The sequence below is a fragment of the Silene latifolia genome, chromosome 10 (genome assembly GCF_048544455.1).
Source record: "Silene latifolia isolate original U9 population chromosome 10, ASM4854445v1, whole genome shotgun sequence".
Classification (NCBI taxonomy): Eukaryota; Viridiplantae; Streptophyta; class Magnoliopsida; order Caryophyllales; family Caryophyllaceae; genus Silene; species Silene latifolia.
This window is the reverse complement of record NC_133535.1, coordinates 40428593-40491822: the sequence shown is the minus strand read 5'-3', so window position 1 is coordinate 40491822 and position 63230 is coordinate 40428593. Positions and strand designations below refer to the sequence as shown.

Here is a 63230-nt window from a genome sequence, read left to right as displayed (position 1 = left end):
TCCAAAATCGTTTGCCCAATTTTCAAAAGAGTTGTCATTTTTTTCCGATATGCCCTTATTTCGAAATAAAAGGTTTTTACACGGTTCAAACTATTTTTAAACATTTCGAAACTATCAAAATAAATACTTTACTTCAAAATATAATAAAATTATATTTCTTTGAAATATTATTACTTCAAATACATTAATATCAAATTTTACTTGATTAATAAATTACTTCCGCAATATAATAACGGTCCGAAATTACGGGGTGTTACAATCACCCCTCCTTTTAAAAAGTTTCGTCCTCGAAACTTAGAAGGAGAAATTATGGTATACAACATCTTAATAATATAATCATAAGAAAAATATAGGTATCTTTTCAATGAAACGGTGATACTCTTGTTGATCAGACAAGAACATCCACATTCATATCAAGGTATATAAAAAAAAATATTTCTACACCAATAAATGAGAAAACCCATTATTGGGACGTCTCCAATAACGAGATTTAACACTCATTAATGTTAAAATCATTAAAAATCATAAAAGCATTTTCAAAATTTTAGTTTAAAATTCTATAATAAGAATAATATCATTACTAATTATGATTAAATACGGCTTAGTAACGCGGAAAAAGAGTAAGAAAAAGGAATCATTACACAAAACGAGAAATAGCTTAGGTATCAAATCGAACACTAGGGTTGAAAGAGAGTGAGAAATCATTTTCAAATGTTATAGAAAGAGGTCAATTTGTAGATTTAACTCCAAATTAAAAAAAAAATGAACCAAAAGTTTACTCAAACTATATAGAATCTATGCAAGATGGAAAACAACTCGAGAACGAGAAGTGCAAGTCGCGATAGGGAACTCACACCCAACAGACAAGAAGGACTTGAACTCTTAAAGGTGGAATTTTTTTGATGAAGTCAATAAAGATGTCAACGAACAAGACGCTTTACTCAAGAGGTCAAATGAGTTCCATAAAGGCGAACACAACGGAACAAGCCAGAATAGCAAGAATGACACTTGTCGGAGATCGAAATTAGGAAGATCGGTACATCGAGAAAGGTTCACTCAATTTTCCAACCACAGAGTCATCCTACTAGGTCCTCCGAACATCAACAGGGCAACAACCAGAGGCCACACTAATCCAAAGAGCCATCTGAACCACTCATCGACAAGTCTACGCATAAGCTAATCCTTGAGACAATCCTATCCTCTACAATTAACTTAACCATTTCCCAATCAAAATGTTTCCACCAATATCCTCCACCGAACAAAATCAAAATCCAAAGTCGAAACTAGTAACAATATTATACCCTTACCAAGATTCAATATTCCCAAAACGCATTCATGCTTGAAACCAACCCACAAGCAACAAGTTGCAATATCCAATCCATAATTAGCACTAACTATAAGATAAATGGGTTCATCACACAAATCATCTGATCGGTTTACTCAAGATTCACTATCCTACTTCCCAACAATATTCCAATTCCAATAGAAAGATTCCTCAAAGGATTAAATATAAGGTCCAAATTTACAATAACATTTCACAGACTTAGCTATCAATCCCCAATACCGTAAAGTAAGGATCAAATGACAAACGAACAATCCCCGAACGAACAATGCCCAAAACAAATCCAAAATAACCATAGAAATACTCCACCAAGGTAAATTAATCCCATTAGTCTCATCATCAAATCGAAACCAAAGTGAGTCTTATACCACCAAAACACGCGAACCTTAACTCGCAAGGAGACTACAACATTGCCATCATAAGAATTTCATCAAAAATCTAGCTCTCATATCACATGGTCAAATACAGACACAAACTCCTACACTAATTCCCGACAAAAATCAAAATACAAAAATCCTCAAATCACATCCCACTAACTCTGTAAACATGGTCAACAAGGTACCAACTATACTAAGTTGATAAGGAGTTATAACGGGATAGAGAAACGGTAAAATATTTTCGAAGGGTGCATGAGCATGACAAGTTAGGAAACTAAGGAGTCGGACCGTAAAGATAACGGTTGACAGAAATAAGAGGTACTCGAGTTAAGAAGATATCTCGGGCAAGAAGAAGATACGTAAACTTCGGCATAAAAACAGGGTTCAACGAACGCTAAAGAGAAGGAGAGGAGAACAGCAGCGGCATAATGAAAGGGTTACCGCTTAACCAAACACTCCTCAAAACTTATGATTGCTATGATAAAGTTACATCACTAAGGTGCTCAACAAAGACTCAAAAGTCTACCATATCATAGGACTAACAAGGACTCACAATGGTAGGTTTTCCTCAACTCAATTGGTTCCAAGAGCCAAAATCAATTCACCACACAAATTCATCTGTTACCATCCAAGTCCCAAAGTATCTCCTTTACAAATCTCGTCATCGAACTTCACTTGCTATGTCATCCCCAAGTACCATGGCTTGTTTACACTATCATCTCACCACTTCGTACTTCTAGTCTCCGATACCATAAATTAGAATCGCATCTCTGAACTCACGAACTACATCGAACAACTTTCCACCAAAATTCCGAAAAGCGGAACTACACTCAGCTACATCATCATCCCATCATCTCAAGTACTTAATGCGACCTCAAGGTCTATAAAACCATAGGGTTAACAAACTCTTCTCAATACTAAGTCTCTCTCAACTCAAGAACTCTCAAGAGCCAACTAATACCAAATCACATCACCAATACATTAGGATCATCAACATCCCAAGGAGTATTCTTTCAAATTTGACACCCTAAAACTTACTTACCATCAAATTCCCAAGAAACAAGGTCTTAATTGTAACAACACTTTATCACCTCAAAGTTCCTAAAACCATAAATTGAAACTATGTTCTTTAACCTAACAATTGGTGTCAACCATACCGTTACCCTTTCTAGTTATTAAAACAAGTGCTAAAACTTCCCAATAATGTAGCTTAGGTTCATTTCAACTTATGTGCTAAGGTAGTACCCACGCTCAATCACCTATAACAAACAAGCTCTCAAAAGACATAAATCCCAAGGTGTTTCTCAACTCGTCCACGCCCTCCAATGATACATTCACTCACCCCAACGTACGAGGCTCAGTTAAAAACATTCTCTCAAAACCGGGTTCTCTTGAATAAGGGCACTATCCCGCGGAATAAAAGGAAGGTGTCCTCAAGGACTCTTATTATAAGAAGAAAACGAACCAAGGATGAATCGGGAGAAAGAATAGAAGAATAGTTACCTAGGCGAGAGAAGAGGAATTAGAAAGACGAATAGACAACGAGATTGAAATATTAAGGTAAGGTACACTGAATACGAAAAGAAATATCGAGAAAGTGGAAGCATCCTTCATTTGGCATAACCAATCTTCAACATTCGGCAACGGCCACTCAATCTTGGTCACCAACGAGTAAGATCACGTCATAACTTCAACGGCACGAAAATTAATAACTAACAATTAACAAACCTAGCTTGTAGGATTGCATTATCTACGTTTCTTGGAGGGCCATCTTGCAAAAGAGAACATTGGTTAGCACCTAACAAATAGCAATCACAAAGAGACTACAACATAAGGTCCTAAGTCTACCCATCCTACCCATATCTCAAGTTTATTATTTTAAGGTCAAGTTATTTATGTTGGGGTGCACAAACGTGCGTCGGGAGCAAATATGCTCTGATACCAACTGTGACACCCCCACACTTAGCGTTAAATAAACACGTAAATTCTACAGAAAAACTGACAGGATATGTTTGTAATTGGTTCAACTAATTAAAACCTGTAATTTTTAAAACTTTTCTAAACCATTCACAAACATTTCCAAAAGGAGGGTGCCAAAACCTGCAAATGCTAACAAACTAATTTACATAACAAAGCTAAAGGCAAGAAAATATAGTGATACAAACCCAAAGTAAAAGAGGGAGACATATGTCCCTCCAAAATATAAATACAACCATAAGATTAAAGGTTTACTACAAAATATAACCAAACTAAGTCCAAGGTTCTTTTGCTCACTAGCTCGTCTGTGTACCCCATCTAAGCATCACCAACCTGTCAATCGCATTTTATACAAACACGAAAGCCACAATTCAGTGGGGAGTAACTTCGAGTCCTCCCAGCCACGAAATGTCATATTTAATGTAACATGTAACGTAACATGTAAACCACATCACAAATAATCTAGATATCAAATATTCTAACAAGTGAACTCTAAACTGACCAAATTAAACTATCATGTGAAACATATAACAAGCAGTAATCCAAACTTTATCAATTGTAACCGGCTTGCATCTCACCTATTACAATTCATAAAATCACCATACAAGAAAGGACAATATATCAAAGACAGGCATAAGTTCTTAGTCCCGTCAATAGTCACTCTGTAACTCGAGTCTATACCACGAGGTAGGGAAGGTAATCGAACCGGTATCTTGGCTCAGCGGTTCTATCAAAACATGGCCAAGGCACAACACAACCCTAGCCTAAAATCTGCGCAGACCTAGACATGCGGATACACACCACCGCACCCAAGACCCACAATTTTTCTAAAACAAAGTGAGTACCCTAAGGAGTCCACCAAAGGGTTGGCTAGTACTTAAGCTGACCACTTACTATCAAAATAAGTAACGAGGTCATGCCCCAACTTGGATATAATCCCACCAAGTCAGGAACACAAAGGCTATTAAGCAGTGAACATATACTCGTCAAAGACTATAAAGGCCTATCTATGACAAACACAACAACCTGCAAGAAGTATTCAATACCAATTCCATTTCTAGCAATATTAACAATATTAAAGGTTTCAGGGAATCTAGGGCCGTTTCTACAATATAAGAAACTACTCAAATCAACCAACAACATATGTGAAATAAAAACATAATAAATGGCCTAAAACAAGAAATAGGCCGATTATCCAATTCATATAAAATTTCATCCAACCGAATTTTTACCCGCAACCCCTGACTCTGCGGCAGTGCGGGTTAAATTGGTCGACCAATCACACAATTGACTGACATCGATTCAGTCAAAGGGATTAAGGCTCAGTTTTCGGCATAATCATCCAAACATTACAATTATCGCTATAAAATTCATTTTAAGCCTATTCATTACAATTTCATATTATAATCTATCCTAACATGTGCAAACTACCAATATAGGCATAATTTTACCATTAACATTATATTTACTACTAACATGATTCATTTCAAAAGATTACCCATGTGTTACTTATACTAAATATAACATTAATAAACCCGAAACGACAAATAATGCATGAAAAACCGCGAAACAAGCAACGGGCCAACCCGGGCCAACCTGGAACTGCACTGGGCTCTCGCCGAATCTGGCCGCCACCCCCAACCCTCCATTTCTCCATTTTTGTTCAGTTTAACATCGTCTGAAGCATTAATTAATCGTTCCCAATTCATTTCCATACTAATATGAGAACTTAAACTAACAAAAGACATGAATTAGACATGAATTTAACCCATATTATCATTTGAAATAAACTACTCACACAACAATCACAAAATCATTCAAGAAAACAAGATTGTGACATTAAACCGTCGAGTAACTCGAAATATGTTACCTTAAGTTAGAAAAAGGCAAAATAACCCTTGAGAAAACCCTAAAAACAGTAGCTACCCATCATCCTCTACTATATAGGAGTCCCCCATATCATCCTCATAATCTTCACCTATTAAAAACAACAAAAACACAACAATAATCATCAAAACCGAAATTATGCCCAAAATCAGCCAAAAACGACATAAATAAAACTGAAATTAAAACATACTAGGATGTAGATCTTGAAGAGAGGATTCCGAAAACATAAATTTTGCGAAAATCGGACTAGAAACGAAGAAATTATGATGAAATTACGATAAAAAGATTATTTGATCTCTTTTTTGTGTGGATTTCGGTCAAGGGCTCAAAATAAGGACAAAAGAAGTCTTAGGAAGAAATGGGAAGGAGGAAGAGGAGGGTGCCGTGGAAAGGAGAGGAAAGGAGCGGGTTTTGGCGGAATTTTACGAGTCGGGTTTGGCTCGTTACGACGATAATTAGAACCGCTTGTCAAATGTAAATTCCGACAAGGCCAAAGTTCTTAAACACGAGATTACAAGAAGATTGAATACTCATATGACCCATTTCCAAAATCGTTTGCCCAATTTTCAAAAGAGTTGTCATTTTTTTCCGATATGCCCTTATTTCGAAATAAAAGGTTTTTACACGGTTCAAACTATTTTTAAACATTTCGAAACTATCAAAATAAATACTTTACTTCAAAATATAATAAAATTATATTTCTTTGAATTATTATTACTTCAAATACATTAATATCAAATTTTACTTGATTAATAAATTACTTCCGCAATATAATAACGGTCCGAAATTACGGGGTGTTACACATAGGGTCGGAGTTCCACACAACTACTTTCACGCTTCATGCATACACACTAGAATTAAATGATTACAATCTATAACATGAATGATCAAATAACTCAATATATGATTGAATCCTCAAGCATTACATGCCACACTCTTACTCTCATGACCGCGAAAACCAAACTTGGTAATACTAAATCCACCACCATATATCTCAATTATCTATCAACCCAAGTTCCTAAGTTATGGTCAATTAAAATATCCCTCAACATGCAACTCAAACCTCGTTTACTATCCATAAATTCAAACACTTAACAAATATTCAACCTAGATCACACATCACTCATTATCCACAATTTAGCTCGTACGCTTATCTTACTCCATTCAAGACACCTTACGCAAGCTAAAGTCACTTCTTCTACTCCTAATCTCCAAACATGAATCATACACCTACCTACTTACACTGTTCCAATCCACATCAAACGGACAACTTACGTTAACCCCAATAAAACACATGTTTCACATTCATAACTCCCAGGTACAACATCACTCATCACACATTATTAGTACTTGCCCATTTATCCTCATAAGCTCATCGACTCACTTTTGTTTCTCATCCTCTCAATCATAACCACGTGTACCTACACGTCTTTACTCATCAAAACCAAATAACTCACATGGTAATCAAGCATTAAGATCCATATATAAGCGAAATAACACATTATTAATAAAAATTGTGACATTACGGACAATGAAACTATGTTTAAGTATCAAATTTAAAATATAACCACATACACTATGATATATAAAAAAAAATTGGGCAAAATTTTAAGGTAAGATTCTCAATTAATACAGCACACATAGTATTATTAACAAAATTGTAAGCTTGCGGCACAATAAAACCAAGTATTAAGCACAAAGACCAAAATTTGGGCATCAACACTAAAATTTTCCACACATATCACCATTAATAAAGTTGGGGCACTATGAGACAATTAAGTCATGTTTCAAATATAAAATCAAACTTAGTGATGTATACATGAATCTCAAAAAGAATTTAGTCTACTTTTAAAACGGAAAATTTTGATTTAAATCGTGTTATTACAGTGATACTCATAAGGATTATTGCCTTAAAACACCGTTAAGCCATGTTTAAGATAAAAAGGACTCAAGATTTGCTCAAGATTTTAAGACGGAATTCTCAACTTAAGACAATACATAGCATTACTAATAGAAATTGAAGTATTATTACTCAATTAATTCAAGAAAACTTTAAAACAAAATTTTCAGATTTGAGACCCTGCCTAACATCATTAAACAACATTTAAATCTTTATGACATAATTATACAAAAAAAAAAACGGGGAGAAAAATCAGATTTGTCGGTATAACTAACATAAATGTCAAACTTGAAACACTTTGGTAAGGCAAAACTGCTAGCTTAATTCAACACAATGCAACATCAACAAGCACTAAATACTAAGAAACAACTGGATCAAGTATTGAGTGCAATGATTAAAAATCATTACCAACAAAGAAAAATCAAACTTAAGCGCGAGAAAATTTCAAAAGATTTGGTCGACACTTTAAGGTGAATTTTGATTCAAAGTGATACATGCCGTTACCAACAAAGAAAAATCAAAACTTAAGCGCGAGAAAATTCTTGAGCCTCATTATTCAACTAAGCTAGGTTTTTAATCACGAAAAATTAAAACTTACGCTTGAACATTAAGGTTTCAAAATTTTCAGAACAAAATTTTGAAGACAAGATTTCAAACATATGACAAGAGTAAGTAATAACAACCAAACTTTAGTCCTTGTTAAACAATCAACCATGCAATAAAAACCAAATCAATTATTGACTCGAGAATACATATATTTTCGAGTTCATAAAAAGAAAAAAATTGGGCAAAATTTCGATATAAAATTTACACTTGCCATCATAAATGGTATAAAAAATGATTAATACCATGAATTAAACAAAGCATGCAATTAATTGACAAAATTTTGAGGAATAGTATGAATTTAAACGAAATCAAATTGGAACAAATTAAGAGCAATGAGAAAACCACTCACATTGTTTAATTAGCAAGAATTAAGAGAATAAAAATGAAGTAGAAAGTTTAAATCCAAGCAATAACATCAACAATGGATTTTTGAAAAATTTTAAAGATATTTTGGTATTTTTATTATGAGAAATGATAAAGAAATGCAAGAAATAAGGTAATAATGCAAATCTCGCGAAATTCACAGCCCAAAAAATGGCACTCGATCGAGTGCCTGTCCACTCGGTCGAGTGTCGTCTCCACTCTGTCGAGTGACCCACTTCCAGAAATTTTCAAGTATCTGGAAAATGGTCCGCTCAGTCGAGTAGTAGGATTCACTCGGTCGAATAGTAGGATTCACTCGGTCGAGTGACTGGTACTCGGCCTAGTACTAGCTCGCACTCGGTTGGGTGCATCTCTATGGTTTGCAATTTCCCACTAATAAATTCTACTCTTATTCAAACGACTACTCTACTGACAACCATGACTAACCACGCTCTAACCATAGCAATAGTGAAATCCCAAACATATATACAATATGAAAATGCCTAAAGATGGGCTAATGCCCCTCTCACACCAACACGTAATAACCATCCTCAAAACACGTTATATGTATGGATCCTTACATCAAATTTTCACATGATAAGATACACCACATCATAAATAACATATCATGCAAGAAACCTATCGACTTGTTATAGTAAACACGTAATCACGCCACATTTCACATATTATCATACATCAAATGGGGCAAGATATCATGCAAGGGACTTAACTATGATCACAACTACATGTAATCACACAACATTACACTTCACGTTTCCGGACTCATAACCACCCACGTAGTGACCAACCGAAACAATAGGATCTAGTTTTGAAGTGAGGGATCCTACTCACTCATGTCGGGTTCATTTTATTAGACACTCCTAGATCCATTTTGGTTCATTGGTTTAGGTTCCAAAATCGTCGCTCTGATACCACTTTGTGACACCCCCTTCTTACCCAGCCAAGGTAATTGGGAGATGTTACCGTATCGGTTTCCCAAAGCAGTGAAATCGGAATTACAATTAAGAAAATTCTTTAAATAAATAACAAGTTTAGTTATTACAAACATAAACTAAAGAATAAAGTGAATTATGAAAATTATATGTCGACTACCATCTATGTCATCTATGCAATGCTACTCGGCTCCGAGTCCAAGGCGTGGCCCAAATCCCGATCACGTCAACAAGCAAACCTGTACTTAACCTACTCCCCATATGATCGGAAATATCATATGGATCGACACAGGTCATCCCAGAAATAGGTGACAATTACACAGACAGACAAACGTTAGTTTCAATAAATAAAGTGTGACACAACTCAAAGTTTGTGAATATGCAACATGACTATAACAATAATGAAACCCTATCAAACAACCACCACTCCACAACCGTGACACGCCCAGACGTACCCACAACCTTCACGGTACCGGGACACGCCCAGACATAACGACAACCACAAATAGGTACCGGGACACGCCCAGACGTACCGGGTCCGAAAGACAATCGGATCCCATACGAGACATCATGTCCCAACTACAAGATTCCCTCCAAACTCAAGTCATCAATGTGCACATCTCTTTTGGAGTGGGAAGCTACAAGAGGCGACCAGAGCGTGAGACAGTTTCCCAACCGCCTCACGTCTCCTCTACAACAGATAACCCACCATGTCCTCCGACATACAAAAACAACACAAATATGCAAGATACCATATAGTATGCCAATTATCGACTCATCCAATGCAAATAATGACAAATGATTCATTTAGAAAATAAACATAATATCGAAACTGAGTAGGATACACCTACCTTTTAGCAATCCCGTCAAATAAGCAAGCAAACGCATACAAATACGCTCCTCCATGAAATCGGTACCTAATTACGATAATTAAATATAATTTCTAACTAATCTAATTAAATTAAATACGCAATTACTAATTAATCAAATTACAAATTTAATTATATAACTTAATATAATTAAATTCAAATCCCGACTTATACTCACAATTTAATAAATAAACCCGACTCACTCACACCCATTATTTAATAATTAAATCCCGTCTTAAATTTACTCAAATCCCGCTAATACCCACTCAAACACACTTGTTGAACCGTGTGCTTGATCCGCCCAAAACCACCCTGAAACAACGTGGTCAGCAAGAACAGCCATCACGGCCTCAACCCAAAGACGATCAACAACACCAACTCCAACACTGAACAACAACAACAACAACAACAACAACAACAACAACAAATGACCCAACCACGACCACCACTGGCCACGGCCGACCAACGTCAACCACCCACGGGGTCCCCTAGCCCTACTCGACACCAGCAATCCACACGGCCACCACGAGGATAGCCACCACGATACGAACCAACAACAACAACCACACGACGCAACAACACCCCCAACCTGTGTACCCTCTTTTAACACTCATTTCTGACACCAAATGTAACACCACTATCTACCAAGGAGCCTTAACAAGACCTTCCCTAGCAGATATGGGCATTACCATCTCGGTTGCCCGAGGAATAGTATATCACAACGTCAATAAAAGAACTATCAAAGTTAATTACAAGCTTTTAACTCAACAAAAGGAAAGATACATCTGATGAAACAAAACAACTACGGTGAGACTACTCCATGCCAAGACTCGGTGATAGACACGTCCCTCCAACGCACCCAGATAAGCTCCATATATCAACACCTGCTAAGATTGACTGCTCACCATATTGAATCACCGCAGACACATAACAAGAAGGAAACACAGACAAAACCACACAAGATCGATAACTGAAGAACATCAAACGAGACATGGTATAACACAAGCACAAACCTCCAACTCCATTAATTCTCCATTCACCTGACTACCACTAAGGTGTAGTCCTGCCAGATTACCAATCTTAACCAGTAATCCACACCGCCAGTGGGGACCGTAGCCTTACCACCTAAGCACCGCTCAAAACCATAGAGCGAATAAACCAATGACCATTAATGTGCACATCCCATTGTGACGGGAACCATAAGGGGCGGAACACAGGCGTGAAGCCATTCCCGAAAATGACTCCACTCAGCCGAAGGCGCACCTCGCGAACCACATACAATCATACAACCACAAAATCAGAATTACCACGCAACAAACATAACCATTAATCAACAGTACTGAGTAGGAAAACCTACCTTTAGCGATCCGCAGCTAGTATCACATCCCTACGATTGCAAGACAAACACCTACCACACCTAACAACAAAGACGTGCCCTTATTACTAACAACCATAACCACAAGCGATACCTAAGGATGATGATGATGATGACTTAACTATGCTTGGCATACCGACGACGAGGTCGTAACCCAACTCGAGCCTCCGTCCCCATGCTAGACTCCAAGAGTGAGGGACTCAAAAGGGTGATGAGGGAGAAAGAGTGTCGTCGATCTAGGTTTAGGAGAAATGAAAATGCAAAACTGATTTGGTTATACAACTTCACGATTTATATCCTAACGCTGAACCCGCCATACACGATCGAGTATGGAACCTACTCGATTGAGTAGCCTCTACTCGATCGAGTCACAAGACTGCTCGATTGAGTGGCCTACGCTAGATCGAGTTCTTAATCCCCCTAGGTTATTAACACGCAACGCCGATAGTGTAAAGATTCCAAGAGGTCAAACATATGTCTAAGGTTAGTCAGCGAGTCCCTAACAGGGCGGGTATTACACCAAACGCCACCCATTCCACCACCCAATACCACCATTACAACCCCCCACTCAACCCTCGACACAACCCACCCAAGGTCGGCCCAAGACAACCACGAAAGGTGGGGTAAAAATCTGTCTTAAGGTGGTCACACAATAACAACAAATAACCCAATTTAACTCGGTCAAACTCGTTATTAGTGGTCAACGGTGGTCAAAGGGGTTGTCACTGACGGTCCTTGTACGGGTCAAAGTCGAGGTGGGTCAACGGTATTAATTAAATAATATATAAACAAGTTTAAGATGGTTTTACCTTACGATCTCGAGACGAAGGGACGAAATCTCCAAATCTCCTGTTTCTCTCTTCTCCCTTTTCCTCTCTTAATTTGTGTGGATTTTGTGAGATATTGAATCGATAAGATGGGTGATTAGTGGATAAGGAGAGGATGGGTGGAGTATATGTATAAGTGGACATATCGTATCATGTATCTATATACGCATATTGTATATTATTAATATTCCGTCTCGTACATAACTCATAAATACAATATAATATTATTTATATAATTATAAAATACGGGGTATTACACCATCTCCCGATAATGGCTTCACAATAAACACCGATAATGACAACAACATCATCCTTGTCATCTCAATACTGTAACGGAATCCACTCATTAAGGTACTCACAACAAAGATAATACATAATACAATCAGACAAACAACCATGAACTGAAACTGAGTAGAGAAACCCTACCTTTTCGCTATTCCATAGAAATGCATCAATCATATCATGTCAAGCAGGAATCCACATCATATCATACCCTACAATCAACAATCATTCCCTATCACTAGGTTATTTATGATTGACAAAATGGTAAACCAATATCCACAAACTCACCTCGAAGAACAACTAGATGTTGACGGCGGCGACGACCCGACTCGTTGACTCCCTGCATAAGCTATCTCCTTTCCCGGATTGGGGTTCAAAGTTAACTCACGATCGGGTGGTGAGAGATGAGAGAATTCGGAGAGGGAGGAAATTAGGTTTAGAAATGATGAAAAGTATCGTGGAAATGAATTACATCATAACCTCCTTGTTATACAATAACACGCTGTCGGAACACTTACTCGTTCGAGTATGGAACATACACGGCCGAGTACCCTGCACTCGGTCGAGTACCAATGTTACTCAGCCGAGTGACCCTTACTAGGTCGAGTATTCGATAAAGAATGTGATATAACTTCCTCTTCCATATATACTAAGGGTCTCTCATGGTCAATGGGTCAGTCAATAGGTCCGTAACAAGGCGGGTATTACAATAAGCAAGTGAGGTTCCATCCTAAAATTAATTGGTGATAAAAGGAGTAGCCCACTAACTTATAAGCTAGCCTTTTCACTATATTCTACCGATGTGGGACAGTGCCTCTCACACACATATGGGAAGAGACCTCAACAATCTTCCTATTTTACATGTGTGTGCACCGAAACTCCCTCTCACTTGGCGCTACTCCACACCCAACACAACCCCGTGTCCATCCGACCAGGCTACTCCGCACGATGCTACTCCGCATCTCTGGTCAACCAAGGGAGAGAGTCCAACGGTGGTGCTGCTCCGCAACCAAGACGCTACCCCGTGCCATCTCGAGCACCATCACCACATCGCACCTTGCGGTCCCATGCCGAACCATGGGCTCTGATACCACTTGTTGAGTCCTCGCAGTGGGCTTATAGAAGTAGGTGCATGAGACCGACCCATAAGCAAGTGGGGTTCCATCCTAAAACCAATTGGTGATAAGAGGAGTAGTCCACTAACTTATAAGCTAGGCTCTTCACTATTATTCTACCGATGTGAGACAATGTCTCTCACACACTTATGGGAAGAGACCTCAACAATGGGGCTGGTTGTGACCGAGTAAGGAAGGCATTCTAGGATCTCCTTTTTGGAGACCGAAAGTCGTCTCTTGCACAAGCCGAGGCTATGCAGATTGTGTCAAAAGGGGTTAAAGGTGGATATTTTGATGTGGCGGAGGCGATGTTCGCTGAGATTAAGATCTGTCTCTCTCTCTCTCCAAGGCGGCCGGAGCTTGGTCGTCAGAGCGACCCTAATATAGGTGAATGTTTATTGTAGTTCTGTCCTCATTTAGGTGAGTGTGTGGCTTCTCTCGCAATCTTTTAAATCTAGCTTGTTTATGAGATAAGAATAACGAAGATTTTCTTTCATTTCCCCTTTCGCCATGTGTTATATACTTTTGCTGGCTCGGACGATATTTGTTTATAGAATGGCTTTGTTAGTGCTTCATTTGGGAGTGTTACTCTGGCAATTTATTGAAGTGTGTTACCATTTCATGAACTTGCTAATGACGCCTGGTGGCGGCAATGAAAATGGAGCTACTCAATCGGTTGGCAGCTCCAGCCCTTGTCCGTCGGTTAATAGTATTCTACCATGATATGATTGCTAGAGTATTAGAGTAGGTAATAGTATTATAACATAATTGCTAGAGTATCTACCTAGTATAAAAGCTAGGTTTTTTAAAGCTTTTTGATTGGCCAATAATTTTTAGTATTTGAAAAACTTTTATTTAAGTAGGCCCTCCATGTTCATCACAATCTTTAATTACTCTCTCTCCTTTTCTTTCATTAATTACACTTTATGAAAAAAAAAAAAAAAAAAAAAAAAAAAAAAAAAAAGTGAAATCCTCACATATTTATAAAAACACTTCACATTAACAATAAAAAAAATAACTTATAAACATGCAAGTACCAGATCTCAATCTTTTCACTCATTAAAATCTAAAAATAAAAAAGTATTCTAAAAACAAATATTACTAACCATTGAAACAGAAGGTTTGGGCACAATTATATTTTTTTTTTCATGTGCTTCAATTTGCTTTATAAAGAAATTTTTGTAAAACAAGAAAAAAATGAAAAAGAAAACATCCACCAAAAATATACTCCGTAACATAATTAGTAAGCAATATTAAATCTGGACAAAGTATTAAGTCCTTTTTAGGATCGGTATTATGGGAATTTTTTTTTTATAATGAAGCAAGTTAAATTGGGTGAAAAGAATTAAGAAATGGACTAAAGATGATAATAGCAGTGAAATGAAGGGCAATAAGATGATCAGGAGTGGTATTATTATCAAGGATTTTTTTCTATTATCAAAACAATTGAAATGAGTGTGTTTTATTGGTTATCTATAAGGTGGATCAACTAGGTTTTATAGTGGGTAAGTGCTGGCAAATTCGACCCATTGTTTAAGTGATGTTTCATTGTTTCGATTCTAGCCCATGACTTATCTGACTTAATTAACCCATTGTTTATTTTTAGAATGGACAAGTACATATGTTAGGGTTTTACCTAAACATATAATTATTGCCTTAAATAAATGACGTTATATAGGTCGGGTGAAAGTATAAGTAAGATTATAGGAGTTACGAGTCGAGTTAGGATCAATGTACGGGTCGAAATGAGTTTTTGATACTATTTTTTGGATCGAATTTTAAAAAAAAAAATTGCACTAAATCTAATATTAATAATTAAATCAGATTTATCGCTTACGTTTCTTTTAGTGAAACAAATATAAAAATTAAGTTTTTCTTATTTTCATTTATAAGATATATACTTATTTTGATTATCTCATAATAACCGCATTGGGTACATGGGGTTGGGGAATTTTATTTTCGGGAATTGTTTGATTAGTCGGTACTCTTATTAATTAAGAGAAATATACCGCCGAGTAATATGTGAAAAAATTATTATTTTCTAGCATTGTTTGATTAATCAATACTCTTATTAATTTGATTTTTTAAAATTATCATAAAACTGAATTTTTAATTGTATAATTTAAAGTATTATTATTAATATTTAATTATTATATCAATTAGATTATATAAATATTAGTTTTTTAAAAATTATATTAGTGACTTATATGTTTTACATTCACATTTAAGATACATTTATCTTTGATTCAGGGAGTCGGTGGCGTTTCAACCTGAATTAACGTATTATTTCGGCCTAATTGGGTCCTAAGTCAAGATTTGTCGAACGTGACCTTCAAAATGACATATTGGGCTAGGTCAAACTTTAACAGGTATACACGATTCAGCGTTTACCAAATTTCAAATTTATTTTTTTAACTTACTCGGTACTTATCTTTCGTACATATAACCCGTATTAAATGCATTAAATTTTATATTAATAGTGATAGATTTAGGGACTTGCGTAGTTAGGTGTATAGTTTTAACTGGAGCCATGACGGTGATAGACTGCATATTGCCCGCATTAGACTTATCCTTCATATTCCAGTGAATTTTAAGTCCACTTCAATAGAAGACAGTCCCCATAGCTATTTTTTTTGCTATGACAATAAGCAAAAGTCATGGCCAGTTCTTACCTAAAGTGAGCATTTATATTCCAAAACCGCTCTTCAGTCATGGAGACTTTTATGTGCCTATCTCCAGGGTTACAAACAAACAAGGCCTGAAGCTATTGATTTGCGACAATAATAAGCGTACATCGAGTACGACAACCATCGTATTTTACAATGAAATTTGTGAGTATTTAATAAAGTTTTAAATTATTTATACATTTGTAGCACATAAGTACATCATATGGTAGTGATTAATAAATAGTAATTGAAATTATATGTACGTCGAATTTCCAATAGTGAACTATTATATTGTCACGACATTGCACATTTGATCACGCTCATTTTTATGCGCATATATTTAATAATAGCAATTGCTATACGACCCGTGCATTTTTTGCACGGGTTTAAAACTAGTTAGAGTAGGTAATAGTATTCTAACATGATATGTTCTTTCTAATTACAAGGAGGTATAAGTTTAAGGTTAACTAAGAGCTTAAATAAAGTGTTCGCTCATTAAAAGAATCCATCGTCTTGCTAGACTCCAGGGCAGCTCATGGGGATTGGATTTGGAATGGTTGTCACTGCCCATGAACTCGTGAGAGTTGCTGAACAACTCGCTCGGGCTAGGCATGAGCTCGCTCGAGCTGGGCATGAGCTCGCTCGAGCTGGGCATGAGCTCGCTCGATCTCGCCTTGCTTTTCTCTCCATTAGTCTTTGCTGCCTCATAATCCATTGGGACTGGTCTTTAGGTCGTGGGGAATGTCCTTCATTGCTCGAAAACTTGATTTATTGGCCTACGGGTCCTTAGTTTTGATCTCCTCTTGATATTTGGTCGTTGGATGCCTCCATTTAGCTTCAAAATGTTCCGTTTATGCAAGATTAGCGGTATCTCACTGCGAATGGCACAAAACCTTATAGAACAACAAATAGGAAGCTAAAAATATATGAAACGACACTAATAGTCACAAAAAGCATGAGAAACGAGGCTAGTTAAGGGACTTAATGTGCGTAAATATGAGTCACATCAGTTACTCCAATTCACATGAATTGTAGGTTCCCATGAATTTCAATTCCTCCATAGTGGAGGAAGTTGCTTACCTAGGCCCCCCTAGATAAGTAGGAATGCTTACATGAATTGCACTTCCTTCATGGCAACCAAACAATATTTTATAATTCACATAAATTCTAAAATCATGTATTTTATGACATTTAAGGCAATATAAATTCCTATGTGCAACCAAACAACTCCGAAATAGATTGACAAATTAAACCAACCCACTTGAGTATGGATAATAATCATAAATTAAATGCTCTGGATTATGTTTCTTTGTGTGAATTTAAGGTAGAATATGAATATTAATAAATATGAGGTGAAATATGATAATAAATCGTCATCCATTTATCACCCCGCGGATATCCACCCACCTAAATTAATATACACTATTCTTTTTTACAATTTTATAAAAATGAAATGCTTAGGAAAATTACCAAAAAAATTTTAACAACCTCAATATTCGAAATTTTAGTTTAACTAATTGTTTTTTATATATCTTTAATCCTCTCATACATTTTTTTTTCACACTTTGAATCTTAATGATGTGTTAATCTTGAAAATTGATTGATGAATAATAGTTAAATCATTAAGGTTGAAACTACTCAGTGTATATCCATTTCACCCGCTTCCTATGTGGCTACGGATATAGACGAATGGAAAAAATATTAAATGGTTATGGATATGAATGATCGAAAAAAAAATATTAAATGGATATGGATATGAATATGGATGAGCGAAAAAAATACTAACTAGATATAGATGTGAATATGGATTCACTCCATCCATATCTTAACTATTGTCATCCCTACGTATGAGTCTCACATTTACGATATCATATGGCTCCATCGAGTAAAAATTGATGGTTTTAAAATGTGGTGAGTAGAAATTTCCTTGAAATCCTTGGCAATTGAAATTTGTCACAATGAATAAAAAAGAAAAGTAAACAAATAATTGGGACGGAAAGAGTATATATATTTTTATTTGTGTATATTTACATATATAAAATTCTAAAAACTCATTTTTCTTCGACTCGGAATCTAATGGTAAAAGCAAGTCCGGTACCAATCTGTTTCTTTGGTAAGTTATAAATTTTTAAAGCTCTATATTTGATAAAACTAGATGAAAAGATAGTTGAAAATTGAAAAGTTAACTAAAATTAGAAAAGATAACTAATAAAATAACTAAAAATTAGGAGATGATAAAACCCAATAACTAATTATATAAAAATTGTTTGACAATCTACCTCAAGAATTAGATAATTCCTTAATATTATAGTTTAACGAGTAAAAAGGAAAAAATAAACATAAATTCTCAATTGTGACGGGCATATCCGTCGCAAGGTTGCGACGGGTCAATTATTACCCATGTGGAGCATATAAGACAAAAACATAGTGCCTAAGGAGTAGCAAATTGTTTTATTTTATCTACTCATATGGGTAGTACTTGACCCATCGGATATATTCGTCACAATAGAGTAGGGATGGCAATGGGTGAGATATGGATGGGGTGGAGCCATATCCATATCCATATCCATTTAAATTATGGTCATCCATATCCCACCCTCATCCATTTAATATTTTTTCATTCATCCATATCCATATCCACCGTGTGAAGCGGGTGGAGCGGGTACCCGTTGGATATTTTCACAGCATATAAACTTTAAAGATAATATATCGTAAAAAAATTGCGGCGATAAAATTAAAAGGCATACATAATTCAAGTAACAATATGTGTTAGAAAATAGCAACCCAGTATAAATCCAAAAACAAAGTGTCTTTGCAAAGCAAGTGACCATACAAATACGTCACGCCAACTACAAAGAAACCACCAACGCATTATATTATTGATTATACTAACAAAAGTAAGTTACTTTGATTAGTGAAAATAACAATATCCACATAAACACAAGTTTTACTTTTCCTAAATAACAGTATGATATTAAAACCAAGTAAAACTTCTGATAAAAAAAATATACTTTTAAAGGGAAATCATTAATGACCTAAATAATTATTAACTTAATAAAAAATTAATTATAAATATTAATTCCGGATATCCACGGAGTGGTTAAGCGGGTGAGAGACGGTAATCCATATCTCACCCTAAATTCACCCATATCCATATCCTACCCTAAATTCGAAAAAAAATCGTCATCCATATCCCACCCATTTAATTTCGGGTGGATGGATATCCACAGGGTAAGGGTGGGACCATCCCTACAATAGAGACTTGCTGAAAAATAAAATAAAAGCAGGTTATTTCTCTTCTGTAAAGCTCTCATCTCAAATATAGAATCTAAAATAAAATAATTTCTACACACTTGCGAAAAATACAAAATAATTGATATTTTGGCTAGGTATATAAAATGTCTTCCAATTTCTTCCCAAATATAGAATCTAAAATTGCACATTTTATACATATTCTGCGGTTCTACCTATCCCAGTAGTTATAAATCTATAATATTAGTGATTGCATTCATTGCCCTTAACATCTCATTCATTTCCTTAACTTCTCATCATCACTTGGAAGAGTCGTTGAAACTCACGTCACTGTCATGGTATATTTCTCTTCTGTAAACCTCTCATCTCTCTATTTTCTTCTTGTTGGGAGCGCCGGTGTCTTTTTTTTTGGCACTGTCAGTATGACAGTATGTGTTGGAGATTGGATCAAATTAAGGTCAGCTTATAAGGTTATGATTTTTTTTTCCATTGTTCGACTTTTCTGGAATTGATGCATTTCCCATCTACAAACCCCCACCCCCTTTCTCCTTAAGTTATTTTCATTCTGCATCTACTTTTTTTTCCTGGATAATTAAATATACTCCTTATTTGATACTTTATTTATTTAATTGAATGGTTTACATTTATTTTATACACAGATACACATATATGGATGTTAATTTTCCTTTGTTCATATCTTTAACTGCATATAATACACTTGGTATGACATTTTAAACAAGATTTTATATGAATATATTTTATATTATATATATTAATATATTAATTTGCAAATTCTTCTCATTACAAAAGTGCGCAAAAACAAAATGTAATTATTGAATAGTACCCAAAAGGTAAATGTAAATTATTCAACAATTAATCTCACTATAGATCATTATAGACGGATATATCCGTCTAAAGTGAAAGAGAGGTCAAATATGCATAAAATGGTGATTTTTTTGGACCCACCATGCAACTTGTTGCTTATCTTATGCTTAAAGTGGGTGAATATTTTCCCCGTTTTAGTCATTTGCTTTTGATTAAATGAGTAATCAATCAATACCAATTTTTTTTTATAAGAAAAAGAAACTTGATCAATCGAAATCGACCTATAACATCCTAACGAATGTGAACGGTAATTGAAAGTCAAAAACTTTTAAATTACCCAAATCATAAAAATAAGGGAAACAAAGAGTACAAATAAAAACTTTCAAAAAAAGTCTTTTGAAACTTTAGAGCACCCACAATAGAGAGGATTGAGCATCCTCTTAACCCTCTCTCTCTTCTAGGAGGACATCCTCTCTATTGTGAGGCATATGTTACATGTCCTCTTAGTAAGAGGAAGATGGTTACTTCCTCTACTTTTAGAGGAAAGTAAAGGAAAGTAAACATTGGCCCTAGTGCCTACTAACCAACCATTATTTTCTTTGTGTCTAATAATTTATTTATTTATGGGATATTCTACATGGTACCCCTCAGCTTTTCGACTTTCTACGTGGTACCCCTACACTTTTTAAAACATACATGGTACCCCTAATTGCTGTCATTATCACTAAGTGCACCCCTAAACTTTATTTTCGGCCAATTAAACCCAGTTTTAGGCGTTAAGTGATGACTTGGGTGCGTAACCAAGCTTGTCATTTATTATCCCATGACATATGGACTCTATTAGGCTCAATATCCATCTCGATCCTAGTATTTATTGATATATATGGGCTAAAAAATTTTTGACGGGAAATTTATTGATCCCATGCCAAATTATCACGTCCAAAGATGGATATTGAGCCTAATAGAGTCCTTATGTCATGGGATGATAAATGACAAGCTTGGTTACGCGTCCAAGTAATCACTTAACGCCTAAAACTGAGTTTAATTGGCGGAAAATAAAGTTTAGGGGTATACTTAGTGATAATGACAACAATTAGGGGTACCATGTATGTTTTAAAAAATGTAGGGGTACCATATAGAAAGTCGAAAAGTTGAGGGGTACCATGTAGAATATCCCTTTATTTATTTATCAAATATGAGATTATTTGAAGTAAGATTAATAATTTAAGAGGATCCTCTTTGTTGTGGTAAGAAAACTAGAGGAGATAAAGAAAGAGGGTGATAATAATGGAAAAATAAGGTAAAAGAAAAGATATTGAGGTGTCATAAAAATAGAGGGTGAGTAAAAAAATAAGAGGAAGGTAACATCCTCTTTATTGTGGGTGCTCTTACAATCCCACCGGAAACTGACAAAGAAGTAGAAAAAGAAAAGCAAATAATAAAAAAACTAACAATATGCTAGTCACTTCCTCTCTAAGCGCACTTGATATAGAAGTATTAGGTTAATAACACACACTCACTACTACAAATCCAGGCAACTACAACGCTCATTTAACAACGCTTATTCACGAAAATCACCATAAGACGTTGTAGAATGGATGGCGCGAATTTTACTAAACTTAATTACAACGGTTATGTGTTGATAACCGTTGTTTTAGGTTTTAACAACGGGTCAAACTTTCACAACCGTTGTTAATATAAAAACTAATAACAACAGTTTACTCTGTAATACATTATAACCGTTGTTAATAATTTGGCGCAAAGTTAGTGAAAAGTAATTACAACGGTTATATATAAACCCGTTGTTAATACTTTTTAACAACGGTTTTCTAAGGACCCGTTGTTAATATATTCTCTAATGACAACGGGTTTATGTGTAAAAACCGTTGTCAATACTTTCCATAATATAAACCACACAAACACAGATCAGCTACAGCCATAAACACAAACCTAACACAAACACAAACATACACAAACACAAACACACACTTTCCCATCGTCTCTTTCTCTCTTTCTCATCGTCGCTTTATCATCTCCGTCACTGTTGTTGTCATCGTCTCTTACTTTCTCTAATTATCAGGTAAATATGCATGGTTTAATTTAGGTTTTGTCATCTCAGTCATTATTTTCTTTCTCTAATTATTTCATTTGCATGTGTTTTTATCGATCATTATGTTTTTTCTTTATGTATTATTCGCTTAAATTAGTTTTGTCACTGTTGTTTTTCTGCGTTTATTAGCTTGTAAAACAAATTAAATAAAATAAAACAAAGAAAAAGATGATGGAGAGAAATGCATAATAAACTTAATTAATCAAAATATATATATATATATATATATATATATATATATATATATATATATATATATATATATATATAAATACATAAAAAAAACGAATTACATTGCTAAAAATGCAATTCTTAGATATGCATAGAGAGTCTTATTCTCTTCTATGATATCCATCCTCTCCTCCTTTGCTATTTGGAGGTTTCGTTCAGCAGTTGCTATATCGTCATATAGCTGCAACATTTGCTACTCTGTCAAGCCATTTTTTTTTTGGCGTCCTTGAGTGCGATCCGAGCTTCCTCAAGGTAGCTCCTGAACCTGCCCTCGATGTCCAGCAACCGGCGGATGAAACTCTTGTTGTACTCGGTGATAATTAGACCTGGCAAAATCAACCCGACCCGATTGACCCGACCCGAAAAGGATGACCCGAGACCCGAAATCGACCCGAATTGCTGAACCCGAATGACACCCGAAGCCCGAAGTGACCCGACCCGAAAATGACCCGAGCTTTCATGGACCCGTAACAGACCCGACCCGAAATGACCAATCCGAAACCACTCAACCCGAAAATGACCCGACAAAATATAACTTTAATTGACCCTAATAGACTTGAAATGTCTCTTTTCTCTTAATCTTTGACCCGAAAATGGCCTGACCCGAATTAACCCGACCCGCTTGACCCGAAACACACCCGACCAACAAACCCGAAATAGACCCGTAACCCGAAATGAACTGACCCGATCCGAACTAACCCGAAAATTTGAGAAACCCGAAATGACCCGACCCAAACCGGCCCGACCCGAACCCGACCCGGTTGACCCGTTTGCCAGGTCTAGTGATAATGCATGTCTTACGGATGGTATCATTCATTGTTGAAGGAAGTTTGGAGTTTGTTTGAAAGATTTAGGGTTTGGAGTTTGTTTTAGCAGTTTAGGGTTTGGAGATAGTGAGATAATGGAATGGTTATTGAGATAATGCATGAATTTATACTTAGTAATGTGTCGTTTGAGTTGTTTTTTAATTAATATATGTTTAGGAAGTTGTGCCATCATATCTGCTTCAAATCTTAGAACCCTTCTCATTCCATATATTGTCCTTTCATATGCAGGGATTTGGCAGTAATAATGCATGCATCGGAATTATAAAGGGCAGTTATAATGCATGCATCTAGTAATATATAATTTTTTTTTTTTTAAATCAACAACGGTTTTTTAAAAAAAACTCGTTGTCTTTAATTATAACAACGGTTTTTTCTACTGTAACCGTTGTTATAACTTTCCCACCAAAATTTAGTCACACTTTCCACAACGGTTTTTTCTACTTTAAACCGTTGTTAATAGTTTTCACAACGGGTTACTTAGAAAAACCAACCGTTGTTAAAACCTTTAACAACAGATGCTTTAACAACGTCCGCTTTTTTATATAACAACGGTTTTTAACCGTTGTTATAGCCTGTATCAGTAGTAGTGACTAAATGAGATAAGCTAGCCTGAAATCTAGTCCTGGCCTTTAGGACAAAAGACCACGTCTTTAAACACCACCAACCCTATATGACAGATACAGGAGTCCCATAAATTGCAGTAGATCATAAATAAATTAATAAAAAGATTCAAATCTCCATTTCAAATCAACAAATGAAAATGGAGAAAACAACCTAAAAAAACAAATAACAGTTTCTAATGGAGTTTTGTTGAAATTCATTCATGAGATTAAACCTCATAAGGTATTCTGTTTAAATTTTTGCCTATTTTAAACTTTCAAGCTAAAGATGTACGATTATAAGTAACCCTCCGATGTTAAATATGGAGTGTACAAACCATCATATATATATATATATATATATATATATATATATATATATATATATATATATATATATATATATATATATATATATATATATATATATATATATATATATATATATATATATATATATATATATATATATATATCAAAGTTCTTATAAGTCTCTTATATATTTTGCACAAATACTATCCTACAACCAGTTGTATAGTAGCATTGTACAACCGCCTCAAAGTTGTTGAGCTCTTATACAAAGTTGTTGAGTTATTTTATAAGTTATTGAACTATTTTATGAAGTTATTGAGCTTAATAATTATTTTGTTAAGCTCAATAACTTAGTATCATAACTCGATAATTTTGTTAGTAGAGCTCGATAACTTTATAACAAAGCTCAATTACTTTAAATAAGTTGTATATACAACCAATTGTATAATACATTAACTGTATATTTTGAGTCCCTAAATCCTTACCACATCCATAAGATCAAGCATTGTGGATGGTTGAGATTGAAAACAAGAAACACACTTAACACTAGTTAGTTTCCTATACACTAATTAATTCCACTTTCTCTCTATAGCCTTAAATCCCTTAATTATACATTTACTAATGATAATTCATTATCATGCACATTTAACACTACCTTTTGTCTTCTTATACTTCTAAGTTTATGCAAATTTTATGACACTTGTACTATTTTACAAGTTCAACTTTAGTTGTTTACGAGTGTAACTTTAACAAAAAAAAGTGTAACTTTAAACAAAAAACGATTTTGACGTATATTATTTTGTTTTTTGTAATTTTGAAACAAGTTTACGGCATTTTATGATTTTTAGAGTGTAACTTTAATCATTAATAATGTAACTTTATACTACGAAGTCATTTTGTCGGATATTATTTTGAAATTTGTAATTTTAAAGCAAATTTACGACAATTTTGCGTTTTACGAGTGTAACTTTAATTTTTTTCGAGTGATTTTGACGGATATTATTTTAAATTTTCTTAATTTTAACACAACTTATTATAAAATAATTGACTTATTAGTGTAACTTTAGTCTTTTAGAAGTGTAACTTTAGCCTTTTGAGAGTGTAATTTTAGTCAATGAGAGTATAATTTTAGTCTTTTGAAAATGTAATTTTAGTCCACTGAGAGTGTACTCTTTAGTCTATATTAAAAGTGTAATTTTAGTTCATTGAGAGTGTAACTTTAGTCCATAGAAACTGTAACTTTAGTCCAGTGAAACTGTAACTTTAGTCTATATTAAAAATGTAACTTTAGTCCATTGAGAGTATAACTTTAGTCATTAAGAGTGTAACTTTAATAGAGATAAGTGTAACTTTAATAGAGAAAAATATAACTTTAATAGAGATAGTGAAACTTTAAAAGAGAAAATTGTAACTTTAATAGAAAAAAATGTAACTATAATAGAGATAAGTGTAACTTTAACATTACTAGAAGATTAAAATCAACAAATTCTATGAGATCTATTTATTAAATCTAAGATTAAAATAAAAAGATCTCACAAAAATAAACAAGAACTCAGAAAATAATAAACGAAATCAACAAATTTTACTACATTTTAACAAGACGATATTCTAACAAGATGAGATTTGAAAAAAATATAAAAGAAGACGATATTTGATATAAAAATATAAAATAAGATCTTAATAGCAACAATAACCCACCAACAATAACCACCACCATCCTATTTTTAAAAAATAAAGATGAAATTAAAAAAAAAATTAAAAAAAAAAAGAAGAAAAAAAACTAACTGAGAAAACGCCAACCATCACCATAAACATAAAAGCAAATAAAAGAACTACCACGACAACAATAATAAGTAACAATCACCACCATAATAATTTAGAAAAAAAAGGAAATTAAAAAAGAAAAAACATAGACCTAGCCTCACAACACACGACCGACACCACCATTACCACACGACCACCACACCTACTCACCATTACCACATGACCACCACACCTACCCCTCATTTTTTTTAAAACTCAGATCGGGCCATCAAGGAGGAGATGAGGAGGTGGCCGTCGGGTTAGGTGGGGCTGGAAAGGCGGCAGAGGAGGAGATCCGGTGTCGTCGTCGTTGTCGAGGAGAAAGTAGTGGTCAGTGGTGGTGACGGGACGGACGCATTGGTGGGTGGTGTTTGGTGTATGGCAGTGTGAGGTTGTCGGAGTGTCGGTTGTCGGAGTGATGGTTGCGGTAGTGGAAGGTGAGAGAGGAGATGTCAGTGGTGGTGAGGGGACGCCCGGCGGAGTTGGTTGCCAGTGGTGTGCGTAAGGGTGAGGGTGAGGGTGAGTGGTGGTTGTGGTTGTGGTTGTCAAGGTGGTGGTGAGGGAGATGAGAGTGATTTTTTGGGTTTTTTTTTGTTAGGATGAGAGGAGAGGTTTTTGAGAGAGAAAGTAAAGGAAATTGTGTGGGATGAGAGATAATTGGATGGGAGCAAAATGTATATATATTGAATTAGTGGTTAATTAGGATTAATTAGTGTGGGTAGATAGAAAGAGAGTGATAAATTAGCTTATTAATCATGATTTTTGCCTCTTGATCTCAATCCTCCATTTTCAAGATCCAAAGATCTATAATGGGACTTATGGACTCATACTTTGGAGGTGGACTCATTTGATCTTAATATATATATATATATATATATATATATATTAGATACCAAGGGACCTCTATGTAATTAAATAAATTTATACAAATTAATAGTTATACTATATAGTTTTTTAATCGATAGCGTTGTGTGATGTACCTGAACAAGGGATTTCAATGTAAATATTATGTAGTTTTGGTTGAAGTATATATATTTAGAGAACACCACAATATGGTGAGTTTCCTTAAAATAAACAGGTCCTACTTATAGTATTAATTAATGTAAAGATGTTAATTATTTAACATATACAAATATAATATAAGTATGTTATATTTTTGAAACTCTTAAAAGTAAATAATTGAATCTAGATTTCCAAAAAATATAATATTTTATAATTCATTTGATTTGTAATTTAATTAGTAAATAACTAGTGTAATTCCCGTAAAATGCACGGCTTTTCTAGAGAAGGATATTAACTCCTTTTGAAATTTAATGAGAAACTATACTATCGTTGTGTCTCATATTATGAGTTGTAAAATATAATGATGCGGGAGCATTGCTCGACAGTGAAAATGAAGTTCTTATTAGTCGAAATGTAGCCAAATAGTAGAGGGATTCAAGTTTGGCTCGAGTTGTGTGACGATGTTGAAATGGGCTGGCACCGAAGAGGCATGGGCTGAAAACACGGTTGCTAAATAACCGAATACCAGACTTGTGTTCGGATATTGGTAGCTGGTGTTAGATTTTATTAGTTATTAATTTATCTTCAAATAAAAGATATTATTCTTAGCTTATTATCTAAGATAAGTTAGAGATAGAGATAATATCAGATTTTATTTAGTTGTTATTTGATTCTTATCTTTTTCCCCAAGATAGCTTGGAGGAGGAGTTAGTATAAATAGGGTCTCTTGTAAACCCTAATTTTCAGATTATAAGTTTTCAATAAAAGTTTACATATTGTGAGCTGTCAAATTAATCTTGCGAGGCTAGTTTTTTATTTCTTCCTTGAGAGCTCGAAGTTATAGTAGGTTGAGCTATAACCTTGCGAGGTTAGAACGAGATTCACTATCCTATTCGGTTACCTTGTTCCAATTCACGCGCATCATTCAATCTAATTCTTGTTTCCAATCATTCACACAAAATTTCTCACACAAATAGCTTGTTATTCGTTAGTTTTCAAGATTTTCAATCCGTTTTAAAAATTATTCCGCTGCCAGTTTTACAAACCCTAATTCGTTCGTTCAAAACCTACGAATTCTATATCAAATTAGTTACCAGAGCCTAGGTTTTTGATTTATTTCCTAATAAATCAGTATTGGGATCATTTGCGTAGGTGAAAAGCAGGAAACGACGATGGTTCAGAGAAGCCATGGAAGGACGATATGGATGCGATGAGAGCAGAGATTGGCCAGATCTCATATATTGTGAAGAACATAGCAACAGTTTTGACTAAGAAAAAAAAGAAGCAAGATAAGGGCAAGAAATCCTATTCTCGTGATTATTCAAAGAATTCGAATTCTTATTCGAAGCCAGAAACTACCACGTCTAGTAGCAAGGAGACACGAAAAGAAGACCGAAAAGACAAGGGCAAGGGTACGGCGGTTGAAACGAAGGATGAGAGATTGAGGAGGTGTTTTAAGTGCCAGGGATATGGGCACATTGCCAACGAATGTCCGCAAAAGCGAGCCCTAACGATTCAAGAATTGGTGGGCTTAGTTCCGAACTTTGTACTCCCCGAACAAGAATCGAGTTCAGTTATGCAAGAAGACGAAAGTAGCGACTGGGAGGTGCATATTGTTGACCCTTACAATGATGAGGAGAAGGAGGTGTTGGTAATTCGAAGTCTCCACATCGAGGCTGCTCACGTTGAGGAGGAGCAAAGGGAACGATTGTTTCACTCTCGTTGTAAGGTAAACAATCAGCTTTGCAATCTTATTGTTGATAGCGGTTCTTGCACTAATGTCGTATTTTAGCACTTCCTGATTTCGACAAGTTGTTTGAGGTCGAATGTGATGCGAGTGGCGTTGAAATTGGCGCTGTATTAGTACAAGAGAAAAGGCCAATTGCATTTTTCAGTAAAACGTTAGGTGGTGCGAGGTTGAATTACCCAACTTACGACAAAGAGTTCTATGCCATTGTGAGAGCATTGGATCACTGGAGTCACTATTTGCGACCTAAGCCTTTTGTATTACATTCTGATCATGAGGCGTTGAAACATATACATGGGCAGCAAAAGTTGAACCCAAGGCACGCTAAATGGGTCGAATTTTTACAGTCTTTTACATTCTCATCAAAGTATAAGACGTGAAGTTCGAATGTTTTAGCTGGTGCACTTTCCAGGAGGCATTGTTTGTTGGTTGAGCTCGATGCAAGATTGTTTGGGTTTCGAGCATATTAAGGAATTGTACAAGGTTGATACGTCTTTTGCTAAGGAGTTTATTGAGCCTACTGGAGCATATACATTGCAAGATGGATTTTTATTCAAGGGAAATCGACTTTGCATTCCACAAAGTTCAATTCAAGAACTACTTGTTCGCGAAGCTCATAGAGGAGCAATAGCTGGTCACTTTGGTTCTAATAAAACTTACGACATTGTAAGTGAACATTTTTATTGGTCAAAGATGATTAAGGATGTTCAAGAAAACGTGGCTAAGTGTGTCGTGTGTCAGAAAGCGAAGAGTTCCTTTGCTAAAGGGCTGTACACGCCATTACCAGTTCCAAAACAGCCTTGGAACGAGGTGAGTATGGATTTTATACTCGGGTTGCCTAGAACGCAGCTTGGTAAAGACTCAATAATGGTTGTTGTTGATCAGTTTTCGAAGATGGCTCATTTCATTCCTTGTCATAAAACCGATGATGCTACTAATGTTGTTGATCTGTATTACAAAGAAGTGGTTCGTTTACATGGAATCCCACTTACCATTATTGTATCGGATCGCGATGTAAAGTTTCTTAATTATTTCTGGAAAACGTTATGGCGTTTGATGGGAACTAAATTACTTTTCAGTACTTCTCACTATCCACAAACAGATGGTCAGACGGAAGTAACTAATCACACTCTTGGAAATTTGTTGAGAGGATTAGTTAGCAAGAGCACAAAGGATTGGGATGTTAAACTTGCACATGCCGAGTTTGCTTACAATCGAACTCCATCTGTTACTACTGGGAGAGCTCCATTCAAAATTGTGTACGGAATCAATCCATTTCTGCCTATTGACTTGGTTCCAATCCCAAAGAAAGATCTCATGAGTTTCGAAGCAAAAGATACACAAGCGACATTTCTTCGTACTTGTGAGTAGGTGAGGGCTCAAATTGAGAAGGCGAATGCAAAGTATAAGGAGAGAACAAATAAGCATCGCAAACAGCCCGTGTTTAAGATATGAGATCTTGTCTGGCTACACTTGAGGAAAGAACAATTTCCATCGAAGCGGAAGAATAAGCTTATGCCGAGAATTGATGGTTCGTTCAAGGTTTTGGAATGTTATGGTTCAAATGCCTATAAGCTTGAGTAGCCAAGTGGGTATGGAGGTGTGAGTGCTACTTTCAACGTGGGAGACTTGTAACCGTATCTGGATGACGACAATTTAAGGCCAAATTTTCAAAAAGAAGGAGAGAATGATGCAGGAGCATTGCTCGACAATGAAAATGAAGTTCTTATTAGTCGAAATGCAGCCCAAATAGTAGAGGGATTCCAGTTTGGCTCGAGTTGTGTGACGATGTTGAAATGGGCTAGCACCGAAGAGGCATGGGCTGAAAACATGGTTACTAAATAACCGAATACCAGGCTTGTGTTCGGATATTGATAGCTGGTGTTAGATTTTATTAGTTATTAATTTATCTTCAAATAAAAGATATTATTCTTAGCTCATTATCTAAGATAACTTAGAGATAAAGATAATATCAGATTTTATTTAGTTGTTATTTGATTCTTATCTTTTTTTCCCAAGATAGCTTGGAGGAGGAGTTAGTATAAATAGGGCCTCTTGTAAACCCTATTTTGCAGATTATGAGTTTTCAATAAAAGTTTACATATTGTGAGCTGTCAAATTAATCTTGCGAGGTTAGTTTTTTATTTCTTCCTTGAGAGGTCGAAGTTATAGTAGGTTGAGCTATAACTTTGCGAGGTTAGAATGAGATCCACTATCCTATCCGGTTAGCTTGTTCCAATTCACGCGCATCATTCAATCTAATTCTTGTTTCCAATCATTGACACAAAATTTCTCACACAAACAGCTTGTTATTCGTTAGTTTTTAAGATTTTCAATCCGTTTTAAAAATTATTTTGCTGCCAGTTTTACAAACCCTAATTCGTTCGTTCAAAACCTACGAATTCTATATCATATAAGGTTCACTCGTTTTACCCCGAATAAGATTTGTGTGTTTTACATATTATTTTGTCAACATTGTTTTTTAAGAGAATGATATCCCTATTTACTAAAAGAATAGGCGAACTCTAAATTTTCCTACCATATTTTCTAAAATAAGGTTTAGTTTTTTTTATCATATTCTATAATAAGTATGGAGATTATAATACACGTGATACTTTATATTTATATAATATATGTCATTTAGTATTTCACATTTTATACAAATTTATCTCCATGTCTTTTTATGATATAAAGAGGAATCCTTTTTTTTGTTTAAAGAATCATATGATAAAAATTCATTGATTTTTTATGATAAAAAGTTGCGGCTAAAAATATATTATCAGTAAAATTTTATATAATAACACCATTAATCTCTCGTTAAGAGAAAAGCTTTCATTGAAATAATCATTTCATAATTAATATGATTTTGATTTTATTTTTTCAAATTAAAATATAACGATGAGAAACGTAAAAAAAAGATTATATAATTTAAATTTCATAAATCTTCTATTTACTAAAAGAATAGGTGAAATTTTAATTTTTTCCGCCTAATCATATTTCCACATAAGGTTCAGTTTTTTTTAGCATATTCTATTAGTATGGTGGACTATAATACACATAATACTTTACATTTATATATTTATGTCATTTAGTATTTCACATTCTATACAAATTTATCTCCAAGTCTTTTTATGATAAAAAGAGGAATCCTTTTTTTTAAAGAATCATATGATAAAAATTCATTGATTTTTTATGATAAAAAGTTCCGGCTAAAAATATATTATCAGTAAAATTTTATATAATAACACCATTAATCTCTCGGCAAGAGAAAAAAATTCATTGAAATAACCATTTCATAATTAATATGATTTTGATTTTAATTTTTCAAATCAAAGTATAACGATGAGAAACGTAAAAAGAAAGATTAGTTAATTTAAATTTCATAAATAATACACTAAAAAGGTAAAACTCTATATATACCGTGTATACATTGCACATGATCTAAAACTAGTTATATCATTACATATTTACACATTAATTGATGATCTTTTGACTACAATCAGATAAGATATATATTAAGAAAGATTTTATTTGTTTATGGCTTGTAAATATAAAGAGGATAATAATAAGAATAATTAATGAGAGTGGGAACCACTATTCAGCATAATTAGAGGGGTAATCTTGAGCGGGAAAAATTGAAATTTTGTTATTCATTTAGTATATAGGGGTTAATGATTGCTCTTAAATAATATTCTAATCTAATATTTCAGATTTATTTAAATATATTAACTCCAATACAACTAGATAATCAACTAATATGATAGTAATAACCACCCATGTGAGTTGTAAAAGCAACAATAATAGCAACGGGAGTAGTGAAATTAACAATAATAAATGCGGGAGTAGTGAAAGGAAAAATAATGACGGAGGAAAAAGTAAAAGTAATAGTAGTCACAACACATGTAGTGAAAGTAACAATAGAAACAACGGGGAGAGTATGAAAAATTAACTAACAATTCGATTTTAAGAAAATATTAATTTATTTAAATATATGAGTGACAAAGCTAACGGATTAACCGTAAAAATAGCAGGGGTAGTTAAAGAAACAACAGTAACCGAGCAGGTGAACGTAATATTATTAATAGGGAATGTAGTGAAAGTAATATTATTAACAACGGGAGTGGTGAACGTGTCTCATAACTTTTTGATTAGTTTTACATCTCATCATAATTTCAAGATATAAATTGTAAATGTATGTGTTAACCAAATTTAGCGAATTATGTTTCACAGAAAATAAATTTAAATGGTAAATAAAGGTAGTCGAGCATCAAACCTAGTGCATAACATAAAGAACTATCATAACTTTTTTCCATCAAAGACCTAAACTATAAGAATTCTCAGTTAAGGACCTCAACATCTAAATCTGTTAACTTCCCGTTAAATAATCATGAGTTGACAGAAAAATAAAGTTCAATAAAAAAACCCAAGATGTGTGAGTCTAGTGGAATTCCAGGGTAACCTCAAAGCCTCCTAAGGAGGAATTGCGAGGTCATGGGTTCGATTCCCTAGATGAACACTTTCCTGGGGACCTGACGCCCGGAGAGGGAATAATCCCCGCGGGAAAGAACTCACATGGTACAGGCGCCTAGCAGGGTGGGGTCCTGTATCCGGGGAGGATCCAACCTCCTCGTCATCAAAAAAAAAAAAAAAAAAAAAAAAGTTCAATAAAAAATACTCCGTAAAATTCTGGTTTTATTTATGTAGATTTGAAACCCTAAAGTCAAATATTTCTCGAGCACTCATGTGTTACTTCAGCTTGCTTTATCCATCAATTCATCATTCCTCCATTACCTCCACTTTTCATCATCAAAAAATTCATTTCCCCTAATAAACAAACTCCCAGCCAAAAAACAATGCGGATAAATCGTTGACTATGGATTGTTATTTTGTACTTCCACCTGTCCTTGCTCAAGGGAGCGTGTTTTTAGGCCTTATTTGGATAGGAAAAAAAAGGAGGGAACGAGAGGGGAGGGGAAGGAGAATAAGAGTGTGTTTGGATAGAAAGATTTGGAAGGAAAAGAAAGGGAAGGAGTGTAGGGGATTTAAAATCCCTTGTTTGGATAACAAAAAAGGATGGAGGGAAATGGAGGGGAAGAGATTTGAAGGGATCCATTTTCCCTCCTCAAAGCCTAATCAAAATCTCTCTACAATATGCAAGATTTGGAGGGAAAATTGTATCCAAACACTCACACCCCATTCCCCCTCCCCTTCCCTTCTTCTCTCCCTTTACCTTACCCCCCATTTTTCTCCACTTTTGCTATCCAAACACATCCTAAAGGGGTGATTTTCCCTCCAAATTTTGCCTATATTGGTAGAAAAATAATTTGTCTTGTAGGAGGGAAATTGAGGGATATATTTTTCCTCCTCTCCAAATCCCTATACTTTTATTTTGCTAACCAAACAATGAATTTCTCATCTTTCTAATTCCCCCTCCACCCTTTTCCTTCAAAATTCCTCAATCCAAACACACCAAATCTTGTCTATCGTGAAAAAAATTTGATTAGACTTGGGGGAAAATTAGATCCCTCCAAATCTCTCCCCCTCCATCCTCCTCCACTCTCATTTGTTATCTAAACAAGAGATTTTATTCCCCTATTCTCCCTTTCTTTCTTTTCTCTCTAAATCCCTCAATCCAAACACTCCCTTAGTTTTGGCATAAAAACCTAGAAAAGATGAGGGGGCCAATTATAAGATGACAAGTGAATCAAATTGGATGTGAAACATCAAATTGCTTATCAAATGCAATCCTAAAATAGAAAGAATAACAATTGACTGAGACAACCAAAAATAAAATAGAACAACAAATGACCGGGACTGAGGGAGTAGATTGTTTTTGTTTTATCAGCAAATTTCAGGATTTGTATTTTTTTACATTGTTATTTTTGTACGAGAATCGCGATCTTTCGACTTGAGTTATTTACACGGTTTACGTTTCTCCATTTACAAATTACAATTTTTATCTTTCCCTAACTGTCTCGTAAAAGAAATTTTTACTCTGAAAATGTAAATCTTTTCAATCTCTACTTACTAGTTATTGTGGTGTTATTTTTTACAATTTTTATCTTTCCCAACTTATTTTTAAAAGTAATTACATCTTTTTTCCCCAACAAATAAAGACTTTATTTTCAAAGAATTAATGGGATGATTTGATATATTGCTAAGATAGATGAACGAAATAAATTTGCAGATTTGAACAACATATTAGTACCAGCGAATGGAAAAGGGAAAATTTTGCACTTGAATTTTATTACTATAAGAGAAACAAATCAATTTTTATAAAATCACAAATTCCTAGAAAATATAAGTTGACAGCAAAACTGACAAATTTTGGATTGAGGCCCTTAACCGTAAAGTTTAATAGTAATGGTCGTTAATTGGAAAATATGCGATAATTTAGATCCTTATCTTATGATTAACTCTGTTTAAAATACAAAAAGGCTACACATACACGAGGTGTATGGAAAGACAAATAATCACTACCATCGCGGCACGTGGTAAACTAGAGTTAACATCTATTGGTGAGTGTAGGGTTACGTTAATAATTTTAGATGTGTGATTAACTTGTTAAATTACTCTAGCTAACTACTCCCTCCATTCAACTCCATTTTACATGTTTGTTTTATCACGTTTGTCAACGCGACTTTTACGCGGTAAATATCTTTAGCTACGTATTTGCAAAAATTATAAAAGTTCGATATTTTTAATGTACTCTTAAAGACGAATCAAATAAGATCCCACATGAATATATTTTAACTTATGTATCGAGAGAAAATTGAAGTTGAATGTCCGTTTGTGAATAGTGTATAAAAGAGAAACATGTAAAGTGGAGTTGAATGGAGGGAGTATATATTTTAGATGTGTCGGTCAACATCCGCCGGTCAAAGGTAGTCAATGGTGGGCTCTAATGGTCAACGTCTGCCTGCAGTCAATGCCTGTCACACATGGAAGATACCCCACTCACACATGGAACATACCCCACAAAAATCTACCAAAAAACAAAATAGATAACTATTGACTATTACCAGTCCGTTTTTCTTAAGACCATTGCTTTTGGTCTGAAATAAGACGGGTAACATGTCATCATTTTACAATAAAATGTTGTTATTTTCTGATAACATGTTACCATTATTGTTCACATCATTTTCAGGGTAAAAAATGACACCTCTAGTCATAACATTTTGTGAATTAATTGGTTACATTTTCTTAAAAAATGGCAACATTTTATCCGTCTGACAAATAAGACCAAAAGTGTCCGTCTGAAACAAGAATTTGTGGACTATTACATCTCAAAATGGAAATAGATAATTATTGATAGTGACGGAGGGAGCATCATATTAACTACTCCCTCCATTCAACTCCACTTTGCAACTTTGGTTTTTACACGGATATTAAGAAGCGGATTAAAAAAAGTATTAAAAGTACATGGGGAAAGAGAAAGAAGAGGTTAAAAATATTAAAAAAACATAAAGGTGAGGTTTTATGGTGGGTTAGTGTGAGGTTTGGGTGACATTTTTTGTAAATAAAGATTTTCAATAAGGATAGAATTGTCATTTTTTTAGCCAAATAAGGAAACCTGTAAAGTGGAGTTGAATGGACGGAAATGGAATACATGTAAAGTGGAGTTGAATGGAGGGAGTACATCAAATATTGGTATAATTATTTTCACAATTAATAGAGTTACTTTTTCAACTTATACAATATTATCAGGTTTATATATTTAAATAAATATATCAAATATTTGTTAAATCTTTCTCTTCCTTAATTTTACCAAATTAAATTTTATATTAGTTTATTATCTAAATGTATCCTATTTATTTTGCAATTTGTTTTTTGACAATCCATAATCTTCGGTACTAGTTCAGAAAGCGATAATATTTTTTATAAGAATAGATAATTTATACGAGATATTCGGTTTGAAATAATATCGCTTTCTAAACTCCTAATCGCGACTTATGGGCAGTCAAATTTTTTCGACCAAATAAACTCTGATTGAGCATAAATCCTCGCTACAATTTTAGAAATCAGAGATTAATTTTTTTTTTTCAAATGCACGACATTTATGAGATATTTGGTTTCAATTTTTTTTATTATTTCTGAGCTAGTTAAAAGTCATGGATAATCATTGATTTTATTTTTATTAAAACAAGAGTGAAGGGACCGAAAAAGTTAAGGTTAAATGAAAATTTCAAAAGTAATTCATGCTATAAATTATGAGTCTAGTAAGAACTAAACAACAACCCCTTTAGAATATGTGGATATGTACTAATAAGAGTTGACCCTAATTGTAAATAGTCCATGTAACACCCCCTTTTTACCCGACTAAGGTAATTGGAGGGATGTTACCTTCTCGGTTTCCCGAGGCGATAAATCCGAAATAAGATAAAGAAACATTTATTATAAATATCACGTTTAGTGATTACAAACCAGCAACTAATGAATAAAATACAACTCATGGCTACTATACTTATCTAACTAGTGATACTCAGCTCGCGACTCATCAAGCTCGTCCCGTCTCCTGCGCACTATTCAACAATCTGTATCCAACCTGCTCCCTATATGACAAAAGGACATCATATGGATCAACACAGGCCACCCCAAAAGAGACAGGTGACAAAACATAGACACACAAACGTCAGTTTCAATGGACAAATAACAGACGGTACAACTAAAGTGTGAACATGCAATATGATTACTAATGTGAATGACATAACACCAAATGACCACCACCACGGTATCAGGACACGCTCAGACATACCGACAACCACACTGGTACCGGGACACGCCCAAACAAACCGATAGCTACAAACAGGTACAGGACACGCCCAGATGTACCGGGTCCGGAAGCCAACCGGATCCCCTGCCAGATGTCGTGTCTCAACCACACGCGTCCCTCCAAACTCGAGCCTTCAATGTGCACATCCCTCTTGGAGTGGGAAGCTCCAAGAGGTAACTCAAGCGTAAGACGGTCTCTCAACCGTCTTACGTCTCCAAAACAACAACAACAACAACAACAACAACAACCATTCCTCCAACATATGTGATGACAACCAATACATGGACCACAACCAACATATCATAATCGTCCTCTTAATGATGTGATTACCACTAAACATGTTATAATGCAAATGCCCTAATTATGCAAGACTAACTACAACATCAACATAAGTAACTTCACATCATTGAAACTGAGTAGGATTAACCTACCTTTTGCATAATCCATAAGCTAGGCGAAATCACCAAGCATCCATCTCACAAAACCGTCTCATCCTACATAAATTACATAATAGCTATCACAATACATCCTATTCTAATATATATTACAAAGCCCCATATTGTTACCCTTTAATTACCCCAAATACACTTACTAATTGCTAATTAATTACCCATGACGAATTCCCCCCAAAAGTTAGGGTTTAAAGACTAGAAAGAGAGATATCTTTACCTACTAAGTGAAGGAGGTGAAGGGAAAGGTGGTAGATCTTCAAATCCTAGATTGAATCCTAAATAGAAGGTGTTTGTGAGGGTTTTAGGGAGAGGGGAGGGAGTTTGGAGAGATAAGGAGGAAGGTGGAAATGAATTTAGGGTTATGGGAGAAAGAGATTAAATCCCGTGTTCTGAAAGCAGCGGCACTCGACCGAGTGCCGAGTTCACTCGGCCAAGTGAGTCGAACTCCACTCGGTCTAGTGTAACCTTCACTCGACCCAGTAGACCCACTCGATCCGCAGCAACACCATTCGGTCTAAGTTCAGGTCTAATGTAAAGCTATCTTTCCTTTCCGAGTGGTCTCTTATCGGTCTAAACCTCCTGTCACGTGTCCCGAGGTCTAAGTACGGGTCTCACAAAGGTCGGGGATTACAATCTTCCCTCCTTAAAAATGAACTTCGTCCTCGAAGTTCGCCTCATCCTCACTTTTCCTTAACACTTTCTTACGTCTCATTCGTGTCATGCATCGCCCCTCCCCAAGACTCTTCCTCACACATTCGCTCGTCTCTCTTGCTAGTGTTTTACCGTACGTGCTCTTTTGTGTTCTCATGTAATTTCTTATTCCTAAATGTTACATTCACTCCCCCTAATAGAGAACTTCGTCCCGAAGTTCGCCACTCAATCTCTCGCAAGAAGGATTCTCTTACTCACTCGATCTAGGCTCATGGGTTCGAGTACAAGTCAAGCTCAACATTCATTCCCACTCTTATGGATAAGGTCCAGTCGTATCATGCATAGTGTGTGACTCTAGGTATATGTGTATAACTCATGACTCCGTACGCAACAATCATAACGCGGTCAACTACCTCCCCTATCGGGGCTCACTTTCTTCCATATCCCTTATTCCCGACTAATTCATGTTGTGCACAAACCACGTGATTACACATGTATTCTCATCCATCCTCGTATCATAACATCTCACTCTAGTTGCCACAAGACTCAATCGTGTAAGACACATAAAATTCTCATTTATGTTTACCAATTACCGCATCATTATTATTCTTACTAAGCATGTTAGGTCTCAACCATCGGCTAAACATATTTCATGTTACAACGTATAACACGGCACACAACGATGTAAACAACTCATTTCAATTTATTCGTTAAGGATTTCTACATTCATACAACTATTGGGTGGTCGGTAGGTTCACAAAACGAAAATATGCAGTCCATGTCAGTGGAGACTTACTCGGTCAAGTGGGGGTGGTACTCGGTCGAGTGAGAGGGTCACTCGGTCGAGTGCAGGCTCTTACAGAAAGTCCCCATGGTCTGATTTCGGCTCACTCGATCGAGTGATAGGGACACTCGGTCGAGTGAACCGCCACTCGACCGAGTGAAAACGAGGCTCGATCGAGTGATACCTGATAGTCCCAAAATCCGGTCATTCATGTCTCTAAACATACCAATTCAATGGTCAATCATACTTGCAAAAGAGTCTCAATGGTGATCATAGCATCATCCCACCATAACGTCTACTAGGTTTTGGCCTTATGGCCGAGTTTACAACGCGAGAAAAGGAAATTGTGCGAGACTCAACCGACACAAGGTCACACAGTTTCCACATGAGTAGATAAAACTAAGAAGATGACTTCCTCCTCTTACCAAGTCTCTTCACCCACCGAACTAGGGCTCCTTGGTTGCTTACCGGTGACTCCTCCCTCCGTGTGCTGAGCTTCTCACTCCTGGTGTCGCCCGAGGTAAACATCGATGCATCCTCCACTATGGCGTTGACGTAGCGGCCATTATGCTCCATAAGTCCCGGTGCCCAACTAGATGCTCCTCCTCCTCCACTCCCGCTTCCGTAGAAAACATTACCCCTGCCTTCATAAGAGACACCTCCCACTTCTTCATTGTAAGTACTATTCACATTACCTTGGTAGTCACCACCCACATTCTCTTGGTAGCCTTCACCTTGGTGCGTATCATTAAAGAAACTCCCGGTGGTATAATGCGGTCCCGCCCAAGGACCAAACAAGTGTCCGTCGCCGTGAGGAACTCTATGACCCCAATCTGAGGGTTGAATACCATAGGCCTTGAATACCCCGGAAGTGTCCCCATCCCCGGACCAAAAACTAGGATGTTCCTTCGGTCTGATTCCCTGGTTGTAGGTGAATTCGTGCACGTCCCTTAGCACCAAGGAGTTGTTCACCTTTTCAATTAGGTCCGGCATGGGGTATTGGTGGTTATAAGCCGATGAAGGTTGGTTGTATCCTCCGGTGAAAGATGGCATATGCATGGAGTGCCTAGGTTGTTCGTGCTACGGTGAGAGTTCATGCATAAAAAAGAGGACGGGGCATAAGTGGAGTGTTTAGGGCGATCAAAGGGCGGCGAAGGCATGGGCATATAGGAGGATGATGGGACATGTGGAAAAGTCCTAGGAGGATCGAGAGGAGTTGCGGGGTTGATTCCCCTCGTACCGCTTCATCATCAAGAGTGTAAGTAAGGTTTTCTGGAATGAGGCAGGATCGGGCCAGAGGGCGAGGTGGGGCTAACTCGGGCAAGTTGGAGGTTTCGGGCAAACCCCCGTTTGCGGGAAGCTTAATGTATAAGTCCGTGTTCATTATCCAAGAGTATCCCTTTTTGTCTTTCCTATCCACAACCCAAAACATGCCTTTCATGTAGGCAATGTCGAAGTATGGTACCTCCGTACTCATGGGTCTATCAATTGCCCCCGGTTCATAACCCAAGAGGTTCTTGGCTAGTCTAGTCACTAGGGCACCACAATCAAAGGAGCACTTATCAGACTTGGTCATCCTTTCAAATGCTAAGCACACCATAGACATGGGGGTAAAGTAAAAACGCCTCTCATAGTATGGATTGAGGTAGGAGCTTAGAAGTAGTACTTCCAAGGAATTAAGTTTACTAGGGTCCTTTATTCTGTAAAGGAGGTTGGTCAGTAGGCGAAGGAAACTTTTCAAAACAGGGTGTTCCACATCATTTATTTTCATGGGGCTAACATCAGTATTTCGGTTACCCGTATAAAGGTTGATGTATTTTGTGGCTTTCATTTCCTTCCTCACCTTATCAAGAGTATGGGTGACCCTTTTTCTTACACCTAGCCGCTTCGCAAAAACATCACTAGATAGGTTGAAGGAGGTCTTCTTGAGTCGGAAACTCACGGTGTGGTCTTTTGGATTGTAGAGGAAGGAACTCAAGAATTCTAAGGTAAGGATGCGGTAGCTTATTTCCGCTAAGTTGTACAATCCCTCCATTCCAAGTACGCTAAAGATGTCATGCACTTGCACCTCTTTCCCCAAGGCTTCTAAGGCACCCTCCGATACACACCTAGTGACACTCATACGTCTCTCGGTGAGGGCTAAGAAGGTATTCCTATGGGGTTCACTTTTATATTCTAACCCCGGGTATCCGGGATGGGTAAAGGTGGGTAGTGCCTCCGGTTCGGGTTGGGGTTGGCAGTTGTTTCTCCCACGATTGCTCCTCGTGTTCCTTGACATGCTACAAGAGAAATTGCACACAAGACATGGAAGATGAGACGTATGATTAACTTTGGAAGCGGATGAAATTCTCCCCCAATTCCTAAACTTAATACTTGACCAAGTAGTGAGCATGAAAAATGAAGTTTTTGACATAGTGAGTGTTCAATTTTGAGAAATCTGTTTACATTTTCAAGATGAAACCTTCTTGATTCGCCTCATAGTGTAGTAATAACCATCAAATTCTTAGTTTGTCGACACTTCTCAAACCATTTTCAAGACAAAAATCCAAATTGTTCATGGACACTTACGAAGTTTTCAAGAGTTTTCACCAAATTTTCAAGATGGAAAAATTTTCATTTTGAGATTACATACCGCACTACCAATTAAAAGGGTAGTCTTATAAGGCAATTAAACGAACTTTTACTCACGGAAATTAAAAATTTGGCATGACTTGTCTAAAATTAGAAAATTTAAGACGAAGTTTTTAGGCAAAATTTCCACATATTAAACAAAATCCATTCATAATAACAAAGGTTAAGCCTTTGTTGTTAAATTATACACATCAACAATCACCAAAATCCTCATATAAATTTATCGTCACAATCTCGTTTTCCTTGATGATGACCGAAACTTTTGACACAAAGTTTGATTTTTTTTTTTTTTTTTTTTTTTTTTTTTTTTTTTACAATAACTATAATGTAGAAAGCTATTTGTTACCATGAATTAAGCAAAAGCATGAAATTAATTGACACACCTCAAGCACACTAGTGTAGATCTAACAAATTCAAGATGAAGGAGTAAGAAGAAGAATGGTCTACTTACATTGCTAATTAAGAGAGATTTGAGACGGAAGTTGTGAGTGGAAAACTTAGCCAAGTCGCAAATCACCAAAAATGGTGTTTTAGAATTAATTTTAGAGGAATTTTGGTGTTGTTGGAATAAGGTGAAAATGAGATATGAAGAAGATAAGGAATGAAGAAAAAGGGAATCAAACCCATGTAAATCTCAGCCCAACTCCACTCGGTCGAGTGCGAGTTCACTCGGTCGAGTGAACTTTCACTCGGTCGAGTGGCAGTTTACTCGGTCGAGTGGTCTGTTTTCCAGAATGTTTCCACCTCATGGAAGGTAGTCCATTCAGTCGAGTATCAGGCCCACTCGGTCGAGTGCACCATCACTCGGTCGAGTATGGACTCGTACTCGGTAGAGTGGTTGCTTAAGGCTCAAAATTTCGAGTCGAAATAGAACGTTGAAATCCCTACAACACAAAGAGGAGGTTCGGGATTCTACCGGCTACCGGTGACTCACCGAGTTAGTTCATACGTCATCCTATTTACCATTTTTGGTACGATGTCGTAGCACTAGTAACAATTCTATCAACATATTTCACCAATCATACACAAAATTCACATACCAATGTGTACTAATCGTTTCTAAGCATATTGTTCATATTAATCTAGCATCCAATTCCCATACACATTCATACATTATGGAGAAACAACTACACCATACAAACACTCAAGGTAAATCAAATATCCATGCAACCATGTAACTTCATATAGCGTTCACCCATATCTTTAACTACCCACGTGGTGACCAACCGAGGCAATATGCACTAGTTTTGATATGAGGGCGCCCACTCATACAAAACCGATCTCCTATCATACTCAATCGGGTTCATTTTATTAGACACACCTAGTTCATTTTGGTTCATTGGTTTAGGTTCCAAAAAAGTCGCTCTGATACCACTTTGAAACACCTCCTTCTTACCTGGCCAAGGTAATTTGAAGGATGTTACCTTCTCGGTTTCCCGAGACGGTAAATCGGAGATACGATAAAGAACATCTGTATCCAACCTGCTCCCCATATGACCAAAGGACATCTTATGGATCAACACAGGCCACCCCAAAAGAGATAGGTGACAAAACACAGACACACAAACGTCAGTTTCAATGGAAAATAGCAGACGGTACAACTAAAGTGTGAACATGCAATATGACTACTAATGTGAATGACATAACACCAAATGACCACCACCACCGTATCTGGACACGCCCAGGCATACCGACAACCACACTTGTACCGGGACACGCATCAACAATCAAATTTTATTTAAATGTGGAATTATTTAATGTCAATTTTTTCAGCAAATTAGATTACAATTTTTTTCCCATAATTTAATAATATTTAGGGTAAATTTATTATTACTCCCTTATATAATCGACTTTTTGAAACTTACTCTCTTATATAATTTTTTTTAAAACTTACTCCCACCAAATGTAAGTTTTATCAAATATTGCTACCATTTAATTATTTTGCTCACATAAAAGAGAATATTTTGTCCAAAATTTGAAATTTGGTACTAACTCTTATTGCTTATGACTAGACTTGTCAAATTTTGACCTGACCTGAAAACTCGACCCGGCCCGATTTTGCAGGGTTAAGACCCGAAAATTTTGACCCGTTTGACCCGAACCTGAAATGACCCGTTATTTTAGGGTCGAGACCCGACCCGAACGTGTCGACCCGTTGGATCAAAGATAAATCAATATTTTTATTAAAATATTAATATTTATATATTATATTTGAAAAAATAGTTAAAAAAATATTTTTTTATTATTTAAAAATACAAATATAATTAAAAAGTCAATTTTATAATATTTAATAATAAAATAATTATTAAAAAAACTTTATTTTAATAATTATGTTAATTACTCAATATAATTAATATAAACATTGAATATGATTAAATATTAATTTTAAATGTGTTTTATATTTTTAAATAAATATTTTTTTGACCAACAAAATCGTTAAAAAAAGACGTTAGAAATTATTTCTTGATTCGTATTCTGACCCTAACCTGACCCGTGACCCATATGACCCGACCCGTATTCGATTCGACCGGAGACCCGTCCCGCCCGACCCGTTTGACAAGTCTACTTATGATTATATTGCCTTTTGGCCTTATTACATGACCAATTTAAATCAACCTCCTTCCTCCCATATTTGCTAAATCCATTAAGCTATCTATCACTGTTTAACAAATTTGGTAGGACAGAGGTTAATTTAAATTGGTCATATAATAAAGTAAAGGGCAATATAGTCATAACCAACAAGAGTTACTAGCAAATTTCAATTTGGCCGGAATATTTTCTTTTCTGTGATTAGGATCACTAAAATGGGAGTAATATTTGATAAAAGTTACATGTGGTGGGAGTAAGTTTAAAAAAAAATTATATAAGGGAGTAAGTTTTAAAAAGTGGTTTATATTAAGGAGTATTAATTAATTTACCCTAATATTTACTCCATCGTTCTTTATTAAAATTAAAATTTTCAAATCTTGCTTGTGTAAAATAGTTTTTCCATTTTAAAAGAGCTTTATTCACAAGTTACTTTTTAGAAAAGGTTTGCTTGTTTGACCATATTTTTGTAAAAGCTATATTTTTATAAAATTTATATGTTTGGCCTAACCACTTCCATACATTTTTTTATTTGGTTTTTTGGCACTTTATGTGAAAAATAGAAGTAGTAAATACCTACTTCTACTTTTGGGGGTTAATAATCAGTTTTTGACTTTTTAAAAGTAGTTTTAAAACTCCCTAATTTACAGTTTTTAGCCAAGCTGCTACTTTTTCAGTTACAAAAACACTTTTAAAGCTTGAGAAAACAGCACTAATATAAAAGATTAATTTTTTAAAAGCCTATGAATTTCAAAGAGTCATCTTTTCTGCTAAAGTGCTTAGCCCACTTTCTTTTAAGTGAATTTAATTTTTTTAGCATATGATAAGAATGTTTGGTAGTATATGATATGATAGATCTCTTAGATTAATTAAACAACTTAATTATAAATGACCATAATTTTATGTCATTAAATAACTTGAGTCACAAATTTATATGATTAATATTATCGGATTAATTAACTCTTTCAAATGTGTGAATAAAATATAGAACGACAATTACATATCAGATCCAGTAAAGTGGCATATGCACTTTGCATTTTTTTTATCTGTTTTGAAATTTGTCATTCATTTAGTTGTTTATTTTTTATTTTTTATATATTACTCCGTATATCATTTAAAAAAATATTTATTTCAGGTAATTGTATTAATGCGAAATGCCAAAAAGTCATCAAAAATTTATTCATATAAGTTAATATATTTTGTATATCATATTTTTTAAAATAACTCGTGTAACTTTTGTACGGGATTAAAGCATCGGAATCGAAAATAGCATCGGAATCGAAAATTTGGAGGAAAATTTAAAAATTACTCGTATTAGATTATTTGTTTCTTTTTAAAAAAAAAAATTAACGAAAGAGAGTTTTTATTTTTTCTATTTTGTGTCACCTTTTTGCAAAAGGCATAAACTTGAGGGATGAGTGTCTTCTTAGAATAATCCCAACTATATTAATCTAAGAATAAACCGTACTATTAACTTCATCTTCTCAAACTACACCCAATAACCTATCCCCCTATTTACTAAATGAATAGGTGATCTCTAACATTTTCCCGCCAAAATGCATATTCTCAAAAGAGGAAACTATTGATAATTATGTCCATTCACTAAATAGGGAAACTAACAATTACAATTTAATTCATGTATTATATTTTCAATAAAATTAATCTTTTCATCAAATTATATTATTTTCACTAAACTCTAAGCTATAATATTTTAATTAAATAAAATAAAATTGATATAAAACTATGAATTGATAAATCTTTTAATGATGCTATTATTAGATGATGAGTTAACCCATATTCTATATAAAACCAAACCTAGAAATCGTTGTTATTACTTTTGTGACAAACAAAATTGAAAAAAGAGAGTTCTTTAACCACCCCCGCCCCCCTATGTTGTTGATTTGGAGAAGACGATGGTGGTGGGACTGTAATAAACCCGATTTTTGAGAGCACAATCTGGGTTCACCCATAATAAATTCTGATTTCTCTGCTCCGGTCCAGTCTGTTAGGCTTCCCAATCTTAATGTTGGTGAAGTAATGGTGGTGTAAATGGTTGATGAAGGGTGGAGGTGGTTGGCTGGGTTGGATGTACTGGTGGTTTGTGATGGGATTGTTATGAATGAGGAGGAAGCAAGTATAATAAAAAGAAAAAAATATCAGCGGTTGATTTACTTGTGTTTATAGGTAAAAAAATCACCTAAATGTAATAGGGGCAAATGAAGGTAAGAACATGGTTTATTTTAGGTTAAAATGTAGTTTGGATTATGTTGAGAAGGTGGATAATAATATGGATTATACTATCAATTAACCCGTCCTTATGGTGTTTTTGACAATTTATTTCCCCAAATTATGGTCCCTATGTCTTTACAAATTAACTAATGTGTGTATTTAAATAAACAGAGCGGGAGCGAAAGTAAAGTGGGGATCGGAAGAACATAATAAGGCAAAAAAAATAGATTAAAATGGACGCACCTGATCTAGTCAAATTGGTTATAGCACTGAGACAAATACTACAAAGAAATGAATCGATGACGCTGTACTTGGGTGACACTGGTGAAGTGGAAAATCTACTAGTTTCTGTGGGCAATGCACTTTATTCTTCTTACAAAAACAAGTTGGAAGGTGACAAAAAAATCGATAAGGACGGAGAGCGACGCGTTAAACAGGGTCTCTACCAAGTCGAGACTCTGTTTCGTGAGATTGAAAAATTCGATGGTGAAGACCAGCATCCGAGCTTGATCGTACAGTCATTTAGAAGTTTAACAGCTATGAAGATGAGGCTCATTTTTGAGGAGCTGGAGCCCTATTCAGATGGTCTCCCGTGGCTATTTATAAAGGAAATGGAGCTGGTAGGTTTAGAGTACAAAAATGAGAAGGAGACTCTTATAAAGATGCTCTTAGACTCAAATTCAAGTCAAGTTCTCCCTATTTTGGGCAAGCCTGGCAGTGGGAAATCCACTCTCGCCCAATTTGTTCTCCGTGACCCCAGAATCCGAGGTCATTTCCACCCAATCTTTTGTATAAATTTGACTTACGAATCATGTGAATATGGTAACCCCTCGAACATTGAGAGAGACACTGTTCGCAATAATATCCGGAATGTAGCGGACGGAGCCGATGGCAGGAAATGCTTGATTGTATTAGACGACGTGTCAGATCTGAACATACTCAACTCTCTGTTATTGGGGAATGCAGATGAGTTATACTATGATGAGTTCGTGGAGAAAACAATGATAGGTAGCAAAATAATTATAATTTCAAGTCTTGAACTTGAAGTTGAAGTTGAGCATGTAGTACGCCTGTCATGCCTGAATTGGGATGAGTCTTGGAACTTGTTTCGGAAAATTGCATTCCTAGATCAGCAAGAACAGCTGCCGGATCTGTTGCCCATCTCTCGCACTATTTGTCAAAAATGTGGGAATATTCCAGCTATCATTAATATTGTTGCTTCCATTTTTTCTTCTAAGTCTACTACAGAGGAATGGTTTCAATTTCATGATGTTATTACAAGTGTTCCAGATCCAATTTCCATCATTTCGTCTACCATTGCATTGACTGAACTGCACTGTAATCACCAAATACAAAAAGTATGGCGTCACTGCTTTGCGTGGTGTTCCTTGTTGCCTAAGGACTACGAATTCCAAAAACATCACATTGTGCATCTTTGGAGAGCACAAGATGATTTTAACAAACTGATAGACATGACACCGCAGAGGCTAGATCAGTGTTTCGATGAATTTCTTAGGAGAGGATATTTCTTTGAAGGCAAGAGTGATTCCTATAAGATCAACCATCTAGTACTTGAGTTGATGAAACATGTAGCAGGAGATGACTTTTGCTTAGTGGACAAGCCGACAACTGAACCCAATCACAAGATTATTCGACATGCTAGCTTCATTATTGGTCCTTCTTGGGAGCCTCCATCTTGGCTTTTTCATGCCAAACAATTGCAGTCTCTCTTGCTATGGCCTCGCAATTCTGGTGAGTTCGTCTCCTTGTCAAAAATAGACTTAATCTTATCGCGTATGACAAATCTACGGGCATTGCATGCTGAAGCAGTACAATGTGAACGACTTCCAACATACTTACCCAAGTTTACAAGCTTGGTGTACCTAAAATTTGGTGAAGTCTCTTCCATTTCTCTCCCAGGGGACATTCCTGCCCTACAAAAGCTACTAAATTGTGATGTCCGATACAAGAAACCGGGGCCGTTGGTACAATCGTGGTTAATTACTATCAAATTTAAAGGAGAAAGAGAAAAAGAAGAAGAAGAAAGACTTGCTTTTCTAGTTACATCTGCTGGTTTTACAAAAATGACAATCCACTACGAGGAATGTAATAATTCAAGTTTACTGGAACAAACAAACAAAATCATAGAGTTCTTCAATTTACAATCGTCATCTATTGATGGAGATGATGGGGCACTGACGATAGCCAGGGACCCAATTAAAAGTCTAGAAAGCCTGGAGGTTCATCAATGGAAGGGAGACATGCTTCCAGTATGCACAATAAATGAGCGCTCTATCTTTCTCAACAGCCTTCTCTCAATACAAATTGTTAACTGTAGTGGATGCCAACATCTACCAGGCTTCAATACATTGCCTCGTCTTAGTTCTCTTCAAATCGGGGGGCTATGTTCTCTTGTCAACATTACAATCACGGATGGTATTTCGACAAAAACATTCTACCCATCGTTAAAGCGTCTAGTGTTATGTGATCTACCCGAACTTAAGGGATGGTTATACACGGAGGAGGAAGAAAAGCAAGTGAATCAACCTATACTACAACTGCACAGTTTTCCTCTTCTTACGAATGTCAGACTCCAAGGTTGCCCAAAGTTGATGTCAATGCCACCAGTCCCAATGCTTGAGTCGCTAGAAGCAATTAACATCGACTCCAAGATTGTGAATCTTCTACATTATTCTCCACGAATTACTATTCCCCCAACTGATATTAGCGACGAGTTGCCAGAAACATCAAAGAAGCATCTCTCCCTAGTTAGAAACTTAGAAATTGATAGCTGTAAGGTGTTCGAGTGGGGAGACATGACCGGTGCTTTCAGTTGCCTCCGCTCCTTAAAATTGACCAACGCCCCGGAATTGGAGTCGCTCCCAAGGGAGCTTGAAAGTGTCACAATACTTGAGCGACTTGCGCTCTGTTGGCTAACTAACCTGAAAGTCCTACCAGAGTGGATAGGGCAATTTACTGAGCTTCGTCAACTTACCATCCACTATTGCCTAAAGTTGAAGATGATTCCTAATTCATCTACCTTGGAAGAACTTGAAATTCAGTACTGTCCTAAACTGACTCAGTTCCCCAAATGTTTCCCTAACCTCAAGAGGCTCCGAGTTCAGGAGTTCAGCAGATTTCAAGAAATATTGGGTATTTCGCAGAATCTCAGCGAGTTGGAAATCAACAACTGTGAGGAGTTTGACTGGGAAACGGCGAATGCTGAAGATGACAATTCATTGAGAGTTTGGGCAAGTCTCAAGAAGCTAGAGTCCTTGAAATTAACCAAACTAAAGACGCCCCCAAAGGGTCTTGATCTTGACAATCTACATCAGTTCCGTCGGTTGGTCATTCAGAAATGCCCAGGGTTACCTACAGTTGATCGTTAGAAAGTATATGGAAATTCGTCGCGGTTATAGCCTCAAGAGTCACGTTTGGTTGACTTTCTAAGAACATCAGTGTTCTGTGCTCCTAGCTTGGCAGCTTCCAGTAATGAGGCAAATGGGTGTTTGCAAGTCAATTTGTGCGCTTTTAGGCTTTACAAAGTATGGTTGTTACTCCATTCTTATCAATCATTTATTTGTCTTTTATTAAAATATCCTTCGAAATGAATAAAAGAGACATATAAATGATTGAGACAATAGAAATACATAGACAATAGAAGTACAATTTGGAATTTTATCTAGAAAGAACCAATTTGTTTTAATTAAACAGAAAAGCTACCCTTACAGGAGGTGGTATACCTTCTTCATACACCACCAATCATATCAGGACATGTTTGAATTATTGTTTTTCCAGTTAATTTGTTTGACCAAGGATAAATTTGTCATTTGATTAAGGTGGGTTATTTATTTCTTAATTTAAGTATGAAAGTTATGGTTTTAATTTTTTTTTTTAGACAAACGTGTACTATTTTATAGAAGCATAAGGTTCTATTACATACACACCCTACTATGTAACAAACCGAGGGGCATTAGAGACCCCTAAACCAGAAGAAACCCAACTACCATAACTAGTAATACAAACAGACGCGGTAAAAAAACAAAGACGACGCCTCTTACGCGGAGAATGGTAGAAGGCATCAAACTGGATTGGACAAACCTCTTTTCTTTTAGAGCTGACAACTCTTTCCAAAGTCGTTAATCTGGAGGAGATAGTAGAACTTTCATCCTTTACCAACGATTTATTCTTGAATTTAGCGCAATCATTACCTATAAAATGACGGCTGCATCTCTTGCTTGAGAGTGTCTTCACGGCAGAAAAGATAAACGGGCTTTGACTTGACAAGTGCTTAGAACTGTCCTTCCTAGATTGCTCCAAAAGTGGATCGAAAATCCTATCGGTCGACAAACATGGTCTCTTGACTTCGGGAGGCTGATCCTCCTCATCACTGAAGTTATTGAGATGTCTGGCCTGGGAAATGTCCATTGATGTACAACAATTCATGGGCAGAGGAGACGAAATGGGAACCGCGGCTTCACATGAAGAACTTTCATGGGGAGTTCCCGTCGAGGTTGAAGTTTTAGAGAAGAGGGGGCGAACTATCAAGGAGGCCCCGGAATTTGGATGGAAAAATTGCAGCTTTTTCCCGAGCAGTAAATTCTTGTAATCATCGTATGAAAGAAACAAATTTTTATGAGCTTGTTTTTTGTTAGTGAAGGAGTACTTGGAAGAGCCTAGTTTCTCTGAAATCATAGTACTACTTTGATTCTGAGCACCACTTCTATCAGCAAGCAGCAAATCCGTGCTATTACGAGCAACTTGATTCCCTTTCTCAAAAGGCACAACCAAAGTATCCATAGCAGCATCGTCGGTCGATATCCTGCCTTTATTGTCTTTGTTAAGGGGGTCAAAATGATAAGAAATTGTACTATCCAAATCCTTTATATCCGTTGTAGATGAAGTAGCTTTGTTAGCACACCATTTTTCTTGCACACACTTATCAGTCATAGTAACAATATTCAAGGAACTATTCAAGGAATTGGCATCTTTACCTACCGGTGAAGAAATAGAGCGTTTCCCTTTTCGAATATCATTAGCTTCAAAGGAATTGTCCACCACACGCTTACCATTTAGGTTAACAACAGGAAGCGATTTAACTGCATCCAACTCACGAAGAATATCCTTATTTCGAGGCACCACCGAGACCGCGTCCTCCAAAGTGCAGCGAGCCTCAGGTAACCTATTCAAACTTCTAAGAGCAACAGCTTTACGAAAAAGGGCCTTGGCATGTCGAGGATAAAAAGTCAGCACCATCGAACATAGAATTAACGCCCCTTCAAAAGCACGTAATTTAATAGCAGAAGCGGCTGGATTTGAACACAAAGAAATAGCTACGCTTGAAAAAGAGTCTAAATCAGGAGCAGACACATCCTTCAGAACATCACGCAAGAGGTTACAAGCTTTGTCATAGCAAACACTAGCCTCGACAAACTGTTTTTATCTAAAAAGATCATTCCCTAAGTCTTTAAAGGCATGAATTTTAGAAAGGGGGGAAGCATCTAAATGAGAAAAAACAAGATTCAAGCTATCATCATCCTCAAACTCGACACAACCATGGAAATAAACACTCGACACAACCATGGAAATAAACAAAGAACTCAAGAAATTCGGCCATGGATAAAAGCTGTAAAAGAGGTCAACAAAGTACAGAGGAGCTCCAACAAACTAGGTAGACGAAAAGCTAGGCAAGCAAATAGCAGAAGAACACTTCAAAAGCAAACAAGGAGGAAATTATGCTAATAAGGAAGACAATAAAGAGAGGAAAAAGAAACACATAACCAGTCGAAGACACCCTGCGTATACGATTAAAACGGTCAAAGTTACACAACACCAACACGGTGCCACCGCCAGCGAAAACGGTCCCAGAAACTGATAGAGGAAGACTCTCGCCGGCGACAAGGAGGATACGGTGATGGCCGCCGGCGAGAGAGGGAGAAATTGATAGGTGGAGGGTAGGCGGTGGGTGGCGGTGGAAATTAATTAGGTTTTTGGGGGTTTTTTTCTCTCTCTGTGAGTCTATCTTTTTAGGATTGTCAATTGTGCTAAATATCTTGGTATAATTTTAATTATTATTATTATTTTATATAATTTGATTTTTTTTTTCGTTTTAAATTTCATTTATATACTTTAAGGTATACCACATGGTTTCATTTTCTTTTAAATCCTCTTTAGTTAAAATATTTTGAATATTTTGATTTTCGCGAAAGTCGTAAGTTAGCTCCATTATTTTGGCGAATCATGAAATTAAACTCCTTAAATTTAGATTGTAACAATTAGACCCATAGGTTATGTAAAAGGTGAAATTAAGCCCCGTACACAAAATCTCACGAAAAATTCATTTTCTCATACCACAAAAACTCAAATAGTTTATGTTTTGTCTTAAAAAAAAAAGTGAAATACTTTTTTTTTAAATGTAAACAAAGATAATATTTAAAAATTATGAAAAAAAATGAAAACTTTGGTTTTATTCTATACTAGATTTCGTGTCCGTGTGATACGGGGGGTAATTAAATAGTGTTCTGTTTAAGTTAGTTTGTACAAAATGTAGCTTTATTTTGGTCTGAAAAATATAAATGTCAATTTTCGTAGAATATATAAATTAATGGATTAAAAAAGGGTCTTAATTATTTCTTCTGTTTTAGTTGGGGATCTAAACATCTGATTTTTTTCTGTTAATTTCAAACTTTAATAAATTAATAAAACCAGTTTTATTGTTTTTATATAATCGAGTAAAAAAAAGTTAATATCAAAGTTTTTTTTCACATTTCCTTTTATCAATCTTTGCAAGATCGAGAGACATTTATTAACAAACGTTATACGCCACAAATCATTTTTTTTACAAAAATAAGAAATCCAACTTATTAGGAATTACCAGGATGGTGTATTATTCCAATAAATTAAAACTTTGATCTAACTCCTATTCAATCTGACACCTAAAATAGTACTCGAACTTGACTCAAATCCCAACAGTACCTAACTCGAATGTTTATTGCTCATGCTGGCCATGATCAAATAACATAAAATAGCTTACTCGATAGTGACTCAAACCATAAATGACCAAGCCAATCTGATATGACCCGAATTCTTGAAAATACGAAATAATCCAATCCGAATTGACCCGACTTACACCCCTCCCAGTTGACCGTTTGTTACCCATGCGCGCTAAGGTGAAATAGAACAATGCATATTTTTTTGAAGAGTTTGTAAATGAATTTTTAGTCTAATATCATTTGAAGTGAAGTTGTTCGTATATATATATATATATATATATATATATATATATATATATATATATATATATATATATATATATATATATATATATATATATATATATATAGAGAGAGAGAGAGAGAGAGAGAGAGAGAGAGAGAGAGAGAGAGAGAGAGAGAGAGAGAGAGAGAGAAGAGATCAACTAAGGTCCTTAGATATAATAAGTCCATAAGTCCTAATGTGGACGATTGGATCAATCAAACCAATGGCCAAGATTTCGCAGTCAAACCCCACTAAACCCCATTAAACTAATATTTTTGATTTACCTCTCTCCTCTTACCCACTAACCCATGCATGCTACACTGTTTGTCCATCAGTCCATGATCATTTCCCTCCTCATTTTCTAGACAATTCAAAACAACTTGCGGGTATTTTTCCCTCTATTTCCTGTCATTTCGTCTTCCTTTTCTTTCTTCACAATTCTGATAACTCCATTTTCATCACTACCAATTAACTCCATCCTAACAAACGCCATTTTCATCACTACAAATTAATACCAACTCGCGTGCAAACTACTTTGTCTCCATTTTTTTATAAGGTATTTTCTCCATTCCTTATTTAGTGATTTGTAGTTTGTTTTTTGTTAATTATTGCCTTTGTTAAACTATCATAAAAAGAGTTCATTTGATTTTTCAATCTTCAATTATGGGTTTGTTGATGTTTATTTGTTCAATTGTTAATTATGGTTGTGCAGATCAAATTCGAGGTCATTTGATAATTAACAATGGTTTTTGCCAAGAAAAATGCCAAGAAATCTTCCAAGCGATCTGAATCGAAGGTAAAAAATCTCGTCTTGTTGGTATAACTCTTATAGAATGATTTGTAACTTCAATTAAATATCTGTATAACTCTAATCCCAATTGTTTGTCATCTACAGATGGATGTTGTAGAAAGTATTGACACGGGAGTTGATATCCAGGTTAAAAGTTTTGATTTTGATTTATACGTTACTAGATGTCTAACTATGCTTACTAGATGTATAACTTTAGTATTCAATATGTATAACTCTGGTTAATTAATGTAAAACTCTGGTTAATAGATGTATAACTTTAGTACGCAATATGTATAACTCTGGTTCCTAGATGTATAACTCTGGGTTCTAGATGTATAGCTCTTCTGATTCTGTGACCAACTCCTTCTTCATAATGTCAAACTCTAATTGTTATATGTATGACTATACTTTTAATTAGTTTCCATACATAGAGTTATACAATATATGCCTACAGTTATACAATTTATACCTGGATATATACAATATATAGCTAGAGTTATACAATTTATACTTTGGAGTTATACATTAGATGCCTGGACTTATACCTGGAGTTATTCCTGGAGTTATTCATTATACTGTATATGCTTACAGTTATACATTGTATGGCCAGAGTTATACATTCTATGACTAGAGTTATACTTCTGATTACATGTTGCTAGAGTTATACATTTTATCGCAGTCATTTGTTATACTTCTGATTACATGTTGCTAGAGTTATACATTGTATGGCCAGAGTTATACATTCTATGACTAGAGTTATACTTTCTATTGCTAAAGTTATACATTTTATCGCAGTTATTTGTTGTATAACTCTGATTACATGTTGAATAACTTCTGCTGTCATAATGTATAATCGGAGTTATACAATGTATGGCCGAGTCGACATTCTATGGCTAGAGTTATACATTACATGGCCACGATTATACTTTCTATTGCAGTCATTTGTTGTATAACTCGATTACATGTTGAATAACCTCTTTGTCATAATGTATAATCGGAGTTATACAATATTTGCTTAGAGTTGTACATTTTATTCCTGGAGTTATACAATATATGCCTAGAGTTACACATTAGATAATTTTAGTTTTGATTGTCCACTTTTGTTATTATATGTATAATCGCATCTTTGTTAATCTGAATCCCTTTTTGTTTGTCACCTGGATGGATGATGCACCAAGTATCGAGAAGGAGCTGATTCCCAGGTTCAAAGTTTGACCCTTTTATAACTGTTGTCATTTGTTGTATAACTCTGATTACATTTTGAATAACTTTTGCTGTCAGAATGTATAACTCTTGATATTTTCTGATTAACTCTATTATCAGAATGTATAACTTTACTTATATTTTGTATAACTCTGACTATCTATTGTATTACTTTAATTCACAGTATGTCTATTTCTTTGTTTCAAATATCTCTAATTGCAACTATAGTATGTCTAATTTTGTGTGTCGTCCTTGCTTTTCCCCAGATGGTTGAGGCCAAGCCAAGGGTAAAGAGGGTGCATGAAATCACGGTTTCGTGTCGACCTCAAAGACTTGTCTCTCTCATTGAAAAGCTTAATGAGGATCAGGTGTCCGCTGTTAAGAAAATTGGGTTTGGTGGCCTTTTGGAACTCAAGATTAGCAACTTCCCACTTGCACACGTTCACTGTTCTTGGAGTCCTTCTCGACGGGTCATATGTGTTCAGGGCTTCGCGGAAGAAGGAGTTTATGATCAGTAAGCATGACGTGCATGACTGTTTCTTGTTACCTTTCGGACCCAATTCTCTCCCTTTGGTGCCCGTGAGCTCGCAGAAGGGGTCCAACGATCCCGAGAATAAGGAGCTGAAGGACAAATGGCGGCAAGCGTACGGGGTGGCCAAAGGGAATAGTGCAATACCCTTAGGGAAAGTTCACAAGCAACTTCTGGAGTACGAGGAGGCGGACGATCAATTTTGCCGGCTATTTGTTTTGTTTCAGTATGTCTTCATTCCTCGCACCCACCCCAAACAACGGGATAGATTGGAAGTTGTTAAGGGCTGTAGAAGATCCTAAAGCCATCCCGCATTTTGACTGGTGCTCTTATATTTTTGACATGACGGTGAAAGCGGGGTCGATCGTAAAAAGGGGGTAACATTGTTGAACGGGTGTATCCCCTTCCTCATGATAAGCTACTTTCAGCGATATGATTACAAGGGTAAGCCTTGTAATCATGATCTACCTTTGATTAAACATTGGGATGAAACTTCGCTTGTAGAGAGGGTAAAATTTGAGGTGGGTCAAGGGGGATTGGGTACTTTAACCTTGTCTAAGACCAGGTATCCGAGGTGCCTTCAAGACCCCTCTTATGGAAGGAGTGTGGACAGTAGCAGCCTCAGCGACCCGCGTGAACCCAAACTACTGTTGCTATCAGGCCCCCCACCCCCTCTCTCCTGCCCAACTTCTGAGAAGAAGTTCATTCAGATAGAACTACCCAGTGTCGAGGATGACCAGGAATTGAAAGCTAGGGCTGTCGATGTAAGTGCAAACTATTATATATTTTGCAGATGGATTACATTTGACTTAACGTACCCATATATTATAATATAACTAACTTTTCTTTGTACTTCTTGGATGCGGGGTACTCACGAGCTTTATCTACAAATGCAAAGGAACGCTATTGTGTTCTATTCATGGTACGCAGATGCAACCGCACGGATCAAAGTCAGTAACTAGTGATCCGACGGGCCTAAATCCTAGTCGGGCCTCTCAAGAATTCTTTGAGGGTGAAAATATTCAAAAGTACGTCGCTGAAGGTAAGCATTGCATAAAGGTGAAGGTTTCGTGGGTAACGCTCCTGCATTTGGAGAGGTAGTTCGAGCCTCCCAAAAAATCGACGGAATCGATGCATCTACGCGTCAAATAAGTGAAGTTCTGTCTAGTCTCACCAATGATGAGGGTGGCAGGGGTGGTAACCCCCGTGTTGAGCCGCGTCGAGAGTCCGTCAAAGCCGACACGCCAACGAAATTAGTTGCAGTTTCATGGTCAAAGATTATGGAGGAAGTGGGAGGTGATACAGTCGTTTCTAAGCCGTTGTCACCTGCTAGCCCAGGGTTAGAGGATCAAGTTGTGTGCACCCTCGTCCCAACTGTCATAGAACTGTTGTTGGAGGCGAGTTACACCGAGGAGGAAATTGACCAAACTATCGGACCGTCAAAGGACGATGAGGCTCGCCCGGGCGGGTGATGAGGGCATGAGCACGTTCATGGGGACGGATTGAATGAAAATGCTGAAAATGTTGGAAGATTGTCGACATCGACCATGAAAGAGCGGCAGACATTGTAGGCCAAGGCGACGGACGGTCGAGAGAATGTCGAATCTCGGCCCGTGGTAGGTGATGAGGTGCATGAGCAAGTTCATGGGGAGGGATTGCAAGAAAATGTTGAAAGATTGTCGGACAATCAACCGTCCGATAAGGCGATGGAAAAATCTACGGTCCCGAAGGTGGGTTTGGACACACAAGAATTGATGGATTGTCTGTTTTCTCTCTTTGAAATGAATGAAGCTGCATGTGGACTTCCAGCGTACGGGAGTGGTCCTGGTGGCGAGGTAAGTTTGTTAATTTGCGATAAATACTTTTCTGAGAGTTATACAACTCTTAACCAGTATATGACTACAGTTATACAGTATATGACTAGAGTTATACAATATATGCTTTGAAGTTATACATTAGATAGCTGGAGGTATATCTAGAGTTATACGATGAGAGTTATACATTATAGTGTATATGCTTACGATTATACATTATATGGCCGAGTTATACATTCTATGCTTACGATTATACATTTTATGGCCGAGTTATACGTTTGGCGTTTAATTTTGTTATTTTTCATTCAGGCCACTGTTAAAAAGGATGTAATTGAGAATGTTGAACAACATTCTAACAATGGGGGAGTAAACGTAGATGTTGTCGAGGGTGCGGAGATCACCCCGGGGAATCCTTCAACTGAATGTACTGGAAATGAAATCCCTCCCGACTTTCATGAGCACGACAGAGGTGAATGAGGCATTTGCCGGGGTTGAGGAGCGAACGATCGGTCTTTGCCAAAGAAGGTTTGTAGTTGAAATCGCTGGTGCTAGGGTTGAGCGGTTGCACCACTCCCACCCCTATTTATGTGCCGCGATGTGACATGATCCACCATCCTTTCTTATCGCATTCAACCGCCCCCTTCCGTGTATGGACATTGTACACGAGAACCTAGGTTTTTCTCGAGTGCGGGGCACCGAACCGACGACCAAAGACACGTATGCTCACGGTGGTTGCGATTTAACAAGGAACGTTTCAGGACGGTGTTCAGGGTGAGGAAGGATGTAATGGATTATGTCTTTGATGAATTCCACGACCATAATAAATCGTAAGTAAAAGATAAGTTTTACCTATATTTCAATACGACAGACAAACAGGCCATAAATGCATTCCCTTGCTGCGTGTCTCAATTTTGCTAATCCTTTGTAGGGAACAATTGGTCACATATCCCTGTCCAAACTGCATAACGCGTATTGATCTCCAGTCGTTGATGCCCGGGAAAAGCAGTTGGGAAATGTCATCGATTTGGTCTGTGCTACTCAATCACTTACGCACGCGAACACCGCAGCTTGTTTGTTTCAAGTTCTATTTGTTTCTTTGGCCTAAGTCACGCTGTAAGTGTGCTCGAACTCCGCAAGTTATTTTGTGACAAACTGTACATACCTTGTGATACAAGCTGCCAACCCCCGTCTATCATTTTTATAGGCCCTAGCAATTGAAATTTGGCAAGGCAGGAAGAAAAACTTGGTTGTTGATCATTCTGAAGGCTTTTGTTACTCGTGGGACATGTGGCAAGAGTCGTGTTCTAGTCCATTCCAACTGGACTCCGATATGGTGAGCTCAGATATCAATATAGAGATATTTACATACTGGAATTATACATTATTTTCGTAGAGTTTAACAGTATATGCTTAGAGTTGTACGATATATGCTTTAGAGTTAGGCATGGAGTTTTACCTAGAGTAATACCTGGAGTTATACACTACACTGTATATGCTTACAGTTATAGATTTTATGGCTAGAGTTATACATCCTATGGCAAGAGTTATACAGTATATAACTTTAGCTTTCAGAATTACTAGAGTTATACGTTCTAGGGTTGAAGTTATACATTATTTGTCTAGAGTTATACAGTATATGCTTAGAGTTTTGATGAGTGGCTAACTTCACTCCATAACTCTAGGCATATAATGTATAACTTTAACCATAGAATGTATAACTCACTGCACATAAAGTACAACTGTAAGCATATACAGTATAATGTATAACTACAGGCATCTGCTTAGTGCACATAATGTACAACTGCAAGAATATACTGTATAACTCTGGAAATTGAATGTACAACTCTACACATATAATGTATAACTCTAACCATAGAATGTATAACTCCAACTACGCACAATATGTATGCCTCTAATCTGCTAATTATGTTTTAAAACTCTTAGATTTTTGGTGCATGTTTGTAGGTTTTCGTCCCGGTAAGCATCGGCGATGAAGATCATTACTCTTGCATTTGCATAAATTTCCTCTACGAGCGGATCGAGTATCTTGATAACCGTTCTTACGAGGACGATCTTCTGAAATTACCATACGGAGGGATTGCGCGTATTACTGTAAGACTTATAAAACTGGTGACTAGATTAATTATCCGCTCCATTTGTTTTGTTAATACGTCTTCCCCTTTTAAACGCCTTGCCTAACTTCCGCCAGGCTGATGCAATGGGAAAGTATATGGCCTACAAAGGGCTCGACAAAGGCAAGAAAGTTGAAGGGTTCCCTTTTGTCAACATTAAATTCAGCTGGCGGGGAGCGGGACATACCGCCAATGAGCGTGGTCCATACGTCATGGTTCATATGTTCTTTGTGCCGTGGAGAGCCATTCGATCGCATTGTACCCTAGGGACTCGAGGAAAGCAATGACCTCATGCGAGCGGAAATTGCTGCAACCCTTGTCCTCAGTGACATTAACTTGGACAGGGAAGATGTGTTATCCAGGGTATCAGCTTTTAAAGAGCTTAAAGACCGTGAATTGGAGGAGGTGCGTGATATACAGAGGACAGCCGGCAACACAAGTGGAAGGAAGAGAGGTGTTGGAAACGCCGGAGAGAAACAGATTCGCTAAACGACCTTGCTCTAAGGTCGGTTCAACCTTCCAGACTCCACCTTCCAAAGTAGCCATGGGCGGACGCCGTCGTCGGGCCCTCTCCGCTGTTAATAGCCGCTCCCGGGGTAAGGGCGATGGCCTTGGTTGCACCAAATATTGCGGGGAACCAGACGCCAACCTTATCGTGGTCGCCAAGATGCTGAAGATGAACAAGGCATTAACTAGGGATATCCGTGTGTATCGCAAACAAGTGGTGATTACGTTTTCCTTGATGACTACAAATATCCAAATGAGTAAGCTGTCTAAAATCCTAATGTTTTATCATATTAAGCTATATCAATATAGACACATTTCCATACTGGAATTCTACCGTTTTTTGCGTATAGTATTACAGTATATGCTCAGAGTTGTACAATTTATACTTCGGAGTTATACATTAGAGGACTGGAGTTATACCTAGAGTAATACATGGAGTTATATGTTTCATCACTGAAGTTATATATATCGTTAATGGAGTTACACATTCCTAAAGCTGATTATACGTTTCATCGGTGAAGTTATGCGAGTCATTTTAATAGCGATTACCTTCCCATTTAGTATACGTCATAGCTCGATTAACACTCTTTATCGAACTACGGTGAACCACTTGTGAGTTACGGCCGGCACGGAACAATTAATAGGTTGCAAATGTTGTCTATGCTCCCTGAGACGCCAATGGATGAAAAAGTGATTGAGTGTTGGTCCTTGTTGCTTAATCGATTGGAGGCAGAGGATTGCGCGATTTTTCGTTCGTCTTTCTTCGGTATCCGTCATATGGTATGGTCCTATTCAATCCTTTAATATGTTATAAGAGTTGCACATACCCTCTTTAAAACTTTCACAGTGGAAAGTAAGTCTAAAGTTATACATACCCTCCCCGGAGTTAAACATTTTGTTTTGAGAAGTTATTAACAACCAAGTATATACTTAGGCATTCTTCATTATCTTTGTAAGAGTTCTTGTGAAACTCCAATGCACAACCCTTATAACTCCACTTTGGTATCCTCACACATATACTGCTACTTGAACAGGAAATAATCTTGAGCCTTGTACGAAACCCTGTCCAACAAACACCGGACACCGAGAGGTTGTACAATACGTGGGACGTCTTCCGAACCGACTGTGGCAAAGATTTCAGCTTGAAGGCTGATTTAATCTTCGTACCCATTAAGATTGAAGCGCATTATGCATGTGTGTGTATCAACTTTAATTCTAGGACGATTGATCTCACGGACAAGTAAGTACTATTCAAGTCCGCGGCAATCGGAGATATGCAAAGCATGTCACGTTATTGTAAGTGGAATTAAATTGTAATTATGTTCAACTAAAAAGTGTTCTCACCGCTTATACAAATCTCACTTTTTGACGTTCTTGTCTCTGCCAGGCGAGCCTCATGAGCGACTACGTGGAGGCTAGGGACGACGGGAAGGACAGAGCGAAAAACATACCGTCGTTCCAGTTCCGTTAGATCCAGTTTGCCTGGCATCAGCAAACGATAAACGACACCGAGTCTGGCTTGTTCTGCATGATGCACATGTTAATGTACGAGGGTGATACGTTTGGTCACGTTGATCTCGAGAGGAAGGTGAACCGTCGATATTTGGTGATCCAGTTGGCAGCGACGCTTCTCCTAGCTGACATG

General features: G+C 36.3%; 1 protein-coding gene across 1 annotated transcript; it reads left to right on the top strand.

Moving 5' to 3' along the window:
• Positions 1-19886: 19886 nt before the first annotated feature.
• On the top strand, positions 19887-51168 carry LOC141608949 (putative disease resistance protein RGA1). The gene is made up of 2 exons (XM_074428253.1): positions 19887-20129; positions 47525-51168. Exon 2 carries the CDS (start codon positions 47587-47589, stop codon positions 50740-50742), a length of 3156 nt encoding a protein of 1051 aa, XP_074284354.1. The 5' UTR covers positions 19887-20129; positions 47525-47586; the 3' UTR covers positions 50743-51168.
• Positions 51169-63230: the final 12062 nt, after the last annotated feature.

Excerpts from the sequence above, each read along its gene's own strand:
- LOC141608949 (XM_074428253.1), top strand. The coding sequence starts at position 47,587 with ATGGACGCACCTGATCTAGTCAAATTGGTTATAGCACTGAGACAAATA.